The sequence below is a fragment of the Manis pentadactyla genome, chromosome 2 (genome assembly GCF_030020395.1).
Source record: "Manis pentadactyla isolate mManPen7 chromosome 2, mManPen7.hap1, whole genome shotgun sequence".
Classification (NCBI taxonomy): domain Eukaryota; kingdom Metazoa; phylum Chordata; class Mammalia; order Pholidota; family Manidae; genus Manis; species Manis pentadactyla.
Genome location: NC_080020.1, coordinates 136,000,557 through 136,061,504, shown reverse-complemented (window position 1 = coordinate 136,061,504; position 60,948 = coordinate 136,000,557). Strand labels below are relative to the sequence as shown.

Genomic DNA, 60,948 nt, shown 5'->3' with positions numbered 1-60,948 from the left:
CAATAGTCCTAGGTAACTGTTAACAACCCTGTTATTATTTATGATTATCCCTGAGACTGAGGCCCGAGGTCACTCAGAGCCAGTGGAGAAGCTGGAACTCAGACCCAGGCTAGATTCTGTGCCCATGCTTCAAGGCTTCAACAACCCCTTGTGAGCAACGGAATCCTGGGCAGGGTGTCCGTCCTCTTGGGGCTGGTCACTTCTCTGCAAAATGGCAGCAAATGAGAGGGCTGGCTAGGCAATGCACACAGTGTTTTGCCGTGGTGCCCAGCTTGGCTCAGCACAGAGACAGGGATGGGGGAGCAGCCCTGACTCCTGTCTGAAGTGGAAAGTCCCTGGTGCAAGGGCCCAAGAGTCCACCCCTGGAGCTCTGCCGCCTCAGCCTCTTCTCCCCAGAAACTTGAACCTGACCCTAATAGGAGGATGAAGCATCTGCAATGAACTGAAGACAATTTAATCCCCTCTTGATTTAAAATTAGGAGCTTCTCCCTCCAAATACTCCCCCAAAAAGGACCTAAACTGTTTTTTCATGTCTTTATACCTTTATTTAAAAAACTTTTTAAAGCTCCCACACTAACATAAAATATCTTACTAACTAAAGGGTTATTTCTGCATAATTCTGTACTTACACATATTTATATCCAAGTTACTCGTCTATTTTTCATAGCTCCTTCTCCTACCATATATTATTTCCTCTAAAAAAAGCAGAGAGATAAAATTTCTTCCTTACATTAGAAGAGGAAAGAAACAAAGGTCTTGAAAGAAAAATGACATTTTCTGGTAGCAACTATTACCAAGATTTAAAAATAATGACTTTTATTCATTACATTCCTTTATTATACTCAATCAATTCTGTTTCATGTATAAAATGTCAGTAAAAGTTAAAACTTTAAATTTATGCCTGATACACATATACATGGTATAAGGAAAATGACAGACCCTTTCCAGACCACAGTCCATGAGTAAATGGCTAATTCACCAATTATACTCTATTTTTATACTGAGTCCCATGAAAACACAAGTTCTTTCAGTGTCTGAGCTCTGGAGCAAGGAGTCCTTATTAACAATGAACATCAGCATTTTGAGAAAATAGTTTTGTTTGTAAATATTCCACCAATTCATGTTTTGATTTTTGCATCTCAATCTCATAATAGGGGATCTGTAAAGGAAGAAAAGAAAATTTGTCATTGTCTTTCATAATCTGCAATTCCCTTCTTTCTGGTTACGTGTTTATCTGCTGCCCCCTTCCTCACAGTGGAGTGTAAGCTCCCAGAGGTCAAAGCACACAGCTGGCGGGGCATATTCATCCTGCACTCCTAGTGCCTTAAACAGTGCCCATCTGGCACACAATAGGGGCTCAGTAGATACAAAGCATAGAGTGCAAAGAAAACCGGTGGTCTAGTATGGAGAGGGCGTCAGGTTATGGATTGGAGGGTGGGAGAACCTGAGCTGGGAGTCGATGACCGACCAGAATTTAGATACTCAAAGTGGTGGAGACCAGGCTGGTGGTGGAAGCTGCATAAGGGATAAAGGCAAGAGAGAATGGAGGGGCTGGGGGACAGGGGAGGGCACGCTGAGCTCGGAGCAGAGTCCCAGCTGTGGAGGGTCCCAAGTTCTGAGACATAGTCTTTACTTTATTCCGTAAGCAGTAAGGAAACGAGAGGTTCTGAGCACACACTGGCACGATTTGTTTTAGGGAACTTAATCTGGGGATGTACAAGGTGAAGAGGAGAGGAGAACGCACTGGTGGACCACTGGGAGCACTGGGACGCTCCATGCAGGCACTGTGGCCTCCTAAGACCTATGTGGCCTCTGGCATAAATGCAAACAGGCTCATAAACATTCAATGTTGATTAAGCCCCTGGTTTTGATGAGTCACCTTGTCCATCTTTAGTCATTATATCAGAGGAAATGAAAACAAATATTCCAGTAAGTTAGTAATTCTAATTAAATGAGGCATTTAAATGAGACATAATATTGTTGGTCCTCTGGGCTGGCAGACCTCTTAGTGCCCCAGAAAAAGCAAATCTGAACTAGAAATTGGTTATGGAAAAAATAAATAGGAGAAATCATACCTGAACAACTTGATAACCAAGTAAGTGAAGGTGTCTTTGTTTAATAGCTTCCTTTCCCAGTAAATGTCTGCTATTCAAACAAAATCTTTCTGGACCATCAATGCACAGTGCTACCCTAAAAAATCAGAAACTTAATTCTTAAAACAATCTGAAAATATTTATATACTTTTGTCTAAGTTTAGTTTGGATTTGGCTATTCCTACATGCCATTTTATTTTCAGATAAATCACGAATGTGCTATCCTTTAGTCTTATGAAAAAACACTTGATTTGTTACTATTAATGTTCATGTTACAAGGAATTCCCAAAAATGGTAATGCTGCAAAGTAGTGTTTTAATTTCCAGAATCCTGTTTTTTATACCTCTTATGATAATATCTTTATTAACCTTGCCAAGCACTATAAACATCATGGCAGTTTTACCTTTTATGTACATCTTCATGAACTGTGGGTGGTAATACAAATCCTTCTTCATCTAATTTAAGTTCAACATCTGGTGGGAGAAGAAAGGAAAAATTCCTCCTGTGATACCCTCACCAGCACTAATCTCCCTTTCTTCCTCATTCTGCTTTGTTTCTTCCACATTTTGCATTTACCAACTGGACTGAAGTCAGCAAAGTAACGGCCACCTCAGACAGTGTGAGAATTGTGATTTGACTGGCCTGATCAACCAGGCAGCCTTAAATCAAGAAGGCTCAACCACACTAAAACAGAGTGGGTCCTCAGGTTCTCCAGGGTGTGACAAGAACAGGCATTTTCTCTTTCTCCTGATAAGCGGCGGGAATCTTTCAATCCTGGTAGTGAAGAAAATCCTGTAACTTAAGCCAAGTTAGACACCTACACAACCGAAAGCTTTCCTTACTCGAGCTCCCAGAGCATCCATGGCAGGTGAGGCCTCCTGGTCCCAACGCGTGGTCCCCTGGCCTGGGCGGACCCCGTCCTTGCCTCAGGTACTGCTGCCATTACTTTTGTAAAAGAATCCTGTAGGGTGAGATTTGACCACACTGTCCTCTTTGCATTTATTTCTTTTTATTCATCCATTTAAAAAAAAAAATTGTAAGGCAGAAGGACCTTGACTCCTGGCCAGCACTATGCAGAGACCTTTCTGCCATGGTGGAAGAGTTCATACCTGTGCTGCCCGTGGCTGCTCAGCACCTCAAGTGTGGCCAGTGTGATGGAGGAACTGAACTTCAAGTGTTTAAATATGTTAATTAATTTAAAGTTAAACAGCCCCATGCACTAGTGGCTACTCAGTTGGTCAGCACTGGCCTAGCGTACACAGCAGCTCACCGTTAGTGAGCACCCACTGTGCTCCAGGTCCTCCCCCACGTCATTCATCTAGTCTCTATTCCTTGTGCTCTCGTCACAGAGGAGCAAACAGGAAATGGTCAAGTGCTATGTCCAGACATTCCACCACCGTGTGCCGACATAGGGGACTCAACCCCACGGTCTGGACTCTGCAGCCCTGTGGTTCACCTGCTGTTCCAATCTGCCTTCAGTGAGTGGTATTTCCAGACCCAGGGGGCTACTAAGTCCCACATATGCCACAAGAGGACAGCACACTGTAGTTAGTAAACAGCCACAAAACTCCCTACTACTTACCTATCGTGTAACAATACGGTGTTAACACTTTTGAAGCAAAATACATTCTTCCTCCTAAAAGGTCAATCAGTCCAATCATCACAGATTTATAAAGCTGAAAATCCACAGGCGTCTCCAGGGAATAGCACGGAGTAAGAAATGATTTCACTTGAAATTGAGGAAGAAGTTTTGGACCCTAAAATTTGTATGTGCAAACATGAGATAGAAAAGTAAGACATGAAACCAAAACAAAATGGAAGTTACCCAAGTATAAAGTATGAAAGTCTGCTCAAAATTACTTTGATCTGAGTGATGGTTACGTGAGTGTATATGCTGTCAAACCTCACTGAGCTATACACTAATATTTGTGTACTTTATTTTATGTACCTTGATTAAATTTAAAAAAAAACAAAACTTCCCCCAAACATCATTAGGCAAGTAAAGAAATGTCTGTAGACTTACAAAAAAAAAAAATTATATATATATATATATATATTACTTTACAAGTATGATACTTTTCTAGGACTTAGAACAAGTATCTTTCTTAAATGACAATGCAAAATATTCTTGTTACAGTTCAAGTCCAGTCATTCAAAATACCTTTTAAATGTGGTTTAAAAGTAGTAAGTACTCACAGAAAGGAAGGAAGGAAAGAAGAAAGGAAGAAAACATCAAACATCTTACAGCTCAAGAAACATGTTGAGGTTTCTTGACCTCTAAGCCTTAGAACTACTTTAAGGGCCTTAAGGACACTCAGCTAAAGTTTTCAATAATGGAAAATGTAAAGGTGACATTTCAATGTATTAAGAAAAGGATAACTATGTAACAAATGGTACAACTGCTTATCCATCTAGAAAAGAACTAATTTCCATCACACATCACAGAAAATAATAAATCCCAAGTGGATTAAAGAGCAAAATATAGTAAGGAAAATATTTTTTAGAATTTAGTAAAATGTTTGTATTACTTTAGAAGTGGTAAAAAATTCTTAAGGGAGATAGGAACCCAGAAGTCATAAAAGACAGACTTGGCTATAGTAAACTTATTTCCATGTAGCAGAGACATTATAAACAATGGTAAATAACCCTCCCACCAAGTTAAAAATTACAAACCAGGAGGAAATATGTACAATATACAGAATATCTAATATCTCTTTACAATGTGTTCTAGGACAAAAAAAAAAAGGCAACCAATAGAAATCCGAGTCAGGGCAATTTATAACAAATGGAAATGAACAATAAACATGTGAAAATAGGATCAACTCATTACTGATTAATATGCAACTTGTGTCATGATTCTCTTTTTCATTGAGTCAAATGAGAAAAATTAAAGGGACTAATAACAAACTGCTACAGAAGTTGGGGAGACATACCACCCTCACTCACTCCTGGCAACAGTGCCATCTATAACTGCTAGGGAGAAATCCTGTCAGTGCCCACCAAAAATGCACCCCGTCATCCCACTTTCAGGAATCTAGTCTCTTTAGTTAAGACAGCAGTAAGAAGGGATATATAAGGATGTTTATTACAGCACTGTTGATTGTGCTAAATGCTGGAAAAAGCTTGAAAGCCCATCAATGGTAAAATGGTAGAAAAATACCACAAAATTTTTGTTTCTTAAAATATCTTAAAAAGAATGCAGTTGATCTTTTGTACTGCCCCCCAAGGTCCATGGTTTATTGGGCATAAAAGCAAATTGTACTTGGAATAGTCCCATTCCATGCAAATAGAGAAAAAGGATGGTATTGATGTATCTATGCATAAAAACTGCTGTGAGGGCTCTGCTTTCAGGATTGGGAGGAGGTTGGGAGTAGCTAGTATTTACCGTTATGTGTAGGTCTGTTCAAGCTCTTCTAAAGAAAAAAGTGGTATCTTTCCACGCTGAAACCTTATTCCAAAGTGAGCTACTCTTAAATGTGGTTCAGTCAAGGACACAGGACCAGGTCTGAGCAAGTCTGGAGATGCCATTTCTGATTCTACACAAGGAGTCTGATAAAGTTATGAGAATGAGTCTTTAGAGGACTAGATGGGAAGTCCATCTACATGAAACTTTCAGGTAAGAGCGGCTTAAGAACATACAAAGAAATAATTTAGGGTTTGTTCAATCCAGAGATTAATACTTTTATACCCCATAGCTCTGGGGAGTGCTAGGACCCTACTGAAGGAAGGCTCAGAGTGAATCTAGCAGGCCATGATGCATGCCTGGAGCACAGGGTAAAAATGTACACAGCAGGAAATAGGTCCTGCAAGAATCAGAAAAAGGAGTGGGGTCAAATTATCAAAGAAAAGGTGGCCTGCTGGCTACTAACTCCAAATGAACAAAAATTCTGCTTTGTACTGAGGTTACTGAGACATACCAAAAGAAAAGTAACTTTAAAGATTTCAGTGGGGTACAAAAGCCAACTGCTCCATGGGAAATGAAGCAACACAGCTCATGCTGTTACCTTATAGAAAGGGCACTCTAGGACCGATGTTAAGAAAAGTTGGGTCAGTTGCGCTAGGCACAGTCTGTCCAAACAGGATTCTTCCCCTGAAATAAAGAGCATCCAGTAATAGCTAAGTTTGAATTTTGGTTTATGGGTAATCAGAGAAAAGAACATTAAAGAGCGTACAGCATTCATTTATCACCTGGGATGTAATGTACTTTGAAATGACACTAGGAAAAGAACTTGCTGGAATTAATTATGCCTTCTTGCTTTCCATTAATGCAATCTCATCCTGACTTTTAGGAACTCAAGTTCCTAACTGCAGAATACAATTAAAAGTGACAAAATATGTTAGTAGAATTAGTGGGAATTTCCTTTAACTACAGAGACACAGAAATTTGACGTATTTGGGTGGCCTTCAATTAAGATGAGTACCATCTTTCAAAAAAAGGGAGTTCTACAGTTGCTCTCTTACCAAGATTCTAGCATCTTACCATGACTATTAGATTACAGTCACATCTCTACAAGAACAGTTTTTTCTCAGTTAGGGCAGCAGTCTATTTACCCAAACTATTTTCTCTCTCTAGGCAATGTTCTATCATTCTTTAATTCTGTGTCCATGCTACCGCCTGCAACTTCAGATGTCTTCTTCAGATTATTGTGGAGGAAAAAATAATGGCAAACCTTTGTTCAATGTAAAAGGTACATAGGTGATTTGAAAACATTACAAGCTCAAAAGTTACTTTTCGACTCTCAGAAGTTATAACCAACTCACCTTGCAACTGCTGAAGAAAATAAGGGCTGAATATTTTTGCCATAAAGTTGACGGGATGGCATTCGATAAGTGAACATGAATGGAGAAGTTTCAATAGTGTTTTGGGTGGAAAATAATTGGAATGAGTGAGTAACATATTTTCTAGCTTTCTGAATAAAGCAGAGGCATTTGGTGGCAAATGATTGAGTTTTCCAAATGGTTCAATTAACTCAGATATCTGACTAGGTGAAAAATTTTCTGATTGGCAAACAAAAATTTCTGCCACTGTATTGAGGATGGGTTTTGAAAGAATCAGTTTTCTAGTGCAGTATTCCATGACTTTGCTGACAGTCTCGGGATCCAAAGAGACACAGAGTGAAGTCACATGTTGCTCCAGAGCATCTGTAAAAAATATGTCACTGTACCCAAAGTATATGAAAGCCTCCAAGACTTTTCCTAGTTCTTCATTGGTAAAATGAGGGATATACCTCACAACATATTTACCCAATTTTATAACCAAAGAAAGTGCCTGAGTTTGATCAAGAACCACTAGGGCAGTGAGCATCTCACTTACTGATTTAGGACTCAGGTTGGAAACTATTGACAGAGAAAACTTGTTTATCTTATTTAGAAATGTCTGATATTGGTCCACTTTTTCAGTACATGTCTGCAGTATTCTATAAAGGGCCATAATATCCTGGGGGGTAAATTTGTCCAATTTTTCACCTTGAAGTTGATCTATAATCAGTTCGAGGGTTCCACAACCTGGACCTTGCAGTTTAATCAGACTTTCCCCAAGAATACAGAGATTGTGAACTCCTAGGCCGCCCCTTCTGAGACGATGTTGGCATTCTGCCACCAAGTTCAGTAACAGGCTACTTTGGGGATCCACACACAATAGAATCAGAGCTTGCAGAGCAGTCACCAGGCCAGTGTTTGACAGATTCGAGGGCTCCTGTTCGAACTGAACGCATAAAGCTCGAAAGACACTATTCTCTAATATTTCTTTTGGTGGCCTTTGGTCACTGTGTTTTTTTTCCATTTCACAAATCCGTTGTAAGGCTCCTGCTGCCAGAGTATCTGGCAAAGTTTGCAGTGTGCTTATAAAACTTAACACTTCTTCTGATGAGCTGATGTTGTTTAGTGTCCTGTAAAATATCTCTTCATCCTCCCTTTTAAGATTTCCTTCAAGCTTGTCCCAATCATGTACTTCAGAGTAAACTAACTCACTGACTGGATGGTTATTTCCATTTTCTGAATGGAACTTTTTACAACAGGGATGATGGAACCTGACCCTGAAAGGCTCAGGTTGTAGTGAGCAGACCCATGGACACAGGTGCTCCTTGACTACCTTGTGAACATGATTTACAGGTGGATTTTTCACAGCAGCCAGAGCTCCATGAAACCAAAAATCAGATAAATGACAAAGGTTCCTCCGCAAAGTAATTAAAGCCATGCCATCAGTTCTCAACTCCTCTTGACTTATACCTAAAGAATAAAAAACAGGGTCAAATATATTGAGAGCATGCCTCAGCAACATCAATGCTTATGAAACGAAGTATCCATAAGAAGTGTCATATAAGAAGTTTAGCACTAAAATGAAGTACCTAAGAGCAAAGTCCCTGCATCCTAGCGCTTAGAGAAGTGGCTGGCATCTAAGGATAATGATGGCTATCATTTGTCAGGCACTACGGTACTTTCCCTGTACTAACTTAACCCTCCCCGCAACACAACTGTTAGATCCTTCTACCGTCCTTTTACAGAAGAGGAAACTTAAGCACAAGAAAGTTACTTGGTCCAATTACACAGCTAGTAAGTGGCAGAGATGAGATTCAAACTCAGGCAGTGGAGATCGTACACGTTGGCTGACGGAAGAAACTGCATGTGGTTACATATACTCAAAAAGAGGCAGTGGGTAAAGGAGCCACAAATTATGTGGATCAATGCAAAGCAAGGGTAAAGAGCACGCTTTTTGGCGCTAGGGTTGGTTTCCCCTCAGAGTCATGACTTGGCCAAAGCTGGAAAAAGAGAGGTGTCTCGCTGGCAAAATGAAAAAAGCAGGATCTTAAAAAAGTAAAACGATACGGGCAAGTGGGAAAAGTAGTCGGCTCGTCAAATCTAAACACGCCGGTGAGATTCGGGGACGAGGGTGCAGGACAGCGGGGCCGCGTCCTCCGTGAAATTAAAGGACACCACGAGCTGGGCGCCCCCGGACCTGGCGCCCGGGGTACCAGTGCTCAAGCACCGGGTGGGCGGGCGACACAGCAACGCACCCCGGGTCCAACAGCGGAGCTCAAAACCGGCGTGGACACCTACCTCGCTCAGCGCACCGCAGCTCCGAGTAGCCGTGAAGCCATTGGAACCTCTCGGGCCTCCGTACGCCAAGGGGCCCAGGCAGTCTGACGCAAGCGCGGAGACGGGGGGCGGCCCCACGTCCGGCGCACTGTGATTGGCCCAGCTCCCCTCCCGAGCTTCCTATTGGTCTCGGGAGTCCTGCACGAGCGCCCCGACTGTCTGCGCAAGCGTGGGAGCTGGGACAAAATTCCTACCTTGTCCCGGGTGTCCTGGACGGGCCCCCGCAGGTGAGTGTCGTAGGCTACGGTTCCCGGGTGGGCTGCCCGCCGGTCTCCGGCCCGAGGGGAGGCGGCCCGGGTCGGCGGGCTGCGCGGGGCTGGGCCTGGGGCGCCCTGGCGCCTCCCAGAGCGCGTCCGCCCTCGCCGTGGCGTAGCACGCGCGAAGCGAGTCCTGCGGGCCTTCTCCGTGGGCGTCTCCGTTCCGCACCCTTTTGTACACGTGGTGCAGGGCCCCGCGAGGCGTGGGGTCGGGGAGCGCGCGGGGACTCGGGAACATTAGGGCACGGTCCTGGCCTTGCGCCTCGGCTCCCCCGACTCTGCCGTGCGGGCGCGGGGGCAGCCTGACTGCAGGGTGGCGGCGGACCGCGGGATTCGTTCTTGAAGGGCCTGCAGTAAGTGTATTTTAGCTCCGATAATAATTGGTGAGGCTTCCGTCGCTACCCTTTGACAGTTCTCGTGGAGCGGTAAATGTGTAGTGTCTTTCTGTTACTCATTTATCCTTCTATTCACCCAGTTAAATTATTGTGCACTCTCTGGTTTATTTAGCATTAGGATAAAGTAGAAACTAAGAATCCTACAATTTTAATGGTAATTTTACTTTCACTTTTCTCAAGAAAACTAACATATAAGATTTGTTGAGCGCTGCTGTGTCTCAGCTATTATGCAGGTGCTTTGCCTCTGTCACATCTTTGTCAGGTGGGCATTATCATTATCCCCATTTTAAGGGTGGGGCAGCTGAGGCACAGATCAGTTGAGAAACTTGCCTTAAGTTCTACAGTTGTGCATGACCGACCCCCAGAATCTGATTTCTGAGCCACGGAATTAGAGCTTCATTACTGTGTTCTCTCTGGGTTGATGAATTCTTCGTTTTTTTTAGAGAACTAATGGTAGCAAATTCAGAGAAGTCAGTTTCATATTATCTGTGGCTACTGTCGGAATCTTCTTAAAAAGATTACGATGGAGAACTAATACCTACAGGATGTTAGTACTTAAAAGGAAATCCCTTTGCCCTTTCCCATTTTTCAGTGTGACTGTTGCAGCTCCAGTGTGTGCCTTGAGGTAATGAGGAGGTTTTTGTTACTCTATGCTACACAACGAGGACAGGCAAAGGCCATCGCCGAAGTAATATATGAAAAAGCAGTTGAACATGGATTTGCTGCAGATCTTCATTGTATTAGTGAGTCAGATAAGGTAAGAGCTGCTACTCATGTGGTTTTTACCGTGTTCTGTGCTTTAAAATATTTTGGGAGGTGATGTTAAACAACAAATTAGGATGCTAAATGCCACCATAATCCTTTTTTTTTTTTTCTTACACCCTCAGAAATGTTATCAACTGTGTTGTTAGGTTCCTGCCAGCTTTTTTTAAACATAAGTGTACATTTGAGTTAGAGTAAAGGGTCTCAAAAACTGAAACAAATAAGTACTTGTCATCCATAAATGGACTGTCTGTGCCTTGTTTATCTCATGGGGTGGCTGTGTGAACAAGTGAGATGTGTGTGTTCACATGCATGTGTGAGCTTTCCAACCTCATGAGTCCCAGTGCTCCATTTGTATTTCCCCAAAATGAAGACCTTGCCATTCATGTCAGAGTTCCTCCATGTGAAGGGCCATGTAATTCTTTTGTGAAATCGAGTTTAAAGTAGAAACATAAGGGTCTAGAGAAGACTCACCTTGTTTAGGTCAGGAACTAGTTTTTACATCAGTCTCTGCAGAAGTTCTTACCTTAGGATAAAGGAGATCGTAGCAGATCTCTCTTCTCTCAGTCTGGTTGAGACCTCCAGGTTCTACTGTTTTATACAGTTCAGGCCATAGCAACTTGCAGGGACTTCTATACAAGTACAAGACGATGTGCCAGCCACTGATCAGTCAAATTCCATTACATACTTTAAAAACTACCTTGCCGGTACACTCTCACCCAAGTTCACAACCTCCTGTAGCCTCCCCCACATCTCTCATTCCAAAAGACTAGGCTCTTGGCAGCTCTAGGATCCAAGTTCGAACAGAGAACTTCACTTTCTTGATCATGGTAGTCCTTTTGCAGGTGATGTGACTTTTAACAGGTCTATAGAGTTTAACATACAGCTTTGAAGTGTCCTGTAAGCGTTGAATCGCCTGGTAAAATGTTGGCTTACATCCTTTCTATTGTATCACCATAAAGACTGAAGTGTATTCCTTGGAGCCAGGTTAGATGATATTTGTGAGCGGTGAAGCTCTCAGGGTCATTATAAATAGAAACATTGAAGTGCTGTTCTTGATATACGTAAATTTAGGTGAGAAGTAGAATGAAGGAACTTGATTTGTAAGACTCGGAAACTGATTAGTTTGCCTCTGAAGATAGTCTTGGCTTTCTGGAGATCTGAAGGAGTTCTTCCCCTCTTCCCCCTGGACTCTCTGTGGGCAACACTTTTCCAAGTTTAAAATGCCCTGTGTACCACTCTGCCCTTATGCCACAAGCAGCAAACTTGACTGGTTCAAGACGGAGGAAACTAAACTGATTGTGACGCATTAAGTCAAAACTGTATGGCAGCAGATCCCTGACACAACATCCTTGTTTTGTAGTATGACTTAAAAACGGAAACAGCGCCTCTTGTTATGGTGGTCTCCACCACGGGCACCGGAGACCCGCCCGACACAGCCCGCGAGTTCGTTAAGGGCATACAGGACAAGACGCTGCCGGTTGACGTCTTTGCTCACTTGTGGTATGGACTCCTGGGTATGGACTGTATTTTCTGCTCTAACTGTGCTCAGTTGTTACCAGCTTTAATTCTGGTATCTGTGTCCTTCAAAACTATGATACATAGTTGTATGGGTTTTATCCTTTTTGGTTTTTTATATAAATATATATAACATAAATGTAAATGATGGTGGTGTTCTGTAACTTCCCAGTGCTCATCCCCAACAGCAGCTCTGTAGAACTCCTTGAATAGTTAACCACAGGTCAGATTCAATCATGAAACATTTTTGGGACATTAATGGTTGGGCCCCACCCAACCCTTGAATAAATAAACCCCTGCTGCACCAGTCCCTGAACGAGCTACCCTATGTGCTGTTTGAGGCTCCCTGGTGGATTGTCTAGCTTCCCTAAGAACTGTTCCTCTAGGACTGGTTTTCAGTGGTGGCCGCACTGCAGGGTCACCTGGGGGAGTTCTCTTAAATTCTGTTACTGGGCCCACCTCCAGTGATTCTGACTTAATTGTTCTCAGATATGGCCCTAGAATCATTTTTTGAAAGCTCCCAGGTGATTCTAGTATGTATTCCAAGTTAAGAAACAAAGGCAGAAGGCTCTGAAATACAGTTTAAAAATATTAAGATACAGGATCTGAATGACCAGCTCAGCAAGATAGGTGTCTTGCCAATGGGTTTCAGCCCTGGGCAAGTTCACTATGGATTCGGTGTGACCAAAGAAATGATGGTAGAATGTTCTTGAGGTGAAAGGGTTATACCCAACTTTATTTCCATGGTGGCAGGTCAATCACTAGAATCCCGTCCACTCAGAGCCAGTCTGCATGCAGCAAGCTGGTCTCTGCCTCTGGGCCTCTCTACCCCTGCAGCAGAGACAGTTTCAGTGTCTGTCCTCGTCACTCCAGTCTCGTCTCTGCTCACCTGCAGCCTTGCCACCGTGTTGCCCAGAGCACTAGGCAGAGCTCTTTATATAGAGTAGTAACAACATAGTACCCGCACATGTGTAGTTAGATAGCCAACCAGGGCCAGATGAGAATCCTGGCCACAGGAACCTTCACTTTATCCACAATATGACACCAGAGAGATAATTCAGGGTCCATATTCCTGGCTTGTGGTCTGTAATGTTCATCTGTGAGAGTTATTTTGGGAGGAGGGTATATAGCAAGGATGGATTGTGCTATAATAAGTAGAAATTTGAGATTATGACTCTGGCCAAGATTTGTTGTAATACAACATTCTAGAAAGTATTTCAGAGTAAGTTTTTAATTTTTTTCTAGTTTCTTTATTTTTAAGAGTGAACATGTATGTATTGCTTTAAAATTTCCTGAAAAAGTTTTTTATAAAGCAAAGATTGAAGCCTGTCCCAACTGTTCTAGTTGACTTAGGTCGTATCCCACATTTTTTGAAAGCTCCCAGGTGACCCACAGATTGCTCACCCTGCTACTGATGGGAAGCTACATGGAGATGATGGACAGCTGAGAAATTAAAGCCTTTAATTTTAAATTCTTGACCAAGTTTGAAAATATTAGTCCACTTTCTTACCAGGAAACAGAAACAGTTTTTAATTTACCCAACATGAAACAGCAAATGATTGTTTAAGTTGCAGATATTTCTCTCTCTGCTCTAGGTTATGGGTCTGTAAGTTCTGTAAACGACCAGATGGTAAAGATTTTAGGTTTTGCCTTCCATGGGGTCTCTATAGCAACTACTTAACTCTGCTGTTATAATTTGAAAGCTGCCATAAACAATGTTCAAGCACATGGACTTTGCTGACAACTTTATTTACAAAGAAAGGCAGTGGTATTTGGCCCCCAGGTTATAGCTTGCAGACCCATGCACTAGATCAGAAAAGTCTGCAAATAAAGATAATTTTTTTTTAAACCTAATTCATGTTTTAAGATTTCCCTATTTTTATGCAGATTCATGGGAACAAAAATGCAGTATATTTCTGTTAACAGGTCGAAGTATTTGTTTCAATGTGGGAGGTACTTTTACATTGTAAAGTAGAAGACATTTACATATTGTCAATCAAGAGAAAACAAAATGTGTGAAGCTGTACCTTATTTCTTACTTCATCACTAAGAGCATGGAATGGTATTGGCTTAAATATTTTATTGATCTGTATATCTTTAAATTTCAACCTTATTCTGTGCTAATAACTTGTTTGGGCTCTTCAGGTCTGGGTGATTCAGAATACACATACTTCTGTAATGGGGGAAGAATAATTGATAAGCGACTTCAGGAGCTTGGTGCTCAGCGTTTCTACGACACTGGACATGCAGATGACTGCATGGGGTAAGGGCAGCATACTTCTCTTCCCATTTCTGGTAAACTCTTACTTGTGAACAGAGACTTCTGACTTAGCACTGAAACTCTTAACCTTGAAAGTCATATTCTAGTTTGCTATCATTTTTAGCTCAAGAACCCAGGATCAGCCGGAGCCTGATTTACTTATTTTACTGATTTACCTTTTTTTAATGCCTCATCCATCTCATCTGCTAGTGGAAGAAATTAGAAAAGATGCCCCCTACAGTTATCATTCTTATAGTCCATAGGTATTTGTAATTATCAGTGGTTTCCTAGGAACTCTGACTGCACGTGCGCTTCTCTCTGCTGTGCAGCGAGTGGATGCGGGTCCTCTCACTGGGAAGCGTGATCACTGTAGAGAATGCAGATGGGGAGCTGTGTTGGCTGACTGCACTCCTTAGCTCTCTTAATGACTGTTTCCCACCATGCCAACCAGAAAATACAGTTTCTGTTTCCATTCATTTATTCTTGTTTTACAATTCATTATTTCACCCATGCATTACCTCTTAATGCAGTGCATCAAATTCTGTTTATTTGTTTATTCTAAATCTTACAGATGTTCTACAACTTACTCTGTCATTTAGCCTTTAACTGTTTAGCCAGATAAAATACACACACTTGATTTTTTTTTTGATGCTTAATGTATTAAATTCTCACTAGATCTTTGTTTATGAGTAATGACAGATTCAGCAAATGTCTTTCTGCATATTATAACCTTGTACTAGGGCAAGGTCTAAAATGTCCTGCCTCTGAATTTAACTTTATGAATGAGAATTTAAGTGATACCTCTTTTGAGTTGTGATTAAATGTGGCAAAGATGTTATTTCCAAGGTCCTGACTTCTCAGTTCAGAGAATGTAGGGATTGTTGTTGAGTTATCCTACTTTCTTAATAGTAAAGTTACTGAAACAAACAAACCTGGGCCTGCTCACCTGACAGGCAGCTAAGCCAAATGCTGACCTCAGGATGTAGTAAAAGAAAGTGGCGATTATGGCAGGCACCAAGCATGGAGAATGGGTGACTAACACTCAAGATCCCGAACTTGCTGTGGGCTCACAAGCAGAGTTTAAAGGCAGAGTTATGGGAAGGGGCGCGGGGTGTGCGGCCGGCTCACGCCTGTCCTCCTGCCTGTGGGTGGTGCGGTGACAGGACTGTTTCAGGTACCTTATTCATAAGTCTTCTGGCTCCACCCAGTTTGGGGTCTGTGTGCTTATGGTCAGGAGGTAGCCTACTTGGTGGAGGTCTAGGTTTCTATAAAACAAAGGATACATGAGTCAAGAGTTTGTTTCGGGCCTTGAGGAGGAACCCCGAGTCCAGTGTCTGTTAAGTTTGTTTCACCTTGGTGTGAAAACTCCTATTTTCTTCAGTCTGTAACTACTCGGTCTAATCCCCATGCTCTGGGTCATCACCAAGGGACTCGGGCTTCTCTTTGTAAGTGAGAAGTGTGAGGGGCTTTGTTGCAAGGGGTTCCCTGTGTGGCTACAGTAAGTACACTACCACGTTTTAAAGTATGCTTAGGATTAATTTAGCTTTCCAAAAGGAAAATTCCTTTTTTCCCTGTGGCCAGCCTCTGGAAATTTTACCCCCAAAATTGTTCAGAATTGATAGAAGGCTTGAACTATTTATTTACTCTGCCAAAATATTTAGCATTAATCCAGAATGATTTCTGGTGATAATTTTTGGGGAAAAAAGATTAGCAAATTAGACAAAAAAAAGGGAGAGGGAATTCTGTTGATGGGATTATCATTTGAGATATTAGAGTGCTCTTGGATTTGGGTAAATTCTCTCTGCCTCATCAGAATTTATTATGCCTATTTAAAATTACAATTTCTGAAGATTATTAACTCTGCTTTAGGAAGTGAAGAGCAATCACATTCCTATTACTAAAACGTCCTCATTTCTGTTCTCTGACTTTCCATGTGCATGTATTTTTCTACAGCTCCAGTGCTAGTGAGCACATAACAATGTTGTTTTAACTTACTCATAAATATTTTTTGTATTCTGAGTAGTCATCATATTTAGTGTTTTCAACATTTCAACAGTTGCATAGCATTCTGCCAAATGGACAGACTGCTGTTATCTCATTATTATATATTTAAATGGGGAACTTAGGCATTCTTTCTTTTTTCCTGCAACAATCCAGTTTAGAGCAAGTGGTTGAGCCATGGATTGATGGACTCTGGGCTGCCCTCACGAAGCATTTCATGTCCAGTAGAGGAAAGGAGATGAATGGAGCTCTCAAAACAGCATCTCACGCCTCCTTGACAAGAGAGCCTGTGCAACCAGGACTATTACACATTGAATCACAAGTTGAACTTCTGAGATTAGATGATTCAGGACGAAAGGATTCTGAGGTTTGGGAACAAAATGCAGTGAACAGAGTTCAGTCAAGTGCTCCGAGTGCAGAGCCGTCACTTGCCCGTTCCATAGCCCCGCTTTCACAAGCCTCTCTGAATATCCCCGCTCCACCACCAGAATATTTACAGGTGCATCTGCAGGAGACTCGCAGCCAGGTAAGCCAAGCTTTTACTGTATGCTTTATGCTACATCATGTTAACTTACCATGGGTGTTAGCTTTGATTTAAGACAACAGAGATCAACCAGCTATGGCCGATGCCAAATGCGGTCCACCACCTCTTATAAACTTTTATGGGAACACAGCCATGCCCGTCCCATCCTGTCCAGTGTTGTCTGCAGCTGCTTCTGCATGGCAGGGGTAGACAGAAAGTCTGTCCACCTGTGCGTGACAGAGTGCTTTGTTATCACATTACCTCCGTCTTTGCAAAAGTGGATGGTGAAGAGCTCAGTTTCTCCAGTGTTCGGAGAATTAACTTCTTGGTTCCTCATTTTAGATGTGACTCAGGCAATGGCATTTGTTGTCACAGTGAGGAAATTATCTTAGCAGCTAAACTCAGAGGATTTATTTACAGTAAAATCTCTTGTGCAGGGTCAATTTTTGGTTCCTGGGACGCTCCACTTTGGGGAGTAGTCTTTTTCTTGATGATCTCTTACACAACTGCCTTTTGTCAACATTAAGTCATTTCTTTTACCTGGAGCTTTCTTTCCTATTAATAAAGAAGTGGCTTTGAAGTGGTTTGTGAATTTTTTAGCATTAAGTTGAATAAGTAATCCCTCACTACTGCCAGTATGTGGTACCCTGCAGTCTCTTCTACCATGCTTACAATAAATTTCCAGTGCAGCCAATTTTTTAATACAGTCAAGCTCTCTTTCTTTAGAGTGGTGGGGGGGCTTTCTTATGTAAATCACACCCTTAACACTGTGATCACGATTCCTAGTTTCTTGATGTCTTTTAAGAGACATAGACATTTGAGAAACAAGTACTGCTATCTAGTATATTGCACCTGTTTGCCAACAGCAGATCTGAAAGTTTTTAGCACCATGTTTTTATAGTAGCTTTCTACAGCATTCATATAAACAAGTGTGTGTTTACATGAACAGCTGTGGGTTATTGTTTTTTGCACTTGTACTGCATTGTTTTGTGAATTGGCATGCTAAGCGAGGTAACTGCAGTGGTACATTTTATCAGGTTTTCCGGCTTGGGAACAGACAGACGTGGCTCTGGTGAACAGGTACCTGGACTGGTGGGTAGGGGGCATGGACATGCAAGCGTGCCTGCCTGCGCACTGCGGGGTGGGTGCCTGCAGAGCGAGAGCACAGTCTCACTGACTTCTACAGCACCCGCTGTAGCTGGGGGTCCCTGCGCCAATCTCTTTCATGGAGCTGGCACTGAACAGGTTTGAGTTGTTAGTTGGTAATGTCATGAAAAGACTTCTAAACTCTTAACTGTTGAAGGGAGACTTGTAAATGTGCCTGAAGGATACACCAAGAGGGTAAGGGATTGGAGGAAAGCATTTGTCGATGTCCCTTGGGCTCATCACCTTGGGAAACTGGGGGCAGGGTGAGGTGGGTGGAAGCAGGATGGCAGAGCGGGAAACTGAGCTGCAGTGCAGCCCCAGCAGCCAGCTCACTGCCCACGGCATCCTTTCCCCGTGGCTGACACTGGTGCTGTGGGTGTCCTGGAGCATGTGGCAGCAAGGAGCATTTACCTGCCCTACCGTATGGACCTGCTGCAGGGCCCTTTCCTGCTCTGGGCCCCACTCAGCTGGCTGCCTTTTGTGCCACCTGGTATTTGTGTTGGAGCAGTACCACGTGTGCAGTGTGCAGCCCCAGCTCTGAAAGAGGCCACCAGTTGCTGTGCTTCTCGCTGGGTGAGACACAGGATGTGATAGTGTGTCCTTTACTGGGCAGGGGGTGTTCTGATAGGCCCTAGGTGATTGGGTTCCTGAACACAGTTCTTCCAGCACAGGCCCTTCAGTCTGCATAGCAGGGGCTTCACCAGAGACTCCAGTATGCCAGCCACTTGTTCATTCTGCCAGATTAGTATAGTCCCATTGATTCAGGGCTCATGTCCAGGCGTTCCACATTTGTTCAGACTGTCTTATAGCAGCAGACAGCAACATTATTACAGTCTCAGGGCAGAAATGTAAATGTACATCATTGTTCCAAGGGGAAATGATAGTGGTCCTCTTTAGGGATAGAGATGGGGAAGAACACATTGGCTAAATCACTGTCCACATGCTGTAATCTGAGGCCACAATAATCTGCTCCATCAAAGGAAGCCAGCAGCTTGGAGGCGACAGTTGGAGCTGCTGCCTGTGTTTCTCGTGGTTCAGTGCCATCCCCCAGGACCCACTGGTTTCTGCAGAGGCCGTATAGTGAATTAGAGGGAGATACGGTGGAGACCATCCCTGTATCCTGTGGGTCTTTAAGGGTGGTACGGATATCTGCCCTTCCTCCCAGGATGCTGTGTTGTTTCTCATTTTCTGTCTCGGTGAGGGGAGAGGACAGTGACAGATTCAAAGGCTTCCTTGGCCTGCTAGCCCTTACTCCACAGGCCAAGAACCCACTGTAGGGTCACTACTAAGTGACTATGTGAGGGTCCTGGGACCCAGTGGACCCACTGAACTAGACTTGGGTCAGGACTCCATTTAGTGCCTGGCCCCATAGGCCTCACTCCAGTACATGGGCCAAGGTGACCCTGGGGTCCTGGTTAACGGTGTCAACTTGGCCCCTCTTCCAGCAGTCCCTGCGGTACTTGAGTGTCCCCTTGGGATGAGGACTGTGGAAAGCACTGACTACAGTTCCAGTGGCCCTGCAGTCCCTCTGCTGGGGGACTTCCCTCTCCTACAGTTGACCCTAGGTCTGAAACTAGCTCTGACTACAAAACCGATCAAAGGATCTTGAATTTTTATTGGGGCAGCTCCCCACAGCATCCTGCTTACAGTTTCTTCTCATCATAAGCATTGGCCCAGTGCCCTTGTTGGCTGACTGTTTATTTTGACCCTCAGGGTGCAGTGTTCTCAACCATTTCCACTAATTCTGAGTGTCAGGCCCCCTGCAGCCCCTCCAGCTTTTCTTCTATGATAACTGCACCCCCCTGCTTTGTGGGCTAAGTTCTCTCACCTCCGTCTGCTCTTGGGGGTCCAGGCTTTCCCACTGCTGTGGGTCCAGTCTGTTAGCTTTGGCCAGCAGGCAGGCCAGCATCCAGCTTCTTGGCCAGCTCTCCTGTTGGCCTCGGCGGTGGATTCTCTGGGTGTTCAAGGGAACACTGTCAGCTGCTGGTTTGGGCTGTTCTAGCTTTATCTGCTACTGTGTCCACTTCTCTGAGCTTTTAATCCTGTTTCCATATGTTGGCCATAGGAATGGGAGGAATTCTGCCTCACTGACCACAGGCTCTGCTTTTCCTTGCTCTAGCAGCCAAGCGACCAGCATGTTCGTGTCTCTTTAGGGGCTTTGCCAGGTTGTTAGCACCTACAGCCTAGGAGAGTGCTCCCAGTTAGAAAAACCCCTTTATCCAATTTATGTCCTGCTTCTTGGCCCCGTGCCTTGGCATCTGGCTGGGAGGACCCCTGCCCAGTGCATGTTGCTCTCTCATGCACCTTGTTCAGAGCGTGGTCCCTACCTGCCTTTGCTGGCCCAGTACATTGGTGGCCTGGTGTGCAGGGACTCCCCCTTAGTTCCTGGCCTGGCAGCCTGGGGAGGAGAGGGGTGCAGGGCAGGTGAACGCGTGAAGGGGCCACTTGCTCCTCACAGGGAGGGGTGACCTCCTCTGCAGGCTCAGAGGGTTCAGGTGAATCTAGGGATTCAAGGTGTCTGCCCAGGGGTCCCTCCAGCTGTCAGGTCCACTCTCTGCCTGTCAGGGATCACTTCCTAGCTTTCCTGCCCTTGGGCTGCAGGAGCTGAGCACTGCTTTGTACACTACTGAGATGTCCTCTGGTTTTCACACTTTTTAATTGCTGACTAATTTTTCTCGTTTCTTTGCATCTCTTTCAAAAGTGTCAGGAACCTTAGCACGAGGCCCCCAGCCCCACAGGCCTGTCAGTGGTTTCCCGCGGCCCTCTGGCAGCTGCCCACCGCCTGCCATCCCACTCAGCTGCTCGGTGCTGCCTGCGCATCTCTTCCTCCGGCACCAGCCTGCTGGTGTCCATGCCAGCCATGCAGACAGTCCGGCTCCAGAGTCCCATGGTGGCATCTTTCTGAGCTGCTCTGGCACCGACTGGCACCGGCTAGGTTCCTGGCAGTCACATTACAAGATTGTTTTGTCTGTTATCCTCTTGGGACCCTCACTTGGGAATGGAGGGGACAGAAGCAGGGTTGGATACGGGGAGCTCAGCCATGACGCCGTCTCAGGGAAGCCCCTCCCTCCCCCGCAGTGTCACGGGGCTCTCTGGAGCCAGGGTAGGTGGCCCTTCAAAGTTGTCCTGAGTTGGGGGGAAGGGGTTGGGCCTTTATTGTCATTGATTAGTCATTGGATGTGGGCCGCCTCCGTCAAGAGGTGTGACCTGTGAATGCTGAGCTGATTCTCGAAGGTGACTGAGAGCTGGTTGGGGGCCACCTGCTACAGCACTCCCACAGCCTTGCTGGGGACAGTTGGGGCGCTACCAGGACCCCACATGTGACTACTTCAGCCCTGTCCGTCTTCCCCGCTTTCCTATATAGCCACTTATCTAAGATGAATTGACTAGCATTTTTCTAAATGTAGTTTCTATTTTTAATAGGACTTAGGATCATTATGTTAGAAAAAGGAGGGGGGAGTAGTACCAAGAATTGGGTTTCTTTGCAGATTTTCAAGACCTATGCTAATAGGAGCTAGGAGCCACATGTAGCTATTTAAATGTAGTAAAATTAAGAATTCAGTTCCTTACACTAGCTATCTCAGGTGCTCACTAGTCACATGTAGCAAGTGGCTCCTGTACTGGCCAGGGCAGGTATGGAACATCCCAGCATTGAGAGAGCTCTGTTGAACAGCACCCACCACACACAGTTCTAGGGATCATCTACACACAAACCTTTAGCCATAAAACTCTGCCATTTCCTTCAGAATCTCCTTCCAGAAATAGGTGTGCATATTACTTCTGTTTGCATAGTTTATTAGGAAGGCTATTAAATGTTTAGCCTTCTTAATAAGTTCTAGCATTTGAGTTTCAAAATACATCTCAGAGTTCTACTGCCTAAGACAAGGAGCTTAAAATAAGTATGAGCTTCTCTTCTGAAATATTGAAGGTCATGTCTTCTCCCTTAGAAATAGCCAAGACAGGTTAGAAGGTTATACACCCTGGCTAGTCACTAAGAGAGGCAGTGGGAAGTAAAACGGAAGATGGCGCAGGGTAATATTGTATCACATTTGTTTCTCAAGGAGGAAAACCAAGCATCTGTGACTTCAGCGGATCCAGTTTTTCAAGTTCCAATTTCAAAGGCAGTTCAGCTGACTACAAATGATGCCGTAAAAACCACTCTTCTGGTAGAATTGGACATTTCAGTAAGTCACAAATTTATCCCTCAGCACAGTTACGTTAAGAAGTGCAGAGACTTTGTGGTGTTCTTGCCAATTGCCTCAGAGGGGGTGGGGGTCTCAGGCCCTTGGGCCTTTATTCTATTTTTTTTTAGCATTTCAAAAATGTTTTTATTTCTTCTACTTTATTTCTACAAATTCAAAAAAAAAGGAAAATAAATGATAATTTATATTTGATTTTCTTTCCTAAACTAGGAGCATTAAAAACTTTCCAAGGGAAAAGTTATATTTAGTCATTAGTGTTTTGTCATTAAGGTCACTACAGTATGGGCAATAGCTTCCTTGCAAGTTTTTTTTTTTTAATTGAGGTATCTTTGACATACAGTCTTGTATTGGTTTCAAGTATACAACACAGTGGGTCAACAGTTGCCCATATTATTAAGTCCTTACCCCAACTGGTGCTGTTACTATCTGTCAATATAGGAAGATGTTACAGAATCATTCGTTATGTTCTCCATGCTGCACTTCCATCTCCAAGGCCAACTTATATTATGATAAAGAGTTTTTGTGCCTCTTTATGGCCCTCACCCTTTCTACCCATCCACTCCAATTTCTCCCCCAGTCACTTCTCAGTGCCTATGAGTCTACTGCTGTTTTGTTCATTTTGTTTTGTCTTTAGATGTCACAAATAAGTGAAATCATACAGTGTTTGTCTTTTTCCACCTGGCTTATTTCACTGAACTTAATATTCTCTAAATCCATCCATGTTGTTGCAAATGGCAGGATTTCTTTCTTTTTATGGCCGAATAATATTCCATTGTGTTTATGTACCAGCTCTTCTTTATCCATTCATCTACTGACAGACACTTAGGTTGCTTCCATATCTTGGCTATTGTACATAATACAGTGATAAATATAGAGGGGCATATATCTTTTTGAATCAGGGATTTTGTTTTTGGTAAATTTCTAGAAGTGTATTTTCTGGGTTGTATGGTATTTCTAGTTTTAGTTATTTGAGAACCTTCGTACTGCTTTCCACAGTGGCTGCACCAGTTTACATTCCTGCCAACAGTGTAGGAGGGTTCCCATTTCTCCACATCCTTCCCAGTACTTATTTCTTGTATTTTGGATAGTGGCCATTCTAACTGGTGTGAGGTGAAATATTTCATTGTGGTTTTGATTTCTATTTCCCTAATGATGTGGAGCATCTTTTAATGTACCTGTTGGCCATCTGTATGTCTTTGGAGAAATGTCTCTCCACATCCTCTGCCTGTTTTTTAATTAGGTTATTTGTTTTTTTGGTGTTGTGATGTATAGGTTCTTTATATATATAGGATGTTAACTCTTATCAGATAAATCATTTACGAATATTTTCCCATACCATAGGTTGCCATTTTGTCCTGCTGATGGTGTCCTTTGCTGCACAGAAGCATTTTAGTTTGATGTAGTACCACTTGTTAATTTTTGTCTTTGTTTCCCTTGCCTGAGGAGATGTGTCCTCACATGGCCTGACAGGAAAAAATTGCTCATGCTTATATTAAAGCGATTTTTGCCTATGTTTTCTTCTAAGAGTTTTATGGTTTCATGTCTAACTTTCAGGTCTTGTATCCATTTTGAGTCTAGTTTTGTGTATAGAATTAGACAGTAATCCAGTTTCATTCTCTTGCATGTAGCTGTCCAGTTTTCCCAACACCGGGTATTGAAGAGGCTGTCTTTTTCCGATTGTATATTCATGGCTCCTTTATCATAAATTAATTGACCATATATGCATGGGTTTATATCTGGACTCTGTTCTGTTCCATTATCTATGGTTCTGTTCTTGTGCTGGTACCATATTGTTTTGGTTACTGTAGCTTTGTAGTAGAGCTTGAAGTCAGGGAGCATAATCCCCCCTAGCTTGTTCTTCTTTCTCAGGATTGGTTTAGCTATTCAGGGTCTTTTGTGGTTCCAAGTGAATTTTAGGATTATTTGCTGTAGTTCATTGAAAAGTGCTGTTGGTGGTATGGTAGAGATTGCATTGAATCTGTAAATTGCTTTGGGCAGGATGGCCATTTTGACCTTATTAATTCTTCCCATCTATGATCATGGGATAGATTTCTATTTACTTGTATCTGTAATTTCTCTCATGAGTGTCTTACAGTTTTCATAGCACAGGTCTTTCACTACCTTGATTAGGTTTATTCCTAGGTGTTTTTTTTTTTTTGATGCAACTGTAAATGGAATTGTTTTCCTGACTGCTCTTTTTGCTAGTTTGTTGTTAGTATATAGGAATGTGATAGATTTCTGTGTATTAATTTTGTATCCTTCAGCTTTGCTGAATCCAGTTATTAGTTCTGATAGTTTTTTTGGTGGAGTCTTTAGGGTTTTCTATGTATAATACCATGGTATCTGCAAATAGTGACAGTTTTAACTACTTCCTTACCAATATGGGTGCCTCATATCTCTTTTGTTATCTGATAGTTGTGGCTAGGACTTCTAGTACTATGTTAAATAAAAGTGGTGAGAATGGACATCCTTCTATTGTTCCTGATCTTAGGGGAAAAGCTTTCAGATTTTTGCCATTGAATATGATGTTAGCTGTGGGTTTGTCATATATGGCCTTTATTATGTTGAATGGATATTGAATTAAGTCAAGTGTTTTTCAGCATCTATTGAGATGTTCATGTGGTTTTATTCTTCTTTTTCTTAATGTAGTGTATACTACTAATTGGCTTATGAATATTCTACCATCCTTGCACCCCTGGAATAAATCCACTTAGTCATGATGGGTGATCCTTTTGATGTATTTTTGATTTTGGTTTGCTAATATTTTGTTGAGGATTTTTGCATCTATGTTTATCAGGGATATTGGTCTGTAATTTTCTTTTTTTTGTATTGACTTTGTCTGGCTTTGGTATTAGAGTGATACTGGACTTACAGAATGAGTTGGTAAGTGTTCCCTCATCTTCTACTTTTTGGAATACTTTAAGAAGGATGGGTATTAGCTCCTCTTTAATTGTTTGCTAAATTAGCTGTGAAGCCATCTGGTCCTGGACTTCTGTTCATTGATAGTTTTTTAATTACCAGTTCAATTTCATTACTGGTCATCATCTATTTAGATTTTCTGTTTCCTCCTGGGTCAAATTGGAAGATTATATTTTTCTGGGAATTTGTTCATTTCTTCTAGGTTGTCCAGTTTATTGTCATAGAATTTTCATAGTATTCTCTAATAATTCTTTGTATTTCTATGGTAGCCATTGTGACTTTTCCTTTCATTCTGGTTTTGTTTATGTGTGTACACTCTTACTTTCTTGATAAGTCTGGCTAGGGGTTTGTCTACTTTATTTTCTCAAAGAACCAGCTCTTGGTTTTGTTGATTTTTTTTTTCTATTGTTTTATTCTTTTCTGTTTTATTTATTTCTGCTCTGATCTTTATTATGTCCCTCTTTCTTCTGACTTTGGGTTTCATTTGTTCTTTTTCTAGTTTATTTATGAATTTTGACTGTTTATTTGGGATTGTTCATGTTTCTTTAGGTAGGCCTGTATTGCTATGTACTTTCCTCTTAGAACTGCTTTTGTGGCAACCCACAAATTTTGGACTGTTGTACTTTTGTTTTCATTTGTCTCCATGTATTGCATGATTTCTGTTTTAATTTGGTCATTGATCCATTGATTATTTAGAAAACCTGTTGTTTAGCCTGCATGTGTTTGTGGGCTTTTCTGTTTCCTTTGTGTAATTTATTTGTTATACCATATGTAATACCATTGTGGTCTGAGAAGCTGCTTGATACAATTTCATTCCTTTTAAATTTATTGCTCTTTTTGTGGCCTAGTATGTGATCTATTCTGGAGAACATTCCATGTACACTTGAGAGAAATGTGTATCCTGCTGCTTTTGGGTGGAATGTTCTGTAGATATGTTAAGTCCATCTGACCTAATGTATTGTTCAGTGCCTTTTTCCTTTTTTCTGTCTGGTTGATCTATTGATGTGACTGGTGTGTTAAAGTCTCCTACAATGAATACGTTGTAATCTACTACCCCATTCAATTCTGTTGGTATTTGTTTCATGTAATTAGGTGCTCCCATGTTGGGTGCATAGATATTTATAATGGTTATATCCTCTTATTGGACTGACCTCTCTATCATTATGCAATGTCCTTCTTTGTCTCTTGTTACCTGCTTTGTTTTGAAATCTGTTTTGTCTGGTATAAGTACTGTTACTCCTGCTTTTTTCCCCCTGTTACTTGCATGAAATATCTTTTTCCATCCCTTCACTTTTAGTCTGTGTGTGTCTTTGGGACTGAAATGAGTCTCTGAGGCAGCATATAGATGGGTCTTGTTTCTTTGTCTATTCTGCCACCCTGTGTCTTTTAATTGGTGCATTCAGTCCATTTGGTGATTATTGGTGGGTATGTTCTTATTGTCATTCTATTAATTGTTTTCTGGTTGTTTTTGTAGTTCTTTCTATGTTGTACACTTGTTATTTGATGATTTTCTTTAGTAATTGGATTTCTCTTTCTTAATTTTTTGTGTATCTATTGTAGGCTTTAAGTTTGTGGTTACTGTAAGGTTCAGGGATAGCTTCCTGACTATGTTACAGTCTATATTAAATTGATGATTGCTCTATTTCAAATGCAGTCTAAAAGTACTACTTTTTTATGTATTAGGTATCATAATCTGCACTTTTTGTGTGTGCCTTGACTGATTCTGTGCATAGTTGGTTTTACTACTTTTATTTTAGTTTTGTACTTGCTTGGTAATTAATTGGTCTATACATTTATTTTGGGTTTATTTTCACTGGTGAAAACTTTTTAGCCTTAGGAACATTTTCATTTGTAGCAGTCCCTTCAACATATCCTGTAATGCCAATTTAGTGGTTATAAATTCCTTTAGCCTTTGTTTATCTGGGAAATGTTTAAGCACCCCTTCAAATTTGAATGGTAATCTTGCTGGGTAGAGGATTCTTGATTGAAGGTCCTTCTTTTTCAATATACTAAATATTTCATCCCTCTACCTTCTGGCCTTTAAAGTTTCTGCTGAGAAGTCTGCTGATAGCCTGATCAGGTTTCCTTTATAAAGAGTCTTTTTTCTTTCTTTCGCTGCTTTCAATACTCTCTACTTATCTTTAATCTTTGTTATTTTAATTATTATATGTCTTAGTGTTATCTTCCTGGGGTTCCTTTTGTCAGGGGCTCTCTGTGCTTCCATGACCTGGATGTCTGTTACCCTCCCAAGATTAAAGAAGTTTTCAACAATTATTTCCTCAAATAGACTTTTATCTCTTTGTCTCTCTCTTCTCCTGGTACCCCTGTTGTGTAAACATTGTTTCGTTTGGATTGGTCACACAGCTCTCATCATTCTTTAATTCCTAGAGATTTTTTTCTCTCTTTTCCTTGGCTTCATTGTGTTCCTGTTCTCCAATTTTCATCTCATTGATTGTCTCCTCTACTTGCAGCAATCTGTTATTCATTTACTCCATTGTATATTCCACTTTAGTTACTGTATTCTCCAGCTCTGAGTACCTCTTTTTCAGCTCTTGTAGCTCTTTGTTGAAGTTCTTTCTGAGATCTTTAATACTTATCCTCAGATCCATGAGCATATTTATAACTGCTACTTTGAAATCTTTATCAAATTTAGCCCTCTTTCTTGTGTCTTACCTGTAGTTTTGCTTGGAACGTACTTCTCTACCTCCTCATTTTGTTAGAGTTCCTGTGTTTCTTTCTTTATATTTGATAAATCTGCTATGCCTCCTGATCTAGAGAATAGTGGCTTTATGAAGAAGGTGTTCTGTGGTACCCAGAAGCTCAAGATACTTTACTCACCAGTGCCTGGCTCTCCTTTGAGGTGGAGCCCCAGTGCTGTTGGTGGGCTATGGGCAGTGCCACCTGTCTTCTGGCAGTGCTCTCTCCTGTTCACTGTGAATAGCAGTTTGCCTCAGCCAGCCCTCTGAGCTGTGGAGCAGCTTCTTCTGGGGTCATTGTGTGCGGGGGGGGGGGGCTGCCCTCTGTTTGCCCTGCAGCAATGGTGAGGCTGCTGGGTTAATGGGGTGGGCAGGGCATTCACAGGGCTCTCAGGCAGGCACAAGGTCATCTGGCACTGGGCTGGGCTGCCTGCAGGAAGGAACGAGCTCTTGGAGCTGGTTCTTGCAGGTGCCTCTTTAGTTGGCTGAGACATTGCAAGAAAGCTGGGAAAGCCTCCCTGTGCCTTCCAAACAGCAGTCTAATGCTTCTGGGCCAAGGGCAGGTGCACAGGGAATGCCTTGGGTCTGTGCTGTCAGATAGGGCCAGATGGAGTGTCAGGCTCCCAAGAGTGTCTGAACTGTTAGGCTGAGGGAGGGCTTGGGAGGTATTGTCCACTTGCCCTTTCTCTTTTGGAGAGAGCTCCATCCAACCCTCACCCCTCTGGTAGTCCTCCTACTGCTGGCAAGTCTTTCAGACTACCACCTCTGCTTTGGGTCTCAGAGGGACCGGCAGAGCACGCCTGTCCTCCACCAGCACCTGGGATCTCAGCCTCCGAGAGTGCTCTGACTCTCTCAGGTGTCCAGCCCCTGCTAATCAGCAGGACCCAGTGCGGTGTGGACTCCTGTACCCAGAGCAGATCTCCGGGGCCAGGTGTACAGAGTTCCTGAGCACCTCTTCCTGCCCATTTCATTCCTCTTCCTCTGGCCTGTGGGCTGGGATGGGGGAAGGGCTTGGGTCTCGCCCAGTCACGACTCTGCCCCTTTTCCCTTCTCTGGGTGGTCTTCTCTTCCTTCCTAGGTGTAGGTGGTCTGTCCTGCAGTCTTCAGGTCACCCCCAGGGTTAGTTGTATTTCTGTAGTTGCTTCCTTGGTGTGTATGTGGGAGGCGGTTTGTGCCTTGCTTTCCTGCTCCACCGTCTTCCCCCATACAAGTCTTCTCATCCTTTATTCTTGACCTATCATTTTTTTCTCTGCACCTCACACCTATTTTCACTTCAGGGAGGGACTAGAAGAAGAGTGGCTCTGGAGGTGATTCAGCTTAAGAGAATGGTGTTGCTGCCTTACTTGTTAAGCCACAAAAAAATAATGCAATCAGAACATCATTTTCTGTATAAGGAGTCCTTGTATGGAAGTGTTATATAGTCCTTATAGAGGAAGGTGTTACCTGAGGTCAGCCAACTAATTGCAAATTGAGCTCAGGATAGACAGTCATATTTGGCTCATTTCTCATTTGGCTCTCATTCCTTTCAACTCTGGAAAGAATCATGGATCCCCTGCCAGAAAAATGATCCCATGTAAACCCTTTGCAACAGTTTCAGGGGGAGTAGGTACATTCGTGAATGCCTCCCTTACCCCTGCCCAGATCCATTGACCTCAGGGTAAGAAACTGTGATCTATCATCCTGAATCTTTGGTGCTTGAGTACCTCTTCAAAGCCATGTAGCTGAACCATTTGTTTGATGAAGGTCCTGAGACAAGTGGGTTGCACTTTGAGAAAAGGGTGCCTGAAGGCTCTGTTGGATATAACTGAAATTCTAACAGAAGTGACAGGGATCAAATCCAAATGGTTTGGCTTACATATTATTGGATACTTCCATTTTTCTTTTGAACCTTTTAATAATCTGTGTCATGAAATATTCTTTCTACAGTAAACATTTTCTTTTTATTTTGCTGTTCTAGACTTTTGTCATGAAGAGGTGAGGGTGGGCCAATTGGTGGGTCTAGTCTGTCACCCTCCCAGGCTAGGGATGTGAGCATGTGTGTGGTAAGAGGCCTCTTTCTGGAACCCTGGTCTGTGTTTCGCATTGCTCTGTAAGTACATGTGCCATGGAAAGCGGCTCCTCCTGCAGCACGTTTGTTCACAGATAATGCCAAGCCAAATGGAGTAATGTTTTATGCTCATTACGGAAAAAAATAGTGTCTACTCCTGCCACTGCTCCTCCCTGAAAGAAAAAGACTAAAGAACAGGAATTGGGAACCACTACAGAGAGCCTTCAGTAGTTTCTTTTGCTCAGAGTATGTGTGCATGCACGTGCATTTTCATAAGAGGGATTTTTATGTAGGTTATTAAAACACTATTTACTGAGGCACTTTCCTCAAGGGCTATCTTGATTTCCATCTTGTAAGTAGTCACTGATAAATAGCAAAGAATAGATAACTATGGAAGTTCTTTTTTAAAATAACTCCTAATAAAAGTATGTTTGTTCAGTTAGTTGGGCTTGTTTTTTGCAATTAGAATAATTTTGTTGCTAATTCATATAAAATGATTATATAATAAAAACTAGATTTTTTTACCCCCATGGTAGAAATCTTTAATTCACATGGGGTTTTTTCTTTCATGTTGGTTTTTCTCTAGAAAACAGATTTTTCCTATCAGCCTGGAGATGCCTTCAACGTGATCTGTCCCAACAGTGAGTCTGAGGTACAGAACCTGCTCCAAAGACTGCACCTCGTGGACAGAGGCAAGCATTGTGTCGTCCTGGAAGTCAGGGCAGACACAAAGAAGAAAGGTCAGCCTTGGTCTCATGCTTCTTAGGGTGTCATTAAGCCAACACATTGCAAGTGACAAGTGAAAATATGTCACCCCCATTCCCGGGTCCCAGTCAACAACCTGTATGGTGACTGCTCAGGTGCCCCAGGTTGGCTGGTGTCACGGGGACACAGGCACTTGCTGCTCCTGTGGGTTCTTTGCTCCCCTGCAGACTCACCAGCCACGGGACCCAGGTGTGAGTGGCTTTGTGCTCACTGGGCACACAGGCAGTGAAGTGAATGTGAGTGGTCTTGGAGGAGCAGGATGGGGAGTTGGGCTGACTTGCTAGTCTGCTCTTTGCAGTTAGCCTTATTTTGTTTCTAAGTTAGTGCATTAAAGTCGTCATGCAATAAAAACTTTTTTATTATATGAATATTTGTTAAAAGTTGTTTTCTATTGTTTATTTCTTACAGCAGTTTTTCTGTTGTGTTTCTTTGTTACTGCTTGTTTTATATATAATGCAATGTTAGCAAACCACTGCTATCTTCTGGCTCTTTGTAATTTGGTCTTGAATGATTTCCCTTTTTTTTGTTTGCTATATACCTAGATTTGGTAGGTATGGAGGTATGGCTAGTAAAATTCTATTGAATTTGTAATTCTTTTATTTTTTTTTAAGGTATGTTTTCCTGCTGTATTCATTTTGGGGACACTTTTTGACTGACTACACAAATGTCACAAATCATATTGTACCTTGTTGGCACTGTAAAGTATTACAATTAGATGTGTTTTTAGGAATGCAGACAACATTTTATTGTTTGTTTCATGTGTCCTGACCTTTTTTCCTTTCTACCTGAAAAGGAGCAGCTTTGCCCCAGCATATACCTGAAAGATGCTCTCTCCAATTCATCCTTACCTGGTGCCTTGAAATACGAGCAGTTCCTAAAAAGGTATTTGTTTTTTCTTTTAACTCTTTAAAAATATTTTTAGCCCTGTGTAGGATTTATTAAGTCTGGTATTTGCCCTTTAAAAGCTTAGAAAATATGGTCTTCACAGCATCTCCTCAAGATAGTTCGCAAGGTTATGTGGTATCTTTATAATTGTCATAAATGAATGTGTTTATGTTGTGCCTATATTGAAATCTCATGTTTCCTCTTGAAATAAGATTTTCAAAGTAGGGCCTTTGCTTAATTTTGTTTCACTAGATGTTAACTTGATGTAGCCCCTGAATCAGTGATTAAAGTGATCCTACGTGACCTTACATTACCCAGCTACACCCAGGACACTCTCTGTGATTTGTGCCTAGAGACTTAGGACAGTACTTGCCATCTCCTTCCCATCTTTCTGTGTAAAAATATATGGTTATTTTTTGTTAACATCAGAATTGTTCAGGAAAAATTAAAGGTTTTGGTCAATGTTTACATAAATTTGGAGGTGGAACAATCCCTAGATGTCAGTATTAGACCAGGAACTATACTTTTAGAAAAATACTTGTGACTGCTTTCTTCTAACCGTGTCCCTCAAATAGATATTAATGGAAAAACTTTCCAAGCTGTGCTTTGCAAACTTGAAACTTGTTTTGCCAGTGAGCACAAGTAATGCTTCCTTCCCCAGCACATTTTAATTTTATTTTTATTAAAATATTTATTGCATTTGCAGTCTTTGGGAAACAAACTACTTTAGAGAGTCTCAACTCTGTATCGAAATGAGTGAATTTTCAGTTCATTGTGGTGAGAATTTCTTGATGAAACTCAGTGAGTTCACAGTTCAGTTCAACTTGACCTTGTTTTAAAATTTTTATAAAATATATGTAAAAATATTTTTTTCCTTACTACAAAAGTAGCACTCATTTAAAAAATTCCAGACACAAAAAAATAATCAGGGAGCAGAAGTCCTTTATAATCAAACCCTCAAGGGTTAACACTTGAATTTTGTTTTGCTAAGAAAAAAAGGAGATCATGTGGTATATGTGCTGTTTTGTAATATGCCTTTTTTACTTGAAAAGAAATAAAGAATTTATCCCAGCATGGAAAGATAAAGGTATTGGAGATGTTTTTAACAGATGCAATGGTATGCCATATCTGTTCATTTAATCGTGACCATTGGTGGTTTTCAGTTCTTCACTGTTAAAAAAAAAAAACTAGGTGAACATTCTTGTACAATTTTCATCTTTGCACACTTATTTAAATTTTGAGAATAGTTATTAAAAATATTTACAACTTAAATTTTAGTAATGTCAGTTTGTTTTCTACATTGTACAGTATTTCCTATTTTAGTACATAATGTTTCTGTAATTTTAAAGTGAAAATATTTTAAAGGATTTACACTTGACACTATCCTGTAATTTAGGAAATTTTATTGACTTAGGGACTTGTGCAGTGTTATTGGTAAACTTCCTATCTTCCCAGAGGTTCATGAAGAGACAGGGGGCATTTAGTCATTCCCCAGCGTTTCTGGGGTGCTTGTTCTGTGTTTGGACCTGTGTCTGGCACTTTGAAGACCACATGTAATTTGATATCTCAAGATAGCTTGGGCAGAAATTCTTAACTAAGCTGGTGGGAACCTGTGACCTCCTCCTCCCCATGCCCAAGGGCAGTGATCTTGTCCACCCATTAAGGGTCTCCAGGACATGAGGGTGCTTTGAGGCATGGAATAAAAAGTAGCAGTTCTCATTAGCATTTGATACACACACCTTGCCTAAAGACTCATTTGATGGCTGCCTCTGCTTCGACTGCAGGCATTTGTGCGAGCCCTGGTGGACTACACAGGCGATGGTGCAGAGAAGCGCAGGCTGCAGGAGCTGTGCAGCAGGCAGGGGGCCGCCGACTACAACCGCTTTGTACGTGATGCCTGTGCCAGCGTGTCAGACCTCCTTTGCACCTTTCCGTCCTGCCAGCCCCCACTCAGCCTGCTGCTTGGTGAGTGGTCGCTGTCCAGGCTCCCGAGCCCCAGGGCACTGCTGCCTCACAGCCTCCCGTGGTGAAGAGCAATTTCCGCTCCCAAGGCAACCTTTGAATTCCTTGCAGGCATGTGGAACATGTCTGAACTGTGAACAGTGGGGAAATGCCTAATAGTTTGCCTCAAGGTCTTTGACATCTGTACTGAAAGGCTCCCTCTTAAAGCTTTATTTCCTTATTTTTTCCAATCTACTTTTGTTACTCTCACTTGTTCTCTTGATACAGCCAGTGTTAATTCTTTTCTGCTCAGCATTCATCATCTTTTCTATTAATTTAACTGTTTTTCAGAAAGCTTACTTAGCCAAATTTTACCTAATAGTGAGCTCTCCGAGATAAAGATTTTCTTTTTCAAAGATAATTAACATCAGATTTCATTGGCAGGTCAATGACGTGTACAGAATATGGAATGCTTGCCTGGGTCTGCGCATGTCCAGGTTTGGGGTTCTTCAAGAGCAGAGGGGACCCCTCCTGTCATATAGTACACTTGGAGGGTGCCCTAAGCATCAGGCTTGGGAGAGACCCCTTAGAAAGAGTTCAAATGTAAGATCATCTGCTTTTGTCTGGATTGTCTCTCTGGGTTATCCTACTCCAACAGAGAGTCTAAGATCCTCCCTGAGGAACTGGTGTCCGGAGGCCTTCGCGGGCAGCCCCAGTGAGGGATTGGAGACATTTGCTAAGAGTAATGGCTGTAAGAATTCATAGGGTTCTTAAGCCTTTATTACTTTCCTGTGCTTGTAATTTTGTCATCTCTGTGTTCCTGTACTGATAAATAGTAAGTTCTTTCACATTTCATTTCTCTTTCATGATGGGAAAATGTGTTGTGCTTTTTATTGTTTAGCCGGCCAGTGCAGTTCAGGGTCGAGCCCTGCTTTTTTTTCCTTTTTACCTCATAGTGTTCTTTCCACTTCTTCCTCCCCAAAGTGGTAATTCTTCCTCCCCAAAGAGATTAAATGTTAGCAAGAGAGGCGGCTCTTCCTGCTTTCTGAGTTCAAGCCGACTCTCCCCTTCTCAGTGAGCCTTCAGAGGGAGTGCTGGGGCTGGGGTGGCTGGCAGAGCCCCCGTAAAGCCCCCAGGCGTATGAGGCTGTGTTTCAGTTCTTCTTGTGGATTTTTGTTATCTTTTCAAACTTTTATATATTATTTATTGCATTTATGTAAAAAACTAATAAAGGTAATGAGACTTTAAAAATTTATATTTCCAAGTTAGGAAAACTATATCTAAAACTTAGTATTAAGTTGAGCTCTCTATTAAACCTTACTCTGACATTTATTAAATATTAGCAAAGTCTTTCCAAATTTTTGCTTAATAAGTGCTAAAAATAGAGCATATTAAACACAAAAAAATATTACAGTTTGTTAGCAGACAACTAGGTATTCAAATATTCTTTAACCTGCTCTTAAAGGAGCATTTATGTATCTTGAAATCACTGGGTTTCTGGTTAGCTTGATTTAAAAATGTCCACCACTACACTCCCATTTTTTTGTTACTATTATATAAATATAAGAAGGAAAAATATTCCAATCCTAAGTATTGCCCACAATCTTTAAAATACCGGTTTTTAATCTTTTTGGGGTCATGATCTCATTTCACACCTGAAAATCTGGACACTGCTCCATAGGACATAGTACACACGGAAGGTTCCCTGGGCTCCTTAATTCTGAGGCTCATTCATAGGCCATCCTTCTGTTATCCTTTGGGTTAGGAAACTGGCCTTTAGGTAGAAATACTAATTTCAGATTAAGGAAATGCATCATGTCTGGTTTTTAACTTTAGGAACTGAAAGAAAATATTTCCATAATATTTTACTTAGACATAGTGAATTTACATGGGCTCTGTAATATGATTTAAAACAAAAACATGTTAATTTGAGTATTCTAAATAGAAAATAAAAATCTAACTCAGATCTTGAGCCTTCTACCTCTTACATGTAATTTATTTTCAGTATTAATGAATTAATAATTGCTTATTTTAATTTTTTCAGAACATCTTCCCAAGCTCCAACCCAGACCATACTCATGTGCAAGGTACTGATATTTATTAACATAATACATAGCATCTTTCTCCCAAATGTTTTGAATCTTCGACTTCCAAACCTATAGTAGCTACAAATCAATTCAGGAAAAACGTAGCTGGTTTGTGGGCACAAGAACAGGCATGATAAGAAATGAAGAAGAGCTGTCTTAGGATTCCTGTCCTGTAGGAGTTCAGAGAGGGGGTAGAGTCTTCAGTGGCTCCGTGGTCCAGAAGCGTGTTTCCCTACTTAGGACAACAAGTCTTCAGGTCCTCCACCTGCTCCCTTTATTGATGTGCAGGCTGCCTTCGCTGGGTACAGAAGAGGCCAGGGAAGAGAGGAAAATTGGCGTAAATCTCATCTAGCCTTGAGGGCAAACAGATAATTGAAACTTTCCTAATTGATATCAAAATAAGGGCCGGGTTGGGGAGTTAGGGGGGATTTTAAGGAGCCGTAGAGCCCTTGTCTCTGAGGAGTTAGAATGTAGATTAGAGCCCAAGTGGAAGTATCCCTCAGTGCAGAAAGAACAGTCACATCTGGCCAGTATATACTAGTGCTAATAGTGCGTAACAGAGTCACACCTCCCCTGTGTGTCTCCACAGCTCAGCTCTGTTTCACCCAGGGAAGCTCCACTTCGTCTTTAACATCGTGGAGTTCCTGTCCACAGCGGAGGTTCTGCGGAGAGGCGTGTGCACAGGCTGGCTGGCCACGTTGGTTGCATCAGTCCTTCAGCCAAACATGCATGCATCCCATGCAGATGGCAGGAAAGCCCTGGCTCCTGAGGTACTAGGAGTGTGCAGTTTGACATCATTAAAATTACGTTCTTTTCCTGATTAGAAGAAAACAGTGTAGTCTCTCCTTCATTGTCTGTTAGCAATGAATTTATTCAAGGGACAGTTATGCCACACTTGAATTTTAAAAATCTCTGTGGGACAGTTAAGAAAACATCACTTTGACTCATTATGAAATAATGTGTGTGTTTCCTAAATGTGTAGGCATGAATTTTATATAATAGTCTTTTCTTCTTGTCATATTCATAGGAAAGAAGACCTTTTCTGTTAATATTCTTGGTAGATGGGCACAGAAAAGGAGTCAGGTGGACATTGAAGGCTAGTGATGGGGGACAGCCTCATTCCTGCTGAGGATGAGTCTTTAAGTTGACAGCCAAGGTGAATTTTGTATGCTTCAGTTCGGGTAGTGAGGTTTTCTCAGCCTCTTTCTTCCCTTTTGTCATAGCCATGGTGTGTGGGATCCCAGTTAGGGCTCTCGGTGAGATGGCCTTACTAAGGGGGAAATCACTTTCAACACACGTAGAGAAGTGTGTTACTCGATTTTCTGATCAGACTGGACATGTTGACATCTGGGCTTAGTGACATCTTTCATATCTTGATGTAGCAGTCAGCACAGTCCCCTTGGAGACATGAGCACAGAGGGGCTTTAGAGTGTGTGCGTGCGTGCGTGTGTGTGTGTGTGTGAGTAGATGAGTGTGTGTGAGAGAATGAGAGTGTGTGTGTGTGTGTGTGTGTGTGTGTGTGTGTATGAAAGTGAAAGCGTGTGTGTGTTTTCGCTTCCCCTCCCCCTGACTAAATTCATTATGCATCCACAAAATCTTGGGAACCTGAAAAACAAACCTTTTTTGAAAAGAAATATAATGCTGACATAAAGGTATTAAGTCACTTCATGATAATAGGTACATAGCAGATAATTCCCTGAAGGTTTAGACATAACATGCAGCTGTAATGCATTGTAGACACTAGCCCTACATGCCTTTCTGAAGCGGTCCCCCCCGCGCCGAGTCGAGCAGGTCCTGAAGTGCGGAAGGGGGGCGAAGAAAACAAAGAAAGACAGAAAGAACTGGGAGGGCTGACGCTCCTGCGTGTTGCCAGCAAAGCTTTATTAGAGTCCAGAAGTCCAGCGTATTTATACAGCAAAGAAGCACACTATCCCAGGAAATCGCATTATCCAATAGACAATCAAGCACAGTATTGACGTCAGCGGTAGCCGGGCAAAGGTAGGCACAGCAGGGCTCCTTCAGTTGCTCATGGAATGCGTAAACAGGATATTCTTTGTTCTCCATTCCTACCACATCAAGTGGGGGAAAGGGCATAGCCCGCTCCCCACACCTTTCACTTGCCCTTCCTCTCCTCCCGCCTGTCCTTTTACCCTCCTTCCCTCCTCATGTTAACAGTTTGTGTTGACACCCCAAAATTCAGGCACTAGAGATACAGATACACAGGATGCAGTTTAAAACTACCTTAGGTTGGTGGTGCCTGTCCCGTATGTTCTTAGGAAACGTGGAGAGAGTTAATAATCACGTGCTCCTCCACACGCCCTCCCCCAGCAGGTGGGCAGTATAGTCGTTCCCAGATGTCCCCTGTCCATGGGAGGGGAGAGACGTCCCTGACATTGGCGTTGAGCTGGTGCTGGGACAGCTGCAGCCAGCGGAAGGGGAGCAGGTGGGACGGTGCCCACGGCTGGGTGGGGTGCCCAGCCTGGTGACCTGGTGGCTTGCCCCTCCTTTCCCTCTGGTGCATGGGATGGGATATTGGAGGTCCGGGGTGCTCCTTGGGCTTGGATCTAAGTGAACGAGATCCCTGGAGCAGAGCAGCAGCCAACCTGCAGCCTTTGGGGACAGCCAGAAAGAAGCACTAGGGGTGAGCCGCTGAGATGTCCTGTGCCTGAGCAGGCTGACCCGGCCCTTGCTGTCCCTGGGACAGAGCGTGCCCGCACCACAGCCCCTGCCATGCCTCCTGTGTCCTGTTCTGTGTTGCTTCACGGGACTTACCATCCCTGTCATTCTGTGGGTATATCCTTTTCTCCCACTAGAATGTAAGTTCCATGAAGAAGGTTTTGTTGTGTATATTTTTCTATCCCTACCACTGGCCATGTCGGTACCATCATTAAAACTGTTAAACAGAGGATGTGGACCCAGCTCAAACGTGAAATATAATTATATGCCATTAAAAAAAAAAAAACTGTTAGAGGAGTCAAGTGAGTAAGGCTGGTGAAATACTCATTACAGTTTTGTTTTAAGATGAGAGTCATTTGACAGAGCTTTGCCAGTTTTTCATTAGAAAGTGTTATGTTCATCCTGTTGTTGCACGTTAATGATTTTCTGGAACTAAAGGTTAAATGTATACCATTGTGCTGTCATGGAACATAGAGCAGATTCCTGTCATCCTTAACCCTCAGCAGCTCTCAGTGTAACTTACACGCGTGGGAGAGTGAAATATTTTACAAATTGACTCTAAAGATTCCTGGCCCATGATTTAGAAGAACCGTCTCTTGAAATTTTAGCGAAAAAGGTTTTATCTATTTATATCACTTATTATTCTAGTTTTGCACAAATACAAATAATATTGAACCCAGAGTAACAGATGTAGCATAATTCTCTAGTATCTTTAGGGCAACTCCTTAATTTTTCTTTTGGTTGCCTAATTTTCACCTAAAACTGTTCCCTTGTCTTCGTGTTAATCTTCATTGCCTCTGTGTGCAAATGTGAAGAGTCATGTCTTCATTTTCTGGGGCATTTCTTCATAATAGTTATAATGGCTGCCTACTAGAAGAAAGCAAGTCACATGCATGGGCCTAGGTAAGAGTTTGAGTATATCTGTTGTTCTACCTCAGAAACACACCTGTCATTTTTAAAACACCTTTGATTTTAATGGAAAAGAAACATTGCAAGACAGACTTGTTTTTTCCCTCTGTAGTGACTAATGTGTTCATGGTTCCAGTTAAAGTTAATGCAGTATTTCATTTGCTTTTTTGAGCAGAATTTGCACTGGTTCATTTAGCAAAGATCATCTTGGTTATATGCTTTGTCTAGGTTTCCTTTAAAGCTTATGACCATTGGTTTAATATTCCAGATATCCATCTCGCCTCGAACAACAAATTCTTTCCACTTACCAAATGACCCCACAGTCCCCATCGTAATGGTGGGCCCAGGGACTGGCATAGCGCCCTTCATTGGTTTCCTACAACACAGGTATGTGCTTTCTTTGGTTAATGAGAAAGTGTACCCCTTGTGGTCCTGGGTAGAAATATAATAGAGAGCCTTTTTTGTATCCTCATTGCCATGTAGGATATTGGATTTGGGTTGTAAAATTTTTATTTTAAGGAATTACCATCAAATGCGTGTTAGCATAGCATAATGAGTTACCATGGGAAAAGCAAATTCGATGTTTTCTGAAGTCTGCTTAGGAGTGGAACTTCCATTTTTACAGTAGCACTCTTCTTTCACCCCAGCTGTACTATAGTTGGTGATTTTTGTAGTTGGGAACGAATTTCAGGCACACTTTCATGCTGTGACTGCGTGCGGTTTGTTCAGCTACTCCTTACTGCATAAAATCGGTAGTAACAGATCCAGTTAGAGCAAAAGTTTTGAAGTAAAACCCCAAACTTCAGTACTTTTCAGTAGAGTGATGTTAATCAAGGGATCTTGATCAGAACAAAACTATTTGATATAAATAAAGTTGTGCTTCTCTCCCCATTTGTGCAGCAATGATCAGCTCTCATTAACAGCTTCCCTGTTAGTATAGTGCTGTCCTTGGACAGAGTCTGTATAGTTGTGGCTTTTTCCTTGAAAAAGCAAAAGAATGATGACAACTGTGCTCACTGTGTCCATCGTTTCTGACCCTCATTGCAGCAGAGCATTCTACCTTTTAAAGCTCTGTGCCACTTTTCCATTACAATGAATTTCTTTTTATTCATAAAATAGCTATTCACATTTAATCTAGAACTTAGTCTGGGTTTCACAATGTGATATTTTGAATGATCCTCCTTGCAGAGATGTTCCAGAGCTCATGGAGGTCTGCAACTCACAGACATGCTTACTCACTGCCTGTCTGTCCAGCCATGTCTGTTGGAGTGGCCCCGGCACTGAGTGGGGAGGAAAATCCTACTTCGGTGAATGACTGTTAGTGCCTGCAAAGGTCACTTTTATCGACTGTCTGGGTTGTCGGTGGTTCCTGACCAAAGAAAGAGATTGGCTTTACATATTCTTTGCATCAAACATCTCAACTTTCTTGTTCACTTAGAGAGAAACTCCGTGAACAATCCCCAGGTGGACACTTTGGAGAGACATGGTTGTTTTTTGGCTGCAGACACAAGGATAGGGATTATTTATTCAGGTGCGTGCAGTTCTGGTACTGGAAGACTCAAACAGGGGCAAACAATTCTAATTTCAGGCTTTTCCAACTTCAAATTCCAGACCTTCCTGTGACCCATTTTATGTTGTATTTCAGAGAAGAGCTCAGACATTTCCATAAGCATGGAATCCTAACTCACTTGAAGGTCTCCTTCTCAAGAGATGCGCCTGTGGGGGAGGAGGAAGCCCCAGCAAAGTATGTGCAGGACAGCATCGAGCACCACAGCACACAGGTCGCAAGGGTCCTTCTTCATGAGAACGGCTGTATCTACATGTGTGGGTAAGTGCCACAGAGGGGAAGGCAGGTGTTGGTGTTTATTGGAGGAGCAGGACTGGTGGGTTACTAATCCAGACATGTAGGGATGGAAGAGTGGATTCTTTTTTTATTAAGGTATCATTGATACACACTCTTATCAAGGTTTCACAAGAAAAAGTCTGGTTACTACATTCTCCCATATTATCAAGTTCCCCCCATACCCCATTGCAGTCCATCAGTGTAGTAAGATCCTATAGAGTCACCACTTGTCTTCTCTGAGCCACACTGTCTTCCCTGTGACCTCCCCCATACCATGTGCACCAATCATGATACCCCTCAATCCCCTTCTCCCTCCCTCCTCACCCACCCTCCCCTTTGGTAACCTCCAGTCCTTTCTTAGAGTCTGTGAGTCTGCTGCTGTTTTGTTCCTTCAATTTTGCTTCGTTCTTACACTCCACAAATGAGGGAGATCATTTGGTATTTGTCTTTCTCTGCCTGGCTTATTTCACTGAGCATAATACCCTCTAGCTCCATCCATGTTGTTGCAACTGGTAGGATTTGTTTCTTTCTTATGGCTGAATAGTATTTCACTGTGTATGTACCACATCTTTTTTATCCTTTCATCCAACTGATGGACACTTAGGTTGCTTCCAAGTTTTGGCTATTGTAAAAAGTGCTGCAATAAACATAGGGGTGCATATGTCTTTGAATCTGGGAAGTTGTATTCTTTGGGTATATTCCAGGAGTAGAACTCCTGGGTCAAATGGTATTTCTATTTTTAGTTTTTTGAGGCACCTCCATATTGCTTTCCGTAGTGATTGAGCTAATTTACATTCCCACCAGCAGTGTAGGAGGGCTCCCCTTTCTCCGCATCCTCGCTAGCATTTGTTGTTCTTAGTCTTTTCAATGTTGGCCATCCTTACTGGTGTGAAATGATATCTCACTGTGGTTTTAATTTGTATTTCCCTCATAATTAGTGGTGTGGAGCATCTTTTCATGTGCCTGTTGGCCATCTGAATTTCTTCTTTGGAGAATTATCTGTTCATATGCTCCACATTTTTTAATGGGGTTATTTGCTTTTTGGGTGTTGAGGTGTGTGAGTTCTGTTTTAGATGTAAACCCCTTGTCGTATATGTCATTTTACAAATATATTCTCCCATACTGTAGGATGCATTTTTATTCTGCTGATGGTGTCCTTTGCTCTACAGAAGGTTTTTAGCTTGATGCAGTCCCATTTGTTCATTTTTGCTTTTGTTTCCCTTGCCCAAGGAGATCCTTTCAGAAAAAGGTTGCTCATGTTTATATTTAAGAGATTTTTGCCTATGTTTTCTTCTGAGAGTTTTATGGTTTCATGACTTACATTCAGGTCTTTGATCCATTTCGAGTTTACTTTTGTGTATGGGGTTAGACAATAGTCCAGTTTCATCTTCTTGCATGTAGCTGTCCAGTTTTGCCAACACCAGCTGCTGAAGAGGCTGTCATTTCCCTATTGTATGTCCATGGCTCCTTTATCATATATTAATTGACCATATATGCTTGGGTTTATATCAGGGCTCTCTAGTCTGTTCCATTGGTCTATGGGTCTGTTCTTATGCCAGTACCAAATTGTCTGATTACTGTGCCTTTGTAGTAGAACTTTAAGTTGGGGAGCATAATTCCCCCCTGCTTTATTCTTCCTTCTCAGGATTGCTTTGGCTATTCAGGGTCTTTTCAGTGGTTCCATATGAATTTTAGAACTGTTTGTTCTAATTTGTTGAAGAGTGCTGTTGGTATTTTGATAGGGATTGCATTGAATCTGTAGATTGCTTTAGGCATGATATCCATTTTGACAATATTAATTCTTCCTATCCATGAACACAGGATGTGTTTCCATTTATTGGTATCATCTTTAATTTTTCTCATGAGTGTCATGTAGTTTTCAGAGTGTAGGTCTTTCACTTCCTTGGTTAGGTTTATTCCTAGGTATTTTATTCTTTTTGATGCAATTGTGAATGGAATTGTTTTTCTGATTTCTCTTTCTGTTCTTTCGTTGTTACTGTATAGGAATGCAACAGATTTTTGTGTATTAATTTTGTATCCTGCAACTGTGCTTAATTCAGATATTAGATCTAGTAGTTTTGGAGTGGATTCTTTAGGGTTTCTTAAGAGAGTTGATTCTTAAGTACAGGAATAGCAATAAATGTTCTAAGTTGATGTTAATGTACGTTGGATGGCAAAGAACTTGTCGAAGGGAAATAGTGGTGAAAATTAGTTACTGCCACCCAGAATGCTTTGTGACATCTAAAATACATGTTTTTGGCTTCTAAAAATTACATTCTGTATTCAGATGCTAATCATTTAACTTGAAATCTCAGGACTGATTTTGTTGTACTCAAGATAGGCGATTTGTACAGTTGATCTAGCTAAGGAAGAAAACTGTGGTTTTGACTTTGAGAAAGTAGATCTAAGGTTCCTTTTTCTTCAAGGCATAATTTGTAATGTCAAAGTTGACATGTCAAGTTAGAAGTCTTTCTTATGTTAAGTTTTATTTACTTTCTGATTCAGGATTTATTACAGAAACCCAAAACTGCCATAAGCAATAAAACTTCTAGAAACTTGCCTACTTGTTTTAATGAAACTCAGAAATATTTTCTAATTAAAAAAGGAGTTTTGAAGAAATTAGTCTTTTTAAAAACATTCTCTAAGTTACCAAATCAGGTTATTTTTTTTAAAAACTGTGATAGAAGAAGAAATACTGTCATAGTGACCTAGAGTATGTGTAATTATATATGAAACAAGTCTTCTAAAACAAAACTTACTTTTCTACTCTTGACAGCGCATTCTGATAACTTCTATTCCATTTTTTGTTAATTGTTTTTTTAAAAAAAGCTTGCATTGGCTACTAACTTGATTTCATGGCTCATTAATGGATTTTGACTCTCAGCTGAAAGAGGTTGCTTTAGGTTGTGCAGGGCAGAGATTCTGAATATTGTGTTGGTCTGTGTTTCCATGTTGCTTTTTGTGAAAGATCTGACCTTCATTTTGTTTGTAGAGGACAGTGCTGTGTGGTCAAACGTAGGCTGAGGTTTTAGATGGACCTGTGTCAATAAGTGAGGCAAAGTCAGTATACTGATATGCAAATAGCTGGTAATTGAGAACTTGGAGGAAATCTTAAAGCATTACCCCAGAAATTGCTTTTCACAATAACTTTTCAGACTTGTGAGGTGGAGTTGATAGTGTTCATAACATTGGTCAGTAGCAAGGGCTCAGGGTGAAACCAGTAGCCATGTCACAGTGGGCCAGCCCCACAGCCCATTGGGCCAAATGAAGGAGACTGGAAGGAGCAGACTTGTCCTTAAGCCCAGGGGACACTGTCCCAAGGGGGAGCCTGGCAATGCTAAGAGTCGAGTAAGAGGAGAGGGCGGGAACAGTAGGCAGCCGGCAGACCCTGGTGAGTGACATGGGCCTGGGCCATGGGGACAGAGGCCTGTTGGAGTGGTGAGGAGGAGCGTGTTAGGGTGCCCAGATGACCAAATGGACAGCTCATTCAGGAGATTTCACTGTAAGGGGCAGGCCAGGTTCAGGTCCTGTTGGCATGCTTCAGATGTGGGAGATGTGAGAATAAACGAGGTATGCTCCCGGCCCCCAAACAGCTCACTTCCTGCTGGGAACGCCAGATCAGCAGATGCTTACAGCCTAGCAGGTTCTATGGAGGGGACAACACACAGAGGAGCACCTCACTGTTCTGTTGCGAAAATAGTTGAGACATGTGAAAGCACTTAGGAGAGGGCCCTGCACCCCGTGAGTTCTCAGTAAGGGGGCCTGTTGAGAATCAGGTGTGTGCACACACGCATGTGAGGGCTTGAACGGGGGAGAGCTGCTGCCTGGGGTGCCACGCCCCACTGTCTGCCTGGGGAATGGAGGGAGGGGAGTGTGGGGGAGAGGCAGAATCATGAGGTCCTGAGGCACCTGATGCCTGGCACGTGGGTGGTGCCTTTGTTGGACGTTCAGCTGTAAACAGTGTGGTCAGCTTCACGTATCAGAACGGTCCGAGGTGGGGGCCAGGAGGCAGGGCAGTGATAGACGCCTGGGCCTGGGAGAGGGTGGAGCGCTTTCCAGAGAAACCAAGGGAGGACCGGGTGTGGGGATGGTGGAGCAGTAGGAAGAAGATTCATGAATGGAGGAGGTTTTGGTGAAAGTTCTTGTTTCTCGAACACTGATGCTATTATTCTTATCTCTAGAGATGCTAAGAATATGGCCAAGGATGTAAATGATGCCCTTGTGAGAATTATAAGCAAAGAGGTTGGTGTTGACAGATTAGAAGCAATGAAAACATTGGCTACGTTAAAAGAAGAAAAACGGTATCTCCAGGATATTTGGTCATAAAGCCAGAAAATAAAGGAAGAGAATGAAGCTTTCTTGGCTCAAGTACTGAAAGACAATTTCACCTAGTTGAGACTTCAGTTTTTCAAATTAAACAAAATGTTTTTAACACTTCTTAGAGGAGGTCGGAAGGAGGTGGGTCACTTATCACCACAGGAAACATAGATTGGTTTCCGTATCTGCGCTGCCCCTCCCCAGACCTCCTGATCTGGGGGGCAGCCTCCCTGCTCCACCGGCACCCCGCCCCTTGGCCGCCTTCACATGTCAGGGAGCTTCACGGATACCTCAGCCTGTTCACAGGGAATCTGTCTACTCGCCATAGATCGGCTCCCCTGAGAGCCCTGTGCTTGCCCTGTGGGGTATGGGCAGGAGCCTCTGCCAGGTAGATACAAGAACTTGTAAACTTATGTTACTAGTTTTTAAACTAATGTAAAATAATTTATTTTTTTTATGACAGATACCATAAGGAATAGTCTTGTTAACATACTAAAGTTGTACATGTATGGCACATCCCATTACAGGTATATGTATACAGATGCTCCCTGACCTATGATGGCTCCACTTGGAGTATTTTGAATTGACACGATGTGAAAGTGATGTGCGTTCGGTAGGCACTGTACTTAAATTTTGAATTTTGATCTTTTCCCAACGAGTAACATACAGTGTGATAATCATGCTGCTGGGCAGCGTCAGTAAGCCAGGGGGTCCTGAGGGTCAACGACCGATACACTGACTACCGTCTGTCAGTGCAGCCATTTGGTTTTCACTTTGACTACGGTATTCAATAAATTCCATGAGCTAGTCATCGTTTTACTGGAAAAGAGGCTTTACTAGATGATTTTGCCCAGCTTCAGGTTAATGTAAGTTATGAGCATGATTAAGGTGAGGCTGAGCTCTGGTTTGGCAGATGCATCAAATGCATTTCCAACTATATTTTCATCTTGTGAGTTTTTCAGGATGTATTGCCATTGTAAGTCAGGGAAGATCTGTATAGCTTTATCAAGTGATTATTTATTACCAAAACTGTATTTCTGCTAAAAAAACATTTCAAGGTCATGCTTATATGGATTTTTAAAAAATTATGCTAGAAATGTGAAATATATTTTGAAATTCCATCCCAGTATATGACTTATTACCACACGTCTTTTTAATAATCACAATTCTAGAATTTAGGGAGATTTGCATTCAATTATACAGATGAAAGCAAATACATATTTTGGTATAGCTGCAACCTTTTTTTCCCTCCCCACCACCAAATTTTTCATTTCTGTTCCTTTGGGGATATTTTTAATTTTGTATGTATTTTATCTTACCTCCATAATACCACTCAAGCTGTATCCTAGGCTTAAAATACCTACTTAATATCCTTATATTTTTAAAATTTGTCCTATGGTTTGCATATTTATGTCCCTCAAAGTTCATATGTTCAAATCCTAACCCCTAAAGTGACAGTATCAGAAGGTGGGCCTTTAGGAAGTGCTCAAGTCATGAAGGTGGAGCCCTCAGGAAAAAATCAGTGCCTTATACTTACATGAAAAAGACCCCACAGAGCTCCCCGGCTCCTGCCTGGCAGGAGTCTGCAGTCTGCAGCCGCAGAAGGACTCCCACCACAACCTGACCTCACCGGCATCCTGGTCGTGGACTTGCAGCTTCCAGAACTGTGAGGAGTGAATTTCTGTTGTATAAGCCACCAGTGTCTGTATTTTGTTTGCACAGCCCAAACAGACTAAGACAATTTCCAGCGACAAGTTCTCTTCCACACTTTATTTCCTATTTTGACAAACTTTTAAAGGGGTTTAATTTTTCTCCTAGGCTCTAGTATATGTTGGCTTTTTTAATTCAAGAGATTGGCATTTAAAAAAATCTCAGCCTGGGGCATAGAAGCCACAGGGCATAAATATGCAAAGAAGTAAAAAGCTAACCTTTTCAAACAATAAGGCTTCTCTCTCACTTACCAACTTAACATTTCCCTGTATGGCCCCGGAAGATGACTGGTTAGCCAGAGACGGGTAAGATTCCTCAAGGGAGGAACAACCTAAGACAGGCACAGTCGCAGGGGGCCATCTGGTGAGAAAATGGGGAGCAGCAGAGGTGAGGCTTAGAACCTTCCCCCTCATGTTCTGAGAGAAATCTTCTGCATACATGGATGTTTATTGCCCTCGTCTAGCTCGGATTAACACATAGTCTACAGGCACACACCTAATCATCTACATTTGCTCTCTTACAACACTAAACTCTGTTTTCTACCTTTATCTCGTATCTACCTACCACTTCAGCATTTTATTAAAAATAATAATAATAGAGAAATGTGGTATCCACATATAAATCAAGTTTAAAAATCAAATGAATATTCATATTTGAACTGTGTATAGTTCATAATGCATGAACAAAACCGAAAGCTTCTGTGATGACTGCCCTTGCACTGTTCACCATGTAACTTATTCACTATGTAAGAATTTGTACTCTATGTAAGAATTTGTTCATTATGCATCAGAAGATTGGAGACTGACGAAAATTAGGCTTGGGGTGGATTAATGATTGTGCATTGAGTATTGACCCCCCTATACAGAAATTTATTACTGTAAATTTCTGTAAAAAAAATTAACAACTATTTGATCAATAAATATGAGAGATGCCCTCACACACACACACACAAATATATATATATATATATATATATATATATATATATATATATATATTTAAACACACTTCCAATTGTAAAATAAATAAGTAACCGGGATGTAATGTATAGCATAAGGAATATAGTCAAAATATTGTAACAACTTGGTATGGTGACAGCTGGTACCTAGAATTATCATGTATATAAATGTTGAATCACTGTGTTGTACACCTGAAACTAATGTAATGCAATACTGTTGTCAACTACCCTTCAATTAAAAAAAAAAAAAAAAATCTCAGCCTGTCAAAGGCTTTCTTTCTGGTCATTAAAAAAATTAAAATCTGAAGGAAATATAATCTAAAGATCAGGCTTTATGGCTATTTATTACATTCTCTAATTTCATTATACAGTAGGAACAAATCTAAAAAAGGCATAAGAAAATATGTCAGGCAAATGCTCAGTTAATATATAATTACATGGATATTTTGTATATATCAGCCAAAATAGACTTAAGGTAAAAACATTAAAAGGGACAGAGAACAGTATTCTTCCTTGTTAACTTTAACTAGAAGATATAATAATCAACTGTGTCCACCTGTCAGTACTGTCTGTGTAAGTATGTGCCCCAAAACTGATCGATGAAGAGAAACTGGCTTGTCTTCAATCATAGTGGGTACTGGCTCCTGACCTGATGCATATGTTCGTGCACACAGTACGTGAGTGTTAACCAGCTGCTCCCTCAGTCTTGCCTGCATGTGATAGTGGAAATAGATCGCAGCCCAAATGTTGCAGCACAGATTTATTAAACAGTGTATCAGCAGTCAGGCACAAGACAATGCCTACAGCCTGTTCTGTAAACTCTGGAAGCTCCTGTGCTGTCTTTCCAGGTAGCCCCGTGGAATGTTGCATAAAGTGTATTCAAAGCATTCATGTGGATTCCAGGGGCAGGATTTTGTTCCTCTTACCACCATGTGCTGCCCTCCTACCAAGCGGCTGGATGCAGTGTGATTTTAGGGTTTAGCCTCAGGCACTACCCCAAGGGCCTTGCTGGATAAAGCCTTTGACTTTGTTCCTGTGGGGGTGGGTAGTATGGTAGTATCTCTGAATTATTTAATCCAAACTTCCTATTTTGATTACCACTAGTTTTAACTTCAGTTATTCTAACAAGCCACTGTTGGATGCATTATGTTAGTAGCATAGTGTTGAACAGTGAAGACATTAACAGAAGAGCTTGTGCTAGCTGTCTGCAACAAGGTTTTCTCGTTAGAATGCTAACTGAACCTAGAGGATTCTTTCTCTTTTGATGCACCTATGTATCTGTGCAGAAGTATTCTAAACTGAATTACACCATTATAGTGACACACTAGTCTGTTTACTATCAGAAAATAAAGTATGAGAATTTGACCCTCACAAGTAGACCAGATATTATCTGTGCTGCATCCAAGAAACTGGGCACCACATTGGTTCCAAAAATATTTGAAACATTTTTTTCAAATTGATCACGAAGTAGGCTATAAAGGAAAACAAATTGCATTAAAATAAGGCATTGTTCTCTGACCCTAATAGAATTTAAAAGCAACCCACAGAGGCTATAATGAATTTTAAATATGTGCAAATGGCATAAGGAAGGAAACAGATGGATTACAAAGTATTTAGGATTGGTTTCTTTTAAAGTACTAACTGTACACATGGGATCCAGCCAGAACAATACCTAGAAGGAAATTTTGCTCATCCATTTCACAGGTACCTGTCTACTCTGCCGGGTACTGTTCAATGTTCTGTGGATACAGGAGTGAGCAAAATAGATAAAACCCCTCTGTTCTCTGGGAGCTTAGATTCTTACATTGAGGAGAGACATGAGCTAATAAGTAAATACCGATTATATGGTGTCTGAGAAGGTGATACAGGCTGTAGAGAAAGACAAACCAGGCATAAGGGAATTTGCTGTGCAGTGTTGGAGGGGATAGGCAATCTCAGAGTAGTCTGGGAAAGCCTCACCGAGAAGGGGAAGACTTGAACAAGACAATGGAGACTGCTGTTGAGGACATTTTCAGCCAGAGAGGACAGTCAGCACAAAGGGCCTGAGGTAGGACAGTGGTAGGTGAGAGGAACAGGAAAGAATTGGGGAGGTTTGCTGACACATGGCCTCAAGGCTACTGTGGATTTCGACCTACTTGAGTGAGTAGAAAGGCATTTGTAGAGTAATATGAACAGTTTACATTCTCTGGCTCTTGTGACTGGGGCTGAATTGAAGGGGCCTAAGATTGAAGCAGCAAAACCACTTAGCTCACCGTACAAAGGTCAGATCATCACATTAGACTCACACAAGTCAGCAGTCTTAACCAATTCTAATGTTAAATGATATCAAGGGTGCAGCGTGGAGAAGTCAAGGACTGCCCCTACTACCCCAGGTTCTCCTATTTGCGTTAGGCTCTCTGACACATTCAATATAATGCGTGTGTTGCAAGTGGGGTGTCTCTTACACAAAAGGAGTTGTTTTGGTCATGGAATGGCCCCATTTTATATGCCCAAAATTACACAGCCAGTGTAACATTTTCTAGAAAGCCAAGCCCATAAATCCATGCATTCTAGGTTTATTTATAGTGAGCACTCTAGACACATAAAGAACATCCTGCCCAAAGAATTCAGAAATTATATTAAATATAATTAATCCAAGTAAAAGTTTATTATACAAACCCACCCATATGATTAAACGTTATGTTTGAAAATTTGGAAAACGACATACCATGCAAACAGAAAGTAAATGTAGTTAAATTAATATTTAAAGGAGAGACCTAAAGCAAGAAATGAGGTGTTTTCATAGTGATGAGAGTCAGCTGATGAAGAAGACATGAAAATCCTAAATATGCATGTACTTAACAAAGCTTCAAAATATGTAAAGCAAAAATCTTAAGCCAAATCCCAAATCAGAATTTTTAAGAGTTTGACTCTTAAAAAGCAAGCAGACAAAATAATAAGCATTTAAGCAATTTTAAACTAGTAATTAACATCATTAATGGGACTTAGTTGTCATATATAGAACACTGACACTAATAACTTCAGAATAGAACTTCTAGTTTAAATAGAATATTTAACAATAATTTTCAAAAAGATAAAAGCCATACCATAGGTTTTCTGAGAATTAAACCAAAAGTCAATAACTAAAACTAGAATAATTCCTAAATATTTGGAAAATAAGCAACAAACAAAATAACCCATGTCAAAATCACAAGTCAAATTAGAAAATATTTTTATGAAGAAAAAAAACATGCCAAAATTTGTAATATGCAGTCAATCAGGGCTCTGAGGGAAAATTTATGGGTCTGAATTCTTAAAAAATAAAAGCTTCAAAGGCAATGATCTAAGCTCCAATACTGGGGAGTTAAGAAAGGACCAGTAAATTAAACTCCAAGAATATAGACAAATAAAGTTGAGAAAGCAATTCAATGAAGTAGAAAATAATATACAATAGAGAAAACCAGGAAAGCAATAATTAATTGTTCAAGTTTTTTCTAGTTTTATTGTATAATCAAATAAAACTGGACATATTTAAATGTACAAAGTGATGATTTGATATATGTATACTTTGTGAAGTGATTACCACAAGCTAATTAACACAAATACCACCTCACAGTTCACTTGTGTGTGTGCACATGCACGCCGCCTGAGATTTACTCTCAGTAAATTTCAAGTATATAATACCATATTAATGATAATCACCATGCTCTACATTAGATCCCCAGAACTTATGTATCATGTAAGTGAAGGCTTGTATCTTAACCAGCATCTCCCCATTTCTCCCACCCCTCCAGCCCCTGATAATCAATCACCTTTCTACTCTATTTCTGTGAGACTTTTTTTTAAGATCCACATATAAGTGAGATTATACAGAATTTGTCTCTGTTGGGCTTATTCATTTAGCATAATGTCCTTTATGTTCATCCATATTGTTCCAAGTGGCAGGATTTCCTTCTTTCTCTAGGCTGGATAATACTCCATTTTATGTATTGTTAAAAATAAACTGAATCTTATTACAAATTTAAAGCAAAAGTCAATTCAAATCAGGCAGCACCAGACCAGAAGTTGTTAGGAGCACTCCTCCTATAGGAGCTAGGGCAAAAACTTTCATAGAGAAGATAGGGAAGCAAAGCAAGGACATTATTTGATTGGCTGTGGCTTAAGTGGTTGCATTATTTGGGAAAGCCTAATTAGCCATGTGATTGGTTGTCCTTAGGTTTTGATTTCTTAAACTTGAAGGATTACAGGCTAGGTTTTGGTTTGCTTACATAGACTAGTGGGGCATTAAAACCATACCAGCCTAATGGCTTCCTTGCTTAATTCAGTATATACCACATCTTTATCCATTCATCCGCTGATGGACACTTAGACCTTGGCTATTATGAATAATGCTGTAATGAACTGGGAGTGCAGGTGTCTCTTCAGTATAGTGATTTCATTTTCTTCAGATATATACCTAGAAGTGAGATTGCTGGATCATATCATAGTTCTATTTTTATTTTTTTTGAAGAACCTCCATACTGTCTTCATAGTCGCTGCACTAATTTACATTTCCAGAAACAGAGCACAAGGGTTCCCTTTTCTCCACATCCTCACTTGTTATCTTGTCTCTTTGATAAAAGTGCTGATGATTAGTGCTTTTGAACACCTTTTCATGTACCTATTGGCCATTTATGTTTTCTTTAGAAAAATAACTATTCAGGTCCTTCACCCATTTTAAAATCAGATTACTTGTGGTTTTCGCTTTGTTTTTTTTTACAATTGAGTTGAATGGGCTCCTTTTATGTTTTGGATATGAACCCCTTATCAGATACATGGTTTGCAAATATTCTTTCCCATACCATAAACTGCTGTTTTCATTTTGTTGGTTTCCTTTGCTGTGCAGAGCATTTTGGGTTTGATGTGGTCCCACTTTTGCTTTTGTTGCCTGTGCTTTTGGTTTCATATCCAAAAAAATTATTACCAAGAACACTGCCAAGGAGCTTTTTCCCTATGTGTTCTTCTAGGAGTTTTATGGTTTCTGGTTTTACATTTAAGTCTTCAATTCATTTAGAGTTAATTTTTGTGAGTGGTAAAAGGTACCTAGTTTCATTGTTCTGCATGTGAATATCCAGTTTCCCCAGCACCATTTATTGAAGGGATTATCTTTTCCCTGTTGTGTGTTCTTCAGTTAAAGATTACTTGACTATATATGTGAAGGTTTATTTTGGGGCTTTCAATTCTGTTCCATTGCTCTATGTGTCTGTTTTTATACTGGCACCATACTGTTTTGATAACTGTAGCTTTGTAATAAAGCTTGCATAGCTTGAAATCTGAAGTGTGATATATCCAATTTTGTTCTTTTCAAGGTTGCTTTGGCTATTTGGGATCTTTTGTGGTTCCATACAGATTTTGGGATTATTTTTTCAATTTCTGTGAAAAATGCCAGTGGAATTTTGATGGAGATTTCCCTGAACCTGTAGGTCATTTTAGGTTGTGTGGACATTTTAACAATATTAATTCTTCCAATCCATGAACATGGAATATTTTTCCATCGATTTGTGTCTCCCTCAATTTCTTTCATCAGTGTCTTACAATTTTGCCAAATTGAACATCTTTTTATCATAAAAACTCTGAACAAATTGGATATAGAAGGAATGCACCTCAATATAATAAGAAAATACCCACATATTTGGTGTCAGTAGTGTTGTGCGTAAAAACAGTGTGGTTACCAGGCCTGGATTGAGACACTTATTAACAAGTTATGTTTACATAGGAAAAACTAAAGGATATTGTATTTCTGTACCCAGACCAGATTGTGACTATGAATTTAAAACTTGAAACATGAAAAAGAAGCCGTAACCTTTAATGAGTCTTAAACTGGGGGACGTCCTGCTCCCAAGTACATCGCTCAACTATCCTTTGACCTCAGAGTCCCCACTGGCAACATGGCGATCTCCAGCCACCTGGAACTTCTAAGGTGTACATCTTTCTTACTCAGTGCAGGACCCTATTTCTTTACTCCATGGATTTATTTCACTGGACATGACTTGGCTTTTATTGAATTTTCCTAAAATGTAATTGCTGAGTAGATTATACTTAAGTTTCACCTTTAATCAGCCAAACTGGTAAAATGAAATACTGGAAAGGACATGCATGTTAGTAAATTTAAACTTTAAATTCTTCGATCACTGTACTTTAGTGTTATTTGGTCTGGAATTGTGTTTTGACATGACTGGGGACTTAACGTTTTACCATTTATCTGTTTTTTGATTACAGTACTTATTCTGATTTACGCAGACTTTATAATAAAGATTATCTTTTTTTGTGTGTTTGATGATGGAAACTTCCATTCAGCTTTGGTATGTGCTTGAGGGGCGCTGTGGCATAGACGAGGGGAAAGCTCCAGAGTCTGGAGTCAGAAACTTAAGAGCTACAGTTTCTTGGAGAGACAGCACAATAATTAAAAGAAGAGGTATGTGTTTGAAACATATGCGTTTGATATGTGACATGCTCTCACATGTGGTTGGTGCCCTTGGAAAAGGCACATAACATCTCTGTGCCTCAGTCTGTTAAATGGGCAGTATGAGTTAACCCATTCACTGAGTCCTATGTAAATGTAACTACTGTCACTGATACCAACTTTATAAATGATGTGTATTTTCCCTCTACTATATATTTCCACTTTTTCTCTAATTGCAGCTAAGGTAGAAACTAGGATCATTTTTGGTCTTCTAAGGTTCTCTGTTTTTCTTCTGAGGTATTAATGATAAATATTTTAAAGGTTCAAACATAAAGTGAGCATTCATGAATTTGGACAATTTTGACTAGATCAACACAGAACCAGAGCTAAACATATTACAGTTCTGGTGAGGTGAATGCTCTGGGTCATGTGCTGACTGCCTCGTAGACTTCCTACTTGCCAGGCTCTGGTCAGCTCTGGTTTCCCTCCTGTTCCGTGAGCCACAGAGATTAGCCCTTCTGAGTCACTCAGATGATGCAGTTTGCCTAGTGTATGTGGACATAACAAATCACAGTGACTTGTTCCCATCAAAGTTGAACATTGAGATAATTCAAATATATTTGCAATATTTGAATGGATATGATAAGTTTTCCCTACTTGGAAAGGAACATTAACTGAAACACTATTAAGAAGAGCAGTGTTAGTTATACTGACATTAAATCAATTCTTCTAGGCTCTCATTATTTAATGCTATATTTTTCTTTTTAAATGTGGTTAGTTGACATGTCATGGAAATTCAAATACCGCTTCTGACAACCATTAAATTTTCATGATTAGAGGTTCAAATGTGTTGTTCTTAGGACAATTTTTATTTTTAAAAGTATACTTTTAATGTGAAAATGTTAGACTGGAGTCGGCTGGAGTACAATGAATGCATTTTGATGAGCGAGAGTGTGTATGACTCAGTCACACGCTGTAGGTGAAATGTTGTAGAATGTGGGTCTAACCGTGGCAAGGCCCCCCTGAGATAAGGTGTGCTCGTTCGAAGCTCTGCGTGGACTGAAGACAGATGTAGAGAACTCGTCTGCCTCCACCGTAAAGGGCACTGTGATCTGAAAGTCACCGTGAGCCCAAGAGGCGGCCCCAGTTTTGTTCTCCGTTGCCTGTGATTCTTTTTTTGAGCCATCTTTTTTTCTAATGTGAAAATTTAAATAAAGTAAATCAGAGAGAAAAATATTTACAAATAGAATCAACCCTAAAATTAACATACGTAGAATCAACCCTAAAATTAACATACTGAAACTCAAGCTTTAAAATTGTTTCTTGAAGATCAGTACACAGAAATTGTGGGGAAAGCCATTAACTGTGACTAAACTATAATAAGTAAATGGGCATTTACACACAAAAAGAGATTTCAAGGCAGAATATCAGGGAAAAGGATGAAGCCTGCCAGCCTGTGTCGGCAGAGGGGGCCATTGGGCGTGTGCCTGGTTGTAGTGAGTCCACCAAGAACTGGCCTTGTTTCCCAGAGCAATGGGTTAAACATTCTCAGTGTTTGTTACCAGCCATTTTCTTTAGGTTCTTTTGCACATTTTCACTCAATATAATACATACTTACGGTGAATTTTCTGGTAAAGATATCTTAGTGGAAATTCTTCAACTGTGGAGACATTTGAAGCCATTAGAATCAATCTGAAAGAAACAAAGACAAACAATATTTAAATTTCTGGAATTTATCATGAAATGTGATCTTCATAGCTGTCTGACAAACTTATCCTTATATGTAAGACTTTTCCTAACAATTATTTGTCTCTTCATTCATGTGAAAAAAAACTTCTCAGAATTAAAATTTAAAGTGTCTTTCAGTCAACTATGGGTAAAGAGACACAACGAATCTTGTTATATGTCTGTTGAAAAGGAATATGCAAAGAATGTTAATTTTGATAAATATGCAGAAGTTAAGGATTGAAAATAGACATTGCAGTGTAATTCATTGAGGTGTTAGGCCACTATGTAAGTATAAGTTTACCCCACTTTAAAAAAAAAATGCATTAGTGCAATTAAGAATCCAGTGCTTTTTCTTTTCTATCATATTTATTTTCCTTTTTATTTTAATTGGAGTGATTATATGTACATGTATCAACTTCAGTAAAAAGGAAGTTCCCATTGTCTCTTTTTCTCCCCCACCATTATTATGTAGTCCATTGGAAATAATTTTGTTGCATAGAGAAGGGAGTATGAAGTCATTATCTGTTCAGGGTGTCAAATGTGTTGGGTGAGCTACTGCTGACAGCTCCCCCCCCACAAAAAAAAAAACCAAATGAAACAAAAAGTGAAACATTTAATAATTATACTGTTTACTTAGTATGTTTTATTTTGCTTTTTATGCTCAAATATGGGAACCAAGTAAAGGATGCCAGCACATGACTCTGATTCCTTTGCTTTCACTATTTCTGCCGTTTTTTAAAAGCATACTTCTCTTTGTAACCTCTTACACTGCCTAAAGAATAGCGGATGGGGGCAGTAAAGCTGCTGTTTAAAGTCGGCTGTGATACAGGAGTCAGCAAATGAAGGGGAATTGGGTAAGAAAGGTTTGTGCCCCTGGCCTGCAGTTTGGCCAGTGGGTTGCACCAACTCGAAGCAGTCAGCCAGCCGTGAAAATTGAGGGAGGAAATGGGATTGCTCATAGTCAGGCGTGCATTTTCCTGAAATCCTGCTGTGGCCGGCATAAACTGCGACTTGCTTTGGTGACTGTAAGACAGTAAGCTCCATGACCTCCAGGCTGACCACTTCAATCCTTCATGCAATTAGTACAAAACACACTGCCTGGTATCTTTTTTAAAAATCACATCAAATTCAAGGGAAAATTCATAATGGTACTCCTGTATATAGTATAAATTACATTCTAATTTCTGAACAATCACCCCTTTTAACTTCAATTTTCAGATATGTGTAACCAATGCTGATCTTTGTTGTAAATATTAAAATATAAGCCAGGAACAGATGCAATACTCATTTGTAAAAGAAGTCTTTTACTCCCTCCCAACAGTATATGATGAATGTGCCTTTAAAATGCCTGGAGACTGTATGTATCCACACACCAGCTACACATTTGGTATGGGTTTTGTGCAAAGACACCCCCTCCCTCTTGACCATGCAAGAAGAGCCTCAATTGCTTGATATTTCTTCAGTAGGTAAAAGTGAATTATGTATATAGAGTTGCAGTTTTCTTTCTTTTCCTCTAGAAAAACATCCTGACAGCATTTTGAGCTGGAGACTTTGGATAAATGAGGGGTAGAGCTCAAGGGTATACGCACCGCTGGGTCTGTTTGTGGTCACATGTTCAAGACCCCTGGCAGACTCTGTGTGACAGCCTATGTTACATTGCCTACCTCTAGAGGAGGTTATTAAATCCTTGGCAATATCAGCAACTGGATAGGAGTTTCAACCTAAATGAGCAGGAATTTTGATGATGTCCATGAGATGAGTTAACACATGTAATGTATTGAGAGCAATGCCCGATACAAAGTAAGTACTTAAATGTGTTAGTATTTATTACTGATACTTCTGTTGCTGCTATTGCTACCACTTCTCCAGTTGTTCCTGGAGAAACACCATTTTGTGGATGGGTGCGCTCTGAATTTCAGAGGAGTGTTTGATGTACGGCAAGGTCATTTTACTGTGTTTTTAGTCCCCCTGGCAGGTGCCCAGCCCACTGCAAGGTTCCAGCACAGACATCAGTCCTTGATTAAGTAAAAGTTAACTCAGCACCTTTCCCAGCTTTAATTCACTTCCCAAAGGTTAACAGGTTCAGAAAAAGTCTAAATCATGTTTCTGTTTTTCCAGATGAATGACTTAACAATAAAGAGCATGATTCCATTGTGTGTAAGAGCAGTTAAATTGTGCCTTTATTTCAGAACATACCTGTAAGTTATTTTTCTTCAGTATTTTGAAGGGGAAGTGAGAAAGTTGTATTCTTTTGGTAAGAAATTTCTCAATAAAATACGTGAGCCCTCCTATCACTAGATCTACTGCAGCTAAAGGGCTTTGCCTCATATGTAGACTGCTTCTCACCCATGTTTAATAGCAACTGCACAAAAACCAGCTAGAGTTGTGGCAGGTTATTGCTCACCAGCAATTTTGCTTAATTAATGGTTGAAAGAGACAGACTTGGGAGGATTAATTTGAAGCTGGATTAGAAAAATCCAGAGGATAAATGTGACTTGACCCAGTAAGACTTGAGAATGTATTGCTAATTGGGCAGATATGTGGATCCCTCAGTGATACGCTTGGGCTTTAATAACTTCAGACCCATGCCCAGTGCTTGTTGCAATTCTATGGGACAAACTCATTGAATATTAAATCTAGAAAATTAAGGGAAAAGTGGAGAGAGACTTCCAGCTCGCTCTCTACCTAGCATATCAGATCTGCAGCTCTGCTTGGTGGCCGTAAAAAGTATTTAGTAATCCAAACTCAGTATAGCCCCCACCTAGCAGTCAATGCCCTGTTTCCTTAAAGGAACTCAAATAGTGCCTAAGTGGGGGCTCAGTTCCTCTTTCCAGTGTGCCCAGTGACCCCAGTGAACTGAAGTCCCAGATCAATGCAACCTGTATTGGAGCCCCTATGTCTCATATTTCCTTGTGTGGTAAGCAACTGGCATGGCCCTGGGCGCTGTCTCCTTCAGTGGCAGGAGAGGAACCAGGGTGCAGAGCTCATCAGAATGCCAGAGCTTGGGACTGCCTCTGGGTGCTCGGCCTCAGGACGGAGGGCTGCTGAGTTGCTGTAGAGCCCAGCAGGTGGGCCAGACTGTTTAGCTAGTTTCTGGACTAGTTGGTCAAAGATGGTTCTGAGAAGAAACAAAAGGAATTTTTCTGGGGATTATCAGCCTTTGGGCAATTAGAGTTTAGCAAGAAGGGGTGGAAAGGGACAGCTATGGTGTTAAAATATTAAGGCTAATACAAATGAAAGCAGCCACCAGATGCTATCAGTGGCTGTCTGTGAGATGGGCGTGAGCTTATCAGAGCCCCCAGGGAGGAATCCCTCAAGCCTCCATCCTGCGACTGTGGGAAAGAACTGGCGGTGCCCCTGTTACCAGCTCCTAGGCCTTGCTGGGCCCAGAAGCTTCCGTGGTTGGAGAGAGGAGTCTCCTGACACTGCAGGGATTTAGGCAGCAACCTGGGAGGAGGGGAGCAGCCGTAGAAGCAGGGAAAGTACTGTGGTCCTTAGCTACAAAGCTGGGAACTTTGTATTTTCAGTTCATTCACCCATCCATCCACTCACCAACCTGCCCACCCACACAGCCCCATACACCCATCCGTCATACTTCCATTCTTCATCTGTGCACCCACTATCCACTTACCTATCGTCCATCCAACAAATGCTCATTGAGCAGCTGCTACAAACCTGCCCCTTGCTGGACGCTCCTCAGGGACTGCACAGTCTTGTGTGGGAGACGATTATATAAACTGACAAATAATTTAGTAAGAAATTGGTTGCTAGATAAATCACAATGTCCTATGCTACTAATTACTTAAAAGTATTGAAACTATAAACTGCCTGTCTGTTCAGTCATTTCTAATACCACACCCAAGTCTCCATTTGTGCCCCCAGAGGGCACTTCCAAGCTTCTCTGGCTTTAGAAATGCTGTGCCTGGTGTTTGGAATGACCCCTCATTCGAACCCATCCCTGCTTGTGCATTTGGCCAAGTCCCGTCTGTTCTTCAAGACTCAGCTCAGGGGCAGCCTGCTTGGTGTAACTGCCGTGATTCCAGCTCCGTGGGTCCTCAGCTGGTGAAGCCACTACATCTTGTCACCCCTGCAACAGCTGGTGACCACACGGGGTTGACATTACTCACAGGACACCTCGTCACTGAATTCTGGGTTCTTTCTGACCAGGACCACACATACCGTGTCCACGTGTGCCCTGTGGGTGGCACACAGTGGGCTATCCAAGAACATTTGCTGAAACATTGAATGAAGGAAGGAATGAAGATCAAGTGACAACTGCCTGCTTTCTCCTCCTTCACCAAGTACTGATCACCACACCAGTGTGCACCTGGCTGCGCTGCGGCTGAGGGCACTGCTGTGGGTGAGACATCACAGAGGACCCTGCTGTCCTGTTGCACCCACGAGGACAATGTCAAGGACAGCATGCACAGCTGGAGACCAACCCTCAGGCTGACTATGAGGCATGGGTGAAAGGCCCTCTGACCGGGGGTAGGTAAGGTGATAGGGCTGTACGCAGTGCTGTGGCAGGGGAATGCAGGGATGGTTCAAGGACTGAAGGAGATGGCAGGGGAGCCATTTGGCTGTGTCAGCAGACAACACCCTGTCCAGGAAGGTGGAGGCTCTTTTTGCTGGTGGTAATGACCCCGCTAGTGTCTGGAATCTCTGTGGACTGAGAGGCCAAGCACCAGACAAATGGAAATAACTGCTAAGAGATGCAGGAAGAAAAATCAGAAGGAGCTCAAAGCAGAGCAGCTTTGTGAAAAGCAAGCATAAAACTGATGAGGTATTTAAAGT

General features: G+C 41.5%; 2 protein-coding genes across 7 annotated transcripts; one reads left to right on the top strand and one right to left on the bottom strand.

Moving 5' to 3' along the window:
• Positions 1–578: 578 nt before the first annotated feature.
• FASTKD3 (FAST kinase domains 3) lies at positions 579–9,237 on the bottom strand. 5 transcript variants are annotated; one of them, XM_036896719.2, is made up of 8 exons: positions 9,150–9,237; positions 7,560–8,321; positions 6,855–7,235; positions 6,098–6,183; positions 3,676–3,850; positions 2,497–2,566; positions 2,076–2,190; positions 579–1,159 (listed from the first exon to the last, which is right to left on the bottom strand). In XM_036896719.2, the coding sequence occupies exons 2-8, from the start codon at positions 8,287–8,289 to the stop codon at positions 1,061–1,063; spliced, it is 1,656 nt and encodes a 551-aa protein (XP_036752614.2). In that variant the 5' UTR covers positions 8,290–8,321; positions 9,150–9,237; the 3' UTR covers positions 579–1,060. The 5 variants fall into 5 exon arrangements, 4 of the variants coding, with proteins under 4 accessions (XP_036752614.2, XP_036752615.2, XP_057352460.1 ...); XM_036896720.2 differs by lacking the exon at positions 6,855–7,235 and having other exon boundaries at positions 580–1,159; XM_036896718.2 differs by having other exon boundaries at positions 582–1,159; positions 6,855–8,321.
• Positions 9,238–9,324: 87 nt separating this feature from the next.
• Positions 9,325–54,297, top strand: MTRR (5-methyltetrahydrofolate-homocysteine methyltransferase reductase). 2 transcript variants are annotated; one of them, XM_036896670.2, is made up of 15 exons: positions 9,325–9,415; positions 10,433–10,597; positions 11,966–12,119; positions 14,266–14,383; positions 16,538–16,907; positions 22,112–22,234; positions 30,501–30,654; positions 31,473–31,561; positions 33,349–33,529; positions 35,550–35,592; positions 36,182–36,362; positions 39,446–39,564; positions 40,616–40,708; positions 40,823–41,005; positions 45,202–54,297. In XM_036896670.2, exons 2-15 carry the CDS (start codon positions 10,469–10,471, stop codon positions 45,344–45,346), a joined length of 2,082 nt encoding a protein of 693 aa, XP_036752565.2. In that variant the 5' UTR covers positions 9,325–9,415; positions 10,433–10,468; the 3' UTR covers positions 45,347–54,297. The 2 variants fall into 2 exon arrangements, with proteins under 2 accessions (XP_036752565.2, XP_036752566.2); XM_036896671.2 differs by lacking the exon at positions 40,616–40,708.
• Positions 54,298–60,948: the final 6,651 nt, after the last annotated feature.

Bases quoted from the DNA above. Each gene is read 5' to 3' on its own strand.
- FASTKD3 (XM_036896718.2), bottom strand. From the start codon at position 8,289: ATGGCTTTAATTACTTTGCGGAGGAACCTTTGTCATTTATCTGATTTT. The intron at 6,184-6,854 runs GTGAGTTGGTTA...TCTTTATTTCAG, and splicing joins TTTTCTTCAGCAGTTGCAAG to GGGAAGAATCCTGTTTGGAC. The intron at 1,160-2,075 runs GTATGATTTCTC...CTTCCTTTACAG, and splicing joins TTGGTTATCAAGTTGTTCAG to ATCCCCTATTATGAGATTGA.
- MTRR (XM_036896670.2), top strand. From the start codon at position 10,469: ATGAGGAGGTTTTTGTTACTCTATGCTACACAACGAGGACAGGCAAAG. The intron at 12,120-14,265 runs GTATGGACTGTA...TGGGCTCTTCAG, and splicing joins CTTGTGGTATGGACTCCTGG to GTCTGGGTGATTCAGAATAC. The intron at 31,562-33,348 runs GTATTTGTTTTT...CTTCGACTGCAG, and splicing joins TACGAGCAGTTCCTAAAAAG to GCATTTGTGCGAGCCCTGGT.